At 47.9% G+C, this 71,104-nt stretch overlaps 3 protein-coding genes and 1 long non-coding RNA gene across 5 annotated transcripts; 2 read left to right on the plus strand and 2 right to left on the minus strand.

Annotated features, from left to right (window-relative positions):
• The first annotated feature begins 28,308 nt into the window (after positions 1-28,308).
• LOC103643370 (uncharacterized) lies at positions 28,309-30,378 on the plus strand. Of its 2 annotated transcripts, none has more exons than XR_002266397.2 (3): positions 28,309-28,954; positions 29,640-29,702; positions 29,784-30,378. It is a non-coding gene; the product is annotated as an uncharacterized lncRNA (long non-coding RNA). The 2 variants fall into 2 exon arrangements; XR_002266398.2 differs by having other exon boundaries at positions 28,313-29,702; positions 29,784-29,869; positions 30,017-30,378.
• A 2,216-nt stretch (positions 30,379-32,594) lies between these two features.
• On the minus strand, positions 32,595-34,724 carry LOC100281112 (uncharacterized). Its single transcript, NM_001154031.2, has one exon. The coding sequence runs from the start codon at positions 34,362-34,364 to the stop codon at positions 32,769-32,771; it is 1,596 nt and encodes a 531-aa protein (NP_001147503.2). The 5' UTR covers positions 34,365-34,724; the 3' UTR covers positions 32,595-32,768.
• A 950-nt stretch (positions 34,725-35,674) lies between these two features.
• Positions 35,675-38,382, minus strand: LOC100192620 (putative cytochrome P450 superfamily protein). Its single transcript, NM_001137835.1, has 2 exons — positions 38,240-38,382; positions 35,675-37,628 (listed from the first exon to the last, which is right to left on the minus strand). The coding sequence occupies exon 2, from the start codon at positions 37,621-37,623 to the stop codon at positions 36,265-36,267; it is 1,359 nt and encodes a 452-aa protein (NP_001131307.1). The 5' UTR covers positions 37,624-37,628; positions 38,240-38,382; the 3' UTR covers positions 35,675-36,264.
• A 15,655-nt stretch (positions 38,383-54,037) lies between these two features.
• On the plus strand, positions 54,038-57,290 carry LOC541885 (NOD26-like membrane intrinsic protein 3). The gene is made up of 4 exons (NM_001111551.1): positions 54,038-54,398; positions 55,996-56,421; positions 56,540-56,601; positions 56,731-57,290. The coding sequence occupies exons 1-4, from the start codon at positions 54,174-54,176 to the stop codon at positions 56,924-56,926; spliced, it is 909 nt and encodes a 302-aa protein (NP_001105021.1). The 5' UTR covers positions 54,038-54,173; the 3' UTR covers positions 56,927-57,290.
• Positions 57,291-71,104: the final 13,814 nt, after the last annotated feature.

Consider the following 71,104-nt stretch of genomic DNA (forward strand, 5'->3'; position numbering starts at 1 on the left):
GTCCATCAGGTCATCAAGGCCAATTCTCAGGACATCATCATACACCTACAATATTTTTAGAAGCTATTGCTTCTCATAATCTATGGATTTGACATGTTTTTTTTTGGTTTACCTGTATCTCTTAATGACATCAACGTTCTTCAGAGATCTCCACTATTTGCAAAGCTATCCAACGGTGAAGCTCCAAAAGTTAGCTACAATATAAATGGTCTCATCTTTGTTGCTTGTTTTCTCAGTTGAGGCACCTATCCTGCTATTTCTGTTGCTCAATGACAAGCAAGATTTGTTTAGTTTCAATATATTTATTGCTCTATGACAGTCAAGTTGTGTTGATCTATATAGTTACTCATTTTGTTGCTCTATGCTGTGTAGTTCCAGCAGTAAATATATTTCTGTGTTCACCTATCCTGCTATTTCTGTAAACCGATGCACTGAGACAAGACAACTGATTAAAAATACTGAAAAAAGGGTACCAATGAAACACAATTCCATTCCAGTTCTGACCATTCATTCAGGCACGAGTTTAAGTGAATCACAAGTGGCACCTGGTAGTAGTCTGAATCTGAACTAATTAGGGGCAGATGCTACCCAAAACAGCAGCAGAGCCAATGAAGTCAATCAGAGGCAATGAAGACAGCTTCAGCTCCTTGTGACGTCAAAGGTGCAGGAGCCAGAACAGCATATATTGCCCACACTAGATTTTCGGACCAAACAACACATGGGGCAAAAAATACAATTTTATTTATGACAACCAAAACAGCAACATAACCTTGTTGCAGTCATCAACTCAAATGCAAGATTCATCACAGTTTATTATCACAACCATGATGTAAATGAAAAAAAAGACTGAACTCTAAATCTTGCGACGAGCTACGATCTCGACCTGCAGGCTTATGAAGTACTCCTTCTGTAACTCCGTCATGGAGCTAATATCCATGTTCATAATTTTTTGTTCTTCTACAATTGTCTTCAAGAATGTATTGGCAGCCTCATTGTCAAGCCTCTCGTTCTCTATTGCAATCCGTTGTTTCTTGAACTCGAGTCTCTCTTTGTCCAGAGCATAAGCATTCGCATACCTCTCCTCTCTCTTGACAAGTTGACATCCTTCTGTTTATCAGCCTCTAACTTCTTTGTCCAAAGGTTGTTTTTTGTTTCTTGTTGCTTGTTCTTATAGCTGCTAATATCTGTAACTTATCATTCCATTTCGGTTGGTTTCTCAGCAAGAGCCAGCAATGTCTGTATTGAAATGACTTGTGGGGGTATTGAGACTTGAAAAGAATCTCCGCCTGCTCCAGCTAAAAGTAATGGAAACATGTGTCTGAGTAAGAAGTATACATGTCAAAAAATTAAGTATTTTTATGTATTACCTTGTCATGAATTGTCATCCCACTTTGGTTTCTTTGATCAACACTATTTACGCACCCACGAAACCTGCTCACAACTTCCTAGATACCGCTCCAACGATGCAACAATGAACCCTTGGAAAATTACCTATATTCTTATCATAGTAGGTATGAACTGTTGTCCATTTAAATGATTTTTACTTTATTTAAAAAAAAGATTATGGCCAGCCAGGCTGGGCCGCTACAAGGCCCAAAAGGCCGAGCAGCCCAACCCAGCCGGCTGGAAGAAAGGCTGGCCGAGCAGCCCTTTCAGGAGCACGTTTCCTAGGGCACGGTAATGCCATGCCGTGAGAGCAAGAGAGGAGGTAGGGAAAAGGAAGTTGGCTTTCCTGGCGACGGCGCCCTGCAGCCTGGTCTTTCGGCTGCGCTGCAGCCTGGTCTTTCGGCGCTCGCGAATTCCTGGCCGTCAGCTGCGCAACCTCCTCTAGTTCGGCTCCATAACTATGGAGATTTGCTCCCTGCTCAGCAACTCGCCTAAAATCGCTAGCTCTCTGTTCCTATTCCTCCTCTCGGTTCCAGTCACGGTTTGGATCGATTCCTTCGATTCTTGGTGTTCTGGTGTTAATCCTGCTGTTGAAAGAAGGTGGAGGTGGCCCTGCTTGTGCGCAGCGCGGTTCTCCTGCGCTCCGTTGTCTCACCAGTGCACCTGTGTGGTGCTCTGTCTGTTCTGATTATTGTCCACCGTGGCCTGGTGCCTGGGCTCCCTGCTGCGCGGTGTTCGTCTTCTCGGGCTGGTGCCGTGGACGTCTCCCTCGGCTCCGGCAGCGGCTCTAGTATCTCCGTCAACCTCCCGCCGTGCAGGCCCGGACGTGGGCGGCGGAATTGGTTTTCTGGGACAGAACCTTGTGTTCGCTGAGCTGGTCTTCCCACGTAGACAATCTACGTGCTGTGAGTTATTCGTTGCCTCACTTTATTTACTGTTTAATTTTGTGCAATCTGCTAGCATCAAATACTTGGGTGTGATTGCACTGTTGTGGGCGGATTTATGTGCTCGATGATGATAGCGGTGTAGTGAGACAGCGTGACAGTCTGGGTTTTAGTGTATTATCATTTTCAGCATTGATATTATTTGTGCCTAATTAAATCTCTCTTTGTTGAGGTTGTTTACCTGTGTTAAATTCTGTTAATTTATTTAATACACAGCTCCTTGCTATCAGTATTTATATTTGATTATTAGGCTTATTACATCTGATATAAAACCCTTATTTGGTAAGATAGGACTGTCACGTTAGTCGAGGATCTCTGATCACCTTTTAGCGTTGGAGGGTTGTTTATTACAGCAACCCGCTACTTTGAGAGCAATATTTTAAGATAAACGATCATGTTTATTTATTTAATCTGCCTTCTTCATGTGCAAGCCATGTTTAATTATAAAATGGACCTGAGAAGCTATTTTACATGTTTACATGTTCTAGAATTGCTACTGTTCATTGCTGCAATAATTACATATGGCATTTATCTGAGTTATATGCTTGTTTTATTCGGAATTAGAATATTTAATCTATTTAAATATGTAGAAAGCATGTCACTTATTTCTCTAAGCTTACAACAATCCAGAAAACCAATTCGTATTATGGCCTCCAGTTCTGATGTCATTAAGCCTGAAGCGTTCGACGGCGCTAGCTTTAAGAGCTGGCAGATTAAGACTCGCATGTGGCTCACTAACCTAAAATTATTTTGGGTAGTGACGTCGGTTGTTCCCTAGGCTGCATCAGATGATTCTGATGATGCAGCGAAGGTCGCCGCACTAGCGGAGAAGGCCAAGTGGGACGAAGCCAATGAGGCATGCTTGTCTCGTCTGCTGAACGTCTTGTCGAACCGCTTATTTGACGTGTACTCTGGTTTTACCTCCGCTAAGGGTCTATGGACTGAACTTGAGAACGAGTTCTCTGAAGTTGACAATGGCAATGAGTCATTCACAACAGAAAACTACCTCAACTATAAAATGGTTGAGGGAAGGTCTGTTATGGAGCAGCTACAGGAGATTCAACTCCTTGTTAGGGACTTGGTCCAATATGGCTGCGTCCTACCAGACAGTTTTAAGGTGAATGCAATACTGGCAAAGCTCCCGCCTTCTTGGCGAGACTTTGTGACTTCACGCCGCCACATGAAGAAGCAAATGACTCTCACTGAGTTGTCAGCTGCGATAAATGTGGAAGAGCGTGCAAGGTCCAGTAACAAGCCATCCCAGCAACTCCAGGCTCACGTTGTTGAGAAGGGTGGAGATAGAAAATTCCAGAAGAAGAAGAAGAACTCCCCACAGAAGAATATGAACCAACCTAAGTCCAAAAAGATGAAGAAGAAAAAGGAGGACTTTATCTGCTACGTTTGTGGTCTCCGGGCATACAACTCGGAGATGCAAACTTAGGAAGGGAAAAGGTCCTCCACCTCAGCGCAAAGAAGGGAACGTGGTGGTTAACTCCACCCCAGGGTATGCACCTCAGGCCTTTATGGCAAGTCCATCAGATGACTGGTGGATGGATTCCGGTGCTACTGTTCATATTTGTGCTGATCGATCCATGTTCTCTTCATTCCAGGGATACAACAGCGCACCAGTCTTGATGGGAAATGGTGTTCCGGCAGCAGTTCGAGGTACTGGACAGGTCTACCTGAAGTTAACTTCAGGAAAGACGCTCGTTCTGAAGGACGTACTCTATGTGCCATCGATGAGCCAGAACCTCATATCAGTGTCGCTGCTATGTCGACAGGGTCTCAAATTAGTGTTTGAGTCTAATAAAGTGGTCCTGTCTAAGTTTGGTACTTTTGTTGGAAAGTCATATGAGTCAGGTGGTTTGTTCCGTCTTTTTGTTTTGAATAATCATTCTTCTTACCATGTTAATGTTGAAAGGGAAATGTGCCCTTGAGCCATTTCTAAGTATTTTGGTGATTGAGTGCAAACACAAGTGCTTAAATGTGAAAATATGCCCAAGGATGAACAAAGTGCAAATCACAAGTTAAGGTATATTTCTAAGCCTTAGTACATTGGTTTGTGTACTAATATTCTTGTCTAAGTGTTAGAAACAGGAAGAAGAAGAAAAGAAAGGAAGTGGAGAGTGACTGTGTAAAGCCAAAGGCTGCTTCGGGCTGGGGCACCGGACTGTCCGGTGTGCACCGGACAGTGTCCGGTGTGCCAGACCAGCGCAGCGCAAACCAGCCGCTCTCGGGTTTTTCTCCGGCGACTTCGGCTAAAATTCACCGGACTGTCCGGTGTGCACCGGACTGTCCGGTGAGCCAACGGTCGGCCGCGCGATCACCGCGCGACACGTGGCCGAGCCAACGGTCGAAAGGAAGCACCGGACTGTCCGGTGCGCCAGATCTGCAGTGGTCGGCAACGGTCGGCTGCGCCTGTTAAGGAAAGAAATCGGGCACCGGACAGTGTCCGGTGTGCACCGGACTGTCCGGTGCGCCCGACGACAGAAGGCAAGGATAGCCTTCCAGATGTGCTCTCAACGGCTCCTAGCTGCCTTGGGGCTATAAAAGGGACCCCTAGGCGCATGGAGGAGACAACCAAGCATTCCTTGAGCACTCTTGATCACTCACACATCAATCTTGCGCACTTGTTCGACATTCTAGTGATTTGAGCTCCGTTCTAGTGTGCTAGTCTCTTGAGCTCAAGTCTGGGTCTTGTGTGTGCGTATTCGCTGTGATCTTTGTGTCGTGTGTGAGTTGCTAATCCCTCCCTTGCTCTGTGATTCTCTGTGAACATCTTTTGTAAGGGCGAGAGGCTCCAAGTTGTGGAGATTCCTCGCAAACGGGATTGAGAAAAGAAAAGCAAGAACACCGTGGTATTCAAGTTGATCATTGGATCACTTGAGAGGAGTTGAGTGCAACTCTCGTCCGTTGGGACGCCACAACGTGGAGTAGGCAAGTTTTGTACTTGGCCGAACCACGGGATAACCACTGTGTCATCTCTGTGATTGGATTCTTGTGGTTATTGTGTTTTGACTCCTCTCTAGCCACTTGGCATAAACTGTGCTAACGCCTAATCAAGTTTTGTGGCTATAAGTTTAAGTTTTTACAGGATCACCTATTCACCCCCCCCTCTAGGTGCTCTCAATTGGTATCAGAGCCGTTCTCTTCAAGAAAGGGACTAACCGCCCGAAGAGATGGATCCTAAGGGGAAGGGAATTGTGATCAACGACAAGGAGAAGGAGTCCTTCGTCAACGAGCCAAGGGATGACAAGTCCAATGACTCGGGCTCGGGCCACAAGCGAAAAGATGGGAAGAAGAAGAAGACAAGACGCATCAAGGAGATCGTCTACTACGACAGCGATGAGTCCTCTTCTTCCCAAAAGGACGACGACCACGACAAACAAAAGACGGTTAACTCAAACTTTTCTTTTGATTATTCGCGCATTCCATATAGCTCAAATGCTCATTTGCTCCCCATTCCACTTGGCAAGCCTCCTCACTTTGATGGAGAGGACTACGGATTTTGGAGTCACAAAATGCGAACTCACCTATTTTCTCTCCATCCAAGCATTTGGGAGATTGTGGAAAATGGAATGAAATTTGATAGCTCGGATAGCCCTTCATTCATTAATGAGCAAATCCATAAGAATGCACAAGCTACCACTGTTCTTCTAGCTTCATTGTGCAGGGATGAATATAACAAAGTGAGCGGCTTGGATAACGCCAAGCAGATCTGGGACACCCTCAAGATCTCTCATGAAGGGAATGACGTTACCTTGCTCACCAAAACGGAGTTGGTGGAAGGCGAGCTTGGACGGTTCGCGATGATAAGGGGCGAGGAGCCAACTCAGACATACAACCGGCTCAAGACCCTTATCAACAAAATAAGGAGCTACGGAAGCACGCGATGGACGGACCACGACGTCGTCCGACTAATGCTCAGGTCCTTTACCGTTCTTGATCCTCATTTGGTGAATAATATTCGTGAGAATCCCAGGTACACCAAAATGTCGCCCGAAGAAGTCCTAGGAAAATTCGTCAGCGGGCGAATGATGATCAAGGAGGCAAGGTATGTGGACGACGCCTTGAATGGACCGATCAACGAGCCGCAACCTTTTGCTCTCAAAGCCACAAGGAACAAGGAGGCGCTACCCAGCAAGGTGGCGCAAATTGAGGCGGCCGGTCTTAATGATGAAGAAATGGCCCTCATTATCAAGAGATTCAAGACGGTGCTAAAGGGTCGCAATGGACAGCCGAGCAAGACTAAGACCAAGGGGAAGCGATCATGCTTCAAATGCGGTAAGCTTGGTCATTTTATTGCTAACTGTCCTGATAATGAAAGTGACCAGGAAAAGGGGAACAAAAGGGAGAAGAAGAAGCACTATAAAAAGGCCAAGGGCGAGGCGCATATAGGCAAGGAGTGGGATTCGGATTGCTCCTCCTCCGACTCCGACAATGAGGGACTCGCCGCCACCGCCTTCAACAAATCGGCCCTCTTCCCCAACGAGCGTCACACGTGTCTCATGGCTAAGGAGAAGAAAGTAAGTACTTGAAACTCTACTTATGCTTCTTCTAGTGGTGATGATTCTAGTGACGATGATGAAATAGACTATTCTAGTTTATTTAAAGGTCTAGATAGAATCACGATTGGCAAAATTAATGAATTAATTGATGCATTGAATGAGAAGGATAAACTCTTAGAGAAACAAGAGGATTTATTGTATGAAGAGCATGATAAATTTTTAGAAGCTCAAAAATCTCATGCTCTAGAAGTTAAAAGAAATGAAATGCTTACTTGTGAATTATCTTCATGCCATGAGACAATTTCAAAATTAAAGAGCATTAACGATGAGTTGAATGCTAAGATAGAAATAGCTAGTAAATCAACAACTTGTGTAGAAAATGTTGTTATTTGCAATAGATGTAAAGACTTTGATATTGATGCTTGTAGTGAACACATAGCTTCTATTGCAAAGTTAAATAATGAAGTGGCTAGTCTTAATGCCCAACTTAAGACTAGCAAAAGTGAATTTGATAAGTTAAAATTTGCAAGGGATGCTTACACAATAGGAAGACATCCCTCAATTAAGGATGGGCTTGGCTTCAAGAGGGAAGCCAAGAACTTAACAACCCATAAGACTCCCATCTCCACCAAGGAGAAAGGGAAGGCTCCTATGGCTAATAGTGTTAAGAAGAATCATGCTTTCATGTACTATGATAGGAGATATTCTAGAAATGCTTTTAGAGGTCATGATGTTTTTGATTCACATGCTTATGACTCTTATGCTATGACTGCTTCCAGTTCTCATGTTATGCATGGTAGAAATGGGCTTAGAAGAAATGTTGTTCATCAAATGCATAGGAGAAATGTTGTTAGGAAAGTAGTGAATGAACCTTCTACGATTTATTGTGCTTTGAATGCTTCCTTTGCAATTTGTAGAAAGGATAAGAAAATTGTTGCTAGGAAGCTAGGGGCAAAATGCAAGGGAGACAAAACTTGCATTTGGGTCCCTAAGGAAATTTGTACTAACCTTGTAGGACCCAACAAGAGTTGGGTACCTAAGTCCCAAGCCTAAATTTGCCTTGCAGGTTTATGCATCCGGGGGTTCAAGCTGGATTATCGACAGCGGATGCACAAACCATATGACGGGGGAGAAGAAGATGTTCACCTCCTACGTCAAAAATAAGGATTCCCAAGATTCAATTGTATTCGGTGATGGGAATCAAGGCAAGGTAAAAGGTTTAGGTAAAATTGCAATTTCTAATGAGCATTCTATCTCTAATGTATTTTTAGTAGAGAGTCTTGGATATAATTTGCTATCTGTTAGTCAATTATGTCATATGGGGTATAACTGTCTATTTACAAATGTAGATGTGTCTGTCTTTAGAAGAAGCGATGGTTCATTAGCTTTTAAGGGTGTATTAGACGGCAAACTTTATTTAGTTGATTTTGCAAAAGAAGAGGCCGGTCTAGATGCATGCTTAATAGCTAAGACTAGCATGGGCTGGCTGTGGCATCGCCGCTTAGCACATGTGGGGATGAAGAACCTTCACAAGCTTCTAAAGGGAGAACACGTGATAGGTTTGACTAACGTGCATTTCGAAAAAGATAGACCTTGTGTAGCTTGTCAAGCAGGTAAACAAGTGGGAGGAGCGCATCACGGCAAGAATGTGATGACCACTTCAAGACCCCTGGAGCTGCTGCATATGGACCTCTTCGGACCTGTCGCCTATCTAAGCATAGGAGGGAGTAAGTATGGTCTAGTTATTGTTGATGACTTTTCCCGCTTCACTTGGGTGTTCTTTTTGCAGGATAAGTCTGAAACCCAAGGGACCCTCAAGCGCTTCCTCAGGAGAGCTCAAAATGAGTTTGAGCTCAAAGTGAAGAAGATAAGGAGCGACAACGGATCCGAGTTCAAGAACCTTCAAGTGGAGGAGTTCCTTGAGGCCTTGTTCGTTTCTGTCGGATTGGTGGATCGGAACGATTCCTAACCGGATTGCTTCTCTAATTTATATAAACTTTGATTGAGTGGAACAATTCCGGGTGCAATCCGATACAAACGAACAAGGCCTGAAGAGGAAGGGATCAAGCACGAGTTCTCCGCTCCCTACACACCACAGCAAAATGGTGTGGTAGAGAGGAAGAACAGGACGCTCATCGATATGGCGAGGACGATGCTAGGAGAGTTCAAGACCCCCGAGCATTTTTGGTCGGAAGCCGTGAACACGGCTTGCCACGCCATCAACAGGGTCTACCTTCATCGCCTCCTCAAGAAGACGTCGTATGAGCTACTAACCGGTAACAAACCCAATGTATCGTACTTTCGTGTATTTGGGAGTAAATGCTACATTCTAGTGAAGAAGGGTAGAAAATCTAAGTTTGCTCCCAAAGCTGTAGAAGGGTTTTTATTAGGTTATGACTCAAATACAAAGGCGTATAGAGTCTTCAACAAATCATCGGGTTTGGTTGAAGTCTCTAGCGACGTTGTATTTGATGAGACTAATGGCTCTCCAAGAGAGCAAGTTGTTGATTGTGATGATGTAGATGTAGAAGATGTTCCGACGGCCGCTATACGCACCATGGCGATTGGAGAAGTGCGGCCACAGGAACGAGATGAACGAGATCAACCTTCTTCCTCAACTATGGTGCAACTCCCAACCGAAGATGACGAACAGGTACCTCAAGTGGAGGCGCTTGATCAAGGGGGTGCACAAGGTGATCAAGTGATGGAGGAAGAAGCGCTACCGGCACCTCCAACCCAAGTTCGAGCGATGATTCAAAGGAATCATCCCGTCGATCAAATTCTGGGTGACATTAGCAAGGGAGTAACTACTCGATCTCGACTAGTTAATTTTTGTGAGCATTACTCCTTTGTCTCTTCTATTGAGCCTTTCAGGGTAGAGGAGGCCTTGCTAGATCCGGATTGGGTTTTGGCCATGCAAGAGGAGCTCAACAACTTCAAGCGCAATGAAGTTTGGACGCTGGTGCCTCGTCCGAAGCAAAATGTTGTGGGAACCAAGTGGGTGTTCCGCAACAAACAGGACGAGCACGGGGTGGTGACGAGAAACAAGGCTCGACTTGTGGCAAAAGGTTATGCCCAAGTCGCAGGTTTGGATTTCGAGGAGACTTTTGCTCCTGTGGCTAGGCTAGAATCAATTCGTATCTTGCTAGCATATGCCGCTCACCATTCTTTCAGGTTGTACCAAATGGATGTGAAGAGCGCTTTCCTCAATGGGCCAATCAAGGAGGAGGTGTACGTAAAGCAACCCCCTGGCTTTGAGGATGAACGGTACCCCGACCATGTGTGTAAGCTCTCTAAGGCGCTCTATGGACTTAAGCAAGCCCCAAGAGCATGGTATGAATGCCTTAGAGATTTCTTAATTGTTAATGCTTTCAAGGTTGGGAAAGCCGATCCAGCTCTTTTTACAAAGACATGTGATGGTGATTTGTTTGTATGCCAAATTTATGTCGACGACATAATATTTGGTTCAACTAACCAAAAGTCTTGTGAAGAGTTTAGCAGGGTGATGACGCAGAAATTCGAGATGTCGATGATGGGCGAGTTGAACTACTTCCTTGGGTTCCAAGTAAAGCAACTCAAGGACGGCACCTTCATCTCCCAAACGAAGTACACGCAAGATCTACTAAAGCGGTTTGGGATGAAGGACGCCAAGCCCGCAAAGACGCCGATGGGAACCGACGGACACACAGACCTCAACAAAGGAGGTAAGTCCGTTGATCAAAAAGCATACCGGTCAATGATAGGTTCTTTGCTTTACTTATGTGCTAGTAGACCGGATATTATGCTTAGCGTATGCATGTGTGCTAGATTTCAATCCGATCCTAAGGAGTGTCACTTAGTGGCGGTGAAGCGAATTCTTAGATATTTGGTTGCTACGCCTTGCTTCGGGCTCTGGTATCCAAAGGGGTCTACTTTTGACTTGGTTGGATACTCAGACTCCGACTATGCTGGATGTAAGGTCGATAGGAAGAGCACATCGGGGACGTGCCAATTCTTAGGAAGGTCCCTGGTGTCATGGAACTCTAAGAAACAAACCTCCGTTGCCCTATCCACCGCTGAGGCCGAGTATGTTGCCGCAGGATAGTGTTGCGCGCAACTACTTTGGATGAGGCAAACCCTCAGGGACTTTGGCTACAATCTGAGCAAAGTCCCACTCCTATGTGATAATGAGAGTGCTATCCGCATGGCGGAAAATCCTGTTGAACACAGCCGCACAAAGCACATAGACATCCGGCATCACTTTTTGAGAGACCACCAGCAAAAGGGAGATATCGAAGTGTTTCATGTTAGCACCGAGAACCAGCTAGCCGATATCTTTACCAAGCCTCTAGATGAGAAGACCTTTTGCAGGTTGCGTAGTGAGCTAAATGTCTTAGATTCGCGGAACCTGGATTGAATAGTAGCATACATGTAGTTATGCTTTTGATCATGTTCTTTTTTGCATTTTGTTGCTTATTATGGTGCTCAAGTTGTACAAACACTCCCTGGACCTCACAAGTCCGTTGCAAAGTAATGCACATATTTAGGGGGAGATGTGTTACAACTTGACCCTTTGAGACTAACCATGTGCTTGAGTTTGATGTTTTAGTCTCGAAGGAGGATTGAAAGGGAAATGGTGGACTTGGACCATGAAAGACTTCCACTGCACTCCGATGAGAGGGTAACTAATTCCAAGTTCATCTCATGAAATCTTATTGCCATTTGCTCTTAATTGAAGACTTTGGTGAGGCAATGGGGTTAAAAGGCCAAGATTGATCCCGTTTTGGTGCTTGATGCCAAAGGGGGAGAAAATAAAGGCCAAAGCGATTAAATGGATCAGCTACCACTTGAGAGATTTTGAAAATAATAGAATAGAGTTTTTGTGTTGTTAAACTCTTTTATTGTCTCTCTTGTCAAAAATTGGCTTCTTGTGGGGAGAAGTATTGATTATGGGAAATAGGGGGAGTTTTTGAAATCTTTGATCAATCTCTTTTAGAATGACTCTCTTTATGCTTCAACATGTGTGTTTGACTTAGAGATAGAGATTTGAGTTTGATTTGCAAAAACAAACCAAGTGGTGGCAAAGGATGATCCATATATGCCAAAATTGAATCAAAATCAATTTAAGTTTTTATTTGAAGTGATTTTGCACTTGTTCTAGTTGCTTTATGTTGTGTTGGCATAAATCACCAAAAAGGGGGAGATTGAAAGGGAAATGTGCCCTTGAGCCATTTCTAAGTATTTTGGTGATTGAGTGCAAACACAAGTGCTTAAATGTGAAAATATGCCCAAGGATGAACAAAGTGCAAATCACAAGTTAAGGTATGTTTCTAAGCCTTAGTACATTGGTTTGTGTACTAATATTCTTGTCTAAGTGTTAGAAACAGGAAGAAGAAGAAAAGAAAGGAAGTGGAGAGTGACTGTGTAAAGCCAAAGGCTGCTTCGGGCTGGGGCACCGGACTGTCCGGTGTGCACCGGACAGTGTCCGGTGCGCCAGACCAGCGCAGCGCAAACCAGCCGCTCTCGGGTTTTTCTCCGGCGACTTCGGCTAAAATTCACCGGACTGTCCGGTGTGCACCGGACTGTCCGGTGAGCCAACGGTCGGCCGCGCGATCGCCGCGCGACACGTGGCCGAGCCAACGGTCGGAAGGAAGCACCGGACTGTCCGGTGTGCACCGGACTGTCCGGTGCGCCAGATCTGCAGTGGTCGGCAACGGTCGGCTGCGCCTGTTAAGGAAAGAAATCGGGCACCGGACAGTGTCCGGTGTGCACCGGACTGTCTGGTGCGCCCGACGACAGAAGGCAAGGATAGCCTTCCAGATGTGCTCTCAACGGCTCCTAGCTGCCTTGGGGCTATAAAAGGGACCCCTAGGCGCATGGAGGAGACAACCAAGCATTCCTTGAGCACTCTTGATCACTCACACATCAATCTTGCGCACTTGTTCGACATTCTAGTGATTTGAGCTCCGTTCTAGTGTGCTAGTCTCTTGAGCTCAAGTCTGGGTCTTGTGTGTGCGTATTCGCTGTGATCTTTGTGTCGTGTGTGAGTTGCTAATCCCTCCCTTGCTCTGTGATTCTCTGTGAACATCTTTTGTAAGGGCGAGAGGCTCCAAGTTGTGGAGATTCCTCGCAAACGGGATTGAGAAAAGAAAAGCAAGAACACCGTGGTATTCAAGTTGATCATTGGATCACTTGAGAGGAGTTGAGTGCAACTCTCGTCCGTTGGGACGCCACAACGTGGAGTAGGCAAGTTTTGTACTTGGCCGAACCACGGGATAACCACTGTGTCATCTCTGTGATTGGATTCTTGTGGTTATTGTGTTTTGACTCCTCTCTAGCCACTTGGCATAAACTGTGCTAACGCCTAATCAAGTTTTGTGGCTATAAGTTTAAGTTTTTACAGGATCACCTATTCACCCCCCCCCCTCTAGGTGCTCTCAAATGTGGTCTGTAATAACGATTCCATTAATAATATATGGCATTCCCGTTTGTGTCATGTGAATTTTGAGGCCATTAAGAGATTAAGTGACATGTCTTTAATTCCTGAATATAAACATGTTAAAGGTGTAAAATGTGGTATTTGTGTGCAAGCTAAGCAGCCTAGAAAACCGTTTCATACGGTTGAAGGCAGAAGTACCACTCCTTTAGAACTAATTCACTCAGATATCTGTGAGATGAATGGTATAATCACAAAAGGCGGTAAAAGATACTTTCTTACCTTGATAGATGATGCGACCAGGTTCTGTTATATTTACTTACTCAGAACTAAAGATGAGGCACTAGAACACTTTAAGATCTATAAGACTGAAGTTGAAAACCAGTTAGACAAGAAAATTAAAAGGCCCCGGTCTGATAGAGGAGGTGAATACCTTTCCAACCTTTTTGATGAGTACTGCAAAGAGTGTGGAATCATTCATGAAACCACTGCTCCATATTCACCTCAGTCAAATGGGGTAGCTGAAAGGAAGAACCGAACGGTGTGTGACTTAGCTAATGCTTTGTTGCAAAGTTCGGGGATGCCTGACATCTGGTGGGGCGAGGCAGTACTCACGGTGTGCTATGTCCTGAACAGGGTGCCGCCTCGCAACCGTGAGGCCACGCCCTATGAAGGATTTAAAGGAAGGAAGCCAGATCTTTCGCATCTTCGAACTTGGGGCTGCCTTGCAAAGGTGAATGTCTCGTTGCCGAAGAAGAGAAAGCTAGGCCCTAAGACCGTAGACTGTGTCTTCCTGGGTTATGCACATAACAGTGCAGCTTATAGATTTCTAGTGGTCCATTCCGAGTGTGAATCATCTAGGCCCCTTTGGTAATGTTTTGGTAATTAATGACAACTACTTGTGGACTAACGATTCTTGGAGAAATAAGAATGCAGAGTTGGACCACATAGAACTGAAATGTTGAAGAGTCATACGCATTGGTTGTGGATCAGATAAAGGCAAAGGTATAATATAGGTTTTACTTTTGCCGGTCTTGAGGAGTTTAGAGAAGATACCTGACCGGATTAGTAGGCTAGATAGCCGTACTATTAAGAGGGGTCAATGACTTAGATCTGTGTAAAACTTAGTGCCTCATAGAGCATCAAGTAGTTGCATTTGCATAAGGACTAACGGCGCTTCTCATTTCGTGAGTTAAAAGTTCATTCAAAAGCATGTTTGAGATTTGAGAAGTCTTGGTCGCGCGGACTGTCCGGCCTTTGGGGGCGGACCGTCCGCGATCCTCCAGAGGGTCCGAGGTTTGACCATTTGTGTTGACTCTGTGTTCTATTGCACTGCGGACCGTCCGGGCCTTAGGGCCGGACCGTCCGCAGTCCTGACCAGAGGAAGGTGGCTTCGGGTCAGTCCCTGAATTATAGGCGGACGGTCCGCCTGTGAGGCGCGGACGGTCCGCATGTGTCTAACTCGTTTTTGGACAGGGACTGTGTGTTTTTATTGATTTGTACTACGGACGGTCCGGGGGACCAGTCCGGACAGTACTGTCTCAGGTCGCGGACGGTCCGGGATTTATAGCCGGACGGTCCGCGTGTGTTAACTCCGTTTGATCCGAGGCTCGGGTGTTTGAAATTGCCAGGTCGCGGACGGTCCGGCCTTGATGGGCGGACTGTTCGGACCCACCTTTTGAGTCTGCTCTGACATGTTTCAACGGTCATTATAGCCGTTATGGTGTACGGCGGACCGTCCGGCCCTAGGGCGCGGACGGTCCGCGTGTGCGCAGAACTGCCCCCTTTTGCTCATAACGGTTGGTTTTAGATGGGGGACTATAAATAGAAGGGTAGCTCGTGTGTGAGACCTCTCTTGGCCATTCCTTGCACACATTAAGCTCATTTGTGATCCTCCAACTCACTCTCTCACACTCTTTGCTTGAGATTGCATTCTAGTGAGAGATTGAGGGTTCCTAGTGCATTTGCATCATTTGGTGATTCTTGAGGCACTAGGTGGTACACCGAGCAAGCGTCGTTGGCTTGTTACTCTTGGAGGTTGCCGCCTCCTAGACGGCTCGGGTGATTGTCTCCGTCGAGCTCTCCAAGAAGATTGTGGAGAAGCCGCGGTGTTGATTGTGAGGGGTTCGCGCCTACCTCGCCGGAGCGGCAAAGGTGACATTAGTGGAATCGAGGTATTGAGTGATTTCTTGTCCACTCGGCTCAAAGATCAAGTCGTGTCTTGATAGAGGAGCAAGTGAGAGCTTGAAGTCCACCTCAACGTGGATTAGGGGTGATCGGCAAATCACCGATACCACGGGATAAATTTCGGTGTCTATTCCTTCTAGCATTACTTATTGCCTTGCAATTGATTAGTGTTTTGCTTATTGTTCTTCAAGTATTCAATCTCTGTAGTTGTCTTTCATACATTGTTTACTTATTGACACTAGTAAATTTATTCCTCTTGTTGTATTGATTAAATTTACTTAGTATTGTTGTTTTTAGTCAAAACCGTCTATTCACCCCCCCTCTAGCCGGTGTCCTAGATCCTACAAGTGGTATCAGAGCCGAGGACTCCATTGTTTGTGGATCTAATCATCCCGGAGTGGGACAAAATGGCTAGTAACAACAATGTGCACATTGGGAAGCCACCGCACTTTGATGGAAACAATTATGATTATTGGAAAATAAGAATGTCAATGCATCTTAGAGCAATGGGTGGAAAAATTTGGCCAATTGTTAGAGATGGATTTGTTGTATTGAAGGAAGATGAACCATCCATTAGTGATAATGAGAATATCCTCACAAATGATCAAGCCATGAATGTCTTTTATGATGCTCTTGATATAAATGAGTTCAATCGTATCAAGAATCTCACAACCGCTCATGAGATTTGGGTAAAACTAATGGAAATTCATGAAGGAACTACAATTGTGAAGAGTGCCAAACTATATGTGTGCAAAGGGAAGTTTGAGCAATTTATTATGAAAGAAGATGAGAGTGTATCCGATATGTTCAATCGATTGAATGAGATTGTAAATGAACTCAAAGGACTTGGTTTTAATGTACCGGATGTGGATTTCACACACAAGTTCCTTAGATCACTTCCGGAGAAATATGAGACTATTGTGACAATGCTAGTAAGGAGTGATCTATCTACAACCTCTCCAACCGAAGTATTGGGAGAAATTCTCACTCAAGATATATTTAAGAAGTCACAAGCCGATGCTTTAAGTTTGGCAAAGAAGGTGAAAAATGAATCTATTGCTCTCAAAGCCAAGGCCTCAAAGGCAATTGAAAAGGAAGATAGCAATGATGAAGAAAATGAAAGTGAGAGTGATGGTGACATGGCTTTATTTGTAAGGAAATTCAATAAATTCATGAAGATGAAAAGAGGTCAACCTAGAAGAGGTCAAACATCTAGAAGAAATGCTTTCAATGATAGAAAATGTTTTGAGTGTGGGGAACCCGGTCACATTGCCATGAATTGTCCAAGCAAGAAGAAGAAGGGCAAAGATGAAAGTGACAAGAAGAAAAAGAAATACTATAACAAGAAGAAAGATGGCAAAGCCTACTTAGTTGAATGGGACTCGGATGATAGCTCGGATGATGATGATGATGACACCTCATCCAAGCTTAATGCCGGAATTGCCATCAAGGAAGCTCCCTCACTCTTCTCATCCCCCCATTGCCTCATGGCAAAGGGAGATGCTAAGGTAAAAATCATCACCGATTTAAATGATATAAATGATGATGATGATATCGATGATGTTGATGATGATGGCTATTCATATGATGATCTTGTTATAATGTTAGGTGAGGCCGATGACTACATGCACAAAGAAAAAGAAAAATTTAAGGCCTTGAAGGAATTGTATAAAAACCTCCAAGTGTCTTTTGAGGAGCTCAAGACCTCTCACAATGACCTCAAAGAAAATTGTGAGAAGCTTGCGGATGCTCAAAAATCATCTATTGTGCATGAAGTTGAGGTGGTCACTAAGGATGTTGGAGTCACTTGTGACTTACTTGATAGTCTTACAAGTGAACCACTACCTACTAACTCTATTTGTGATAAATGCAAAATTTCTCTCAATGATAATATTGCTCTTGATGAATCAAAAATTATTGTTGAGAATGAAGTGTTAGTGGATAGAATAAGTACTCTAACTCATGACCTAGAAAAGGCATATGGTGGTAAGAAGAATTTGGATTTCATATTGGGAAGTCAACGATGCTCTCTTAACCGTGAAGGTCTTGGATATGTTCCCAAGAAAGGAAAGAATGCTTTTGTAAAGCAAAAGACATTGTTTGTGAAAGAATGTGACAAAGTGTGTCACAAGTGTCACAAAAAGGGACATGTTAAGAAAAATTGTCCCAAGTTCAAACATGTATCCTCCACTTGTTTTGAGCATTGTTATGTTCTTTCTCATAATGCAAAAGGTGTTCATGCTAAATTTGTTGGTACTTCAATTGTTGGAAACAAAAAGAAAGCTATTTGGGTGCCAAAGACCTTGGTCACTAACATCCAAGGACCCAAGCAAGTTTGGGTACCTAAAAGAGATTGATTTCCTTTTGTAGGTAAACTACAAGGCGGGAGGGAATCATTGGGTGTTGGATAGTGAATGTACTCAACACATGACCGGGGATATGAAGATGTTTACCCAAATGAGTGAGGAAGATTGCTCAAATTATGATAGTATCACATTTGGAGATAATCGTAAAGGAAAGGTTAAAGGTTTGGGTAAAATTGCTATCTCAAATGATCATTCTATATCAAATGTGCTATTGGTTGAGTCTTTGAATTTTAATTTACTTTCCGTAGCTCAATTATGTGATTTAGGATTTTGTTGCAATTTCACAGTTGAAGATGTTATTATCTCTAGTGTTGATGGTAGCAATCTTAAATTTAAAGGTTTTAGACATGAAAATCTTTATCTTGTTGATTTCTCATCTAATGAGGCAAAGCTCACAACTTGCTTATTTTCAAAAGCTTCACTAGGTTGGTTATGGCATAGAAGACTTGGTCATGTTGGGATGAAGCAACTCAATCGGCTAACCAAGCATGACTTAGTTCGAGGATTAAAAGATGTGAAGTTTGAAAAGAACAAATTGTGTAGCTCTTGTCAAGCCGGTAAGCAAGTGGCAAACACTCATCCAAATAAAAGTCAAATGTCCACTCATCGACCTTTGGAATTACTTCACATGGATTTATTTGGGCCCACATCTTTTGTAAGTATTGGTGGTAATTCTTATTGTCTTGTGATTGTGGATGACTATTCAAGATTTACTTGGGTTTATTTTCTACGAGACAAATCCAATGTGTTTGAAACATTCAAGTCATTTGCTATATTGGCTCAAAATCAATTTGACTTTGACATCAAAAAGGTTAGAAGTGATAATGGGTCGGAATTCAAAAATGCAAGAATTGATCAATATTGTGATGACAAGGGTATCAAACATGAATTCTCTTCCAAATATACCCCGGAACAAAACGGTATTGTTGAAAGAAAGAATAGAACTCTTATTGATATGGCAAGGTCTATGTTAGCGGAATATAATATATCAGATTCTTATTGGGCCGAGGCAATAAATACCGCTTGTCATTCATCAAATAGACTATATTGTCACAAGCTCTTGAAGAAAACTCCATATGAATTGCTCATTGGTAGAAAGCCAAATATCTCATATTTTAGGGTATTCGGTTGCAAATGTTATATTTTGAGAAAGGGAAACCGGCTTTCTAAATTTGAGAAGAAATGTGATGAGGGTTTTCTTCTTGGATATTCATCAAATAGTAAGGCTTATAGAGTCTTCAACAAAACTCATGGTATTATTGAGGAAGCATATGATGTTGAATTCGATGAAACAAATGGGTCTCAAGATGAGAGTGATAATCTCGATGATGTTGGGGGAACTCAATTGATAAATACAATAAAAACAATGGCCATTGGTGAAATAAAACCAAAGGAAGATGATGATGAAGATAGTGTGGTTGTCATTCCTTCATCCTCAACTATAAATGAGGAAGATCACCAAAGCCAACAACTCGATGAAACCATGGATACTCATGATCAAGGTACTTCAAGACCTACGGTTCCTCCTAATGCTTCAACAAGCAACTATCAAACGGTATCAAGAATTCATCATTCCATTGTGAAGGATCACCCGGTTGATCAAATTGTGGGTGATATTAGTAAGGGTGTTCAAACTCGCTCTCGCATAGCTTCATTTTGTGAACATTTCTCTTTTGTATCTTGTATGGAACCTAACCGTGTAGATGAAGCTCTACTTGATGTTGATTGGGTGAATGCAATGCATGAAGAATTAAATAACTTCGCTCGAAATGAAGTTTGGGAGCTTGTTGAGAGACCAAAGAACCACAATGTTATTGGTACAAAATGGGTGTTTCGCAACAAGCACAATGAAGATGGTGTGGTAGTAAGAAACAAGGCAAGATTAGTTGCACAAGGATATACTCAAATTGAAGGATTGGATTTTGGGGAGACATTTGCTCCCGTAGCAAGATTAGAAGCAATCCGGATTCTACTTGCTTATGCTTGTGCACACAATATCAAGCTCTACCAAATGGATGTAAAGAGTGCCTTTCTAAATGGTAAGATTAGTGAACTAGTGTATGTTGAACAACCTCCCGGTTTTGAGGACCCCAAAAGACCTAACCATGTGTTCAAGCTTTCTAAAGCTCTCTATGGGCTTAAGCAAGCTCCACGCGCTTGGTATGAAAGGCTTAGGGATTTCTTGCTTTCCAAAGACTTCAAAATTGGGAAGGTTGACACTACTCTATTCACTAAAAGAATTGGCAAAGATTTATTTGTTTGTCAAATCTACGTTGATGATATTATTTTTGGATCTACTAATGAATTATTTTGTGAGGAGTTCGGAAAAATGATGTCAAAGGAATTTGAAATGTCTATGATAGGAGAATTGAGCTTCTTTCTTGGCCTTCAAATCAAACAATTGAAAGATGGAATTTTTATAAGTCAATCAAAATATTTGAAGGACATGCTCAAGAAGTTTGGTTTAGAAAATGCTAAGCCTATCAAGACTCCAATGGCAACAAATGGTCATCTAGACTTAGATGAAGGAGGTACTATAGTTGATCAAAAACTTTATCGTTCAATAATTGGTAGTTTGCTTTATATTACCGCATCTAGGCCCGATGTTATGTTTAGTGTATGCATGTGTGCTCGATTTCAAGCTTCTCCTAGAGAGATTCACTTGAAGGCCGCTAAAAGAATTCTAAGATATTTGAAGTATACTCCCAATATTGGTCTATGGTATCCCAAGGGTGCACAATTTGAATTAATTGGATATTCGGATTCGGACTATGCGGGGTGCAAAGTTGATAGAAAAAGCACCTCCGGTTGTTGTCAATTTCTTGATAGATCTCTTGTTTCATGGTCTTCTAAGAAACAAAATTCGGTTGCTCTATCTACCGCCGAGGCGGAATATATATCGGCCGGAAATTGTTGTGCTCAACTATTATGGATGAAACAAACCTTATTGGACTATGGAGTTATTTTCAAGAATGTGCCTCTCATGTGTGATAATGAGAGTGCGGTAAAATTGGCTACCAATCCGGTCCAACACTCAAGAACCAAGCATATTGATATACGGCATCACTTCTTAAGAGATCATGTTGGCAAGGGAGATATCTCTATTTATTCCATTGGCACCGATGATCAATTAGCAGACATTTTTACAAAACCTTTGGATGAAACAAGATTTTGTTCTCTAAGAAGTGAAATGAATGTGCTCGATATCTCAAATGTGGCTTAAAGTTGATCACACATGTGTCGTCTTGCATCTCGGGTCTAAGTATGCTCTTTATGCTATTTATTTGGTATTATTTATGCATTTTTTATTTCTAATTACTCTAGAAAGTTTAATTCCAAAATTTTGCATTACTCAATTACATCATATGTATATGCATGCATACCAACTCTTGGATTGGTCAAAATGTCCATATATGAGCACCAATTCGGATTCGGAATTCAAAATCAGAAAGTGGACAGAAATTGGAAAAATGAGTGTCAGGTCGCGGACCGTCCGCCCATGGACCGCGGACCGTCCGCAGCATCAGGAAATGGACAGTCCGATCAGCCTCGCAGACCGTCTGAGATCATCAGGGCTCGGACCGTCCGCCGCCCCAGCGCGGACCGTCCGCGACAGGGCAGAAAAAGAGGCAGTGCCCGCAGACTTGCCAGTTGTGCCCATTTGCTTGTTCTCTCTAGCTCTCTTCTCACCAAATACTCCCCTGTGTCGAGTGTGCGCGGACGGTGAAGTGAAGATTTGCGCGGACAGTCCGACAGCTTGTGGCAACATTCCATCAACATGTCTTCATCACGGTATCTTCAAATCTTGTGGATTTCATCAAATTTCTTCAACTTTGAGATTATTTGGGTTTCCTCTCTGATCTGAAATTGAGCAGTGGGTTTCAACATCTGATTGGTGGGATTGATATTTCTCTTCAATATGACTGCTATGCAAAATTTTGACCTTGTTTGGCTGGGTATTATCTGCAAAAATATCAAATTGAACACTTGTGGCGGCTAGGGTTCTTGGAGTCGCCCCTGGTCGGTCGCGGACCGTCCGCCTGGTGGACGCGGACCGTCCGGGCCTCTGGCGCGGACAGTCCGGCCCCCTAGCGCGGACCGTCCGGACCCTGGCAGAGCATTACCATTCCATTCCTTTGTATAAGTGGTGATTGGTCTCAATTATTTACCTATGGATGTCTGTCACCTTGTTGCAGTGGTTTTGGTGGTCTCCGCAAGAAACTTGCAGGTCGCTTTAAATCCAAGCGCCCTCGTGGCAATGATGATGACTATACACCGACCACTGATTCAGAGGCCCAATCCTCAGCTGGGGGCACTGAATCTATGGATGCTGAAGATTTTCTTCATGTTCATCCTGATTATCCCATTGATATCCAAGGATGGACTTATCCCAAGCGGAGATTTTCTATGGCTGAGTACTGCTCTAGACGGACTGTGAACCAGTATGCTCTGCCATCTGATACTAATATCCAGTTTTTCCACACTCAGCTGCGGTTTGATGTCTTTTGGGGCACCCTGGTGGATACCAATTTTCATAAGCATCAGGTGATTGATTGGTCCTTCTTGCTCAGTCAATCAGTCATGGAGGGTCTCATCCCCAAATTTGAAACATGTGGGTTATATCAGTTTATGGGGCAACGCACTGATTTCAATGAAATGGCAGTTAAGCAATTCCTGGCTACCTCTGAGATTGACATTGAAGCAGAATCTATCACCTGGATGACTGGCTTCAAGCGCTATTCTGCTTCCTTTGCTGACTTTGCCGCTGCAAACAGTCTGAACTATGGCACCATTTCTGCTGGGCTGGATCTTTATACTGAAGATAATTTTGAGGATTTTGTGCAGTTTTATGAGCCAGCCAGGCTCGGTATACCCAGAAGGTTTGGAGAGACAGCAGGACTCAGACATCATCCTGCTGTCATCAACAAGATTGCCAGAGTCACCATTCTTCCCAAGAGTGGTGATAAGAGTAAAATTCGAGATAAGTTCTGGAACATAATCCAGCACATCATGAATGGTGAAGTCATGAACATTGTTCTTTTCATGATGAGGCAGCTTAATGATTTAAAGATGGACAAGAATCAAAACTTGGCATATGCTCCCTACATTATGGCTCTCATCAAATCCAAGACAAGATTTGAGGGCCCATGTGAGATTGTTCACACTCCATTCAGGCCTTTTAAGAATGAGATAGGGTTTCTCACCAGGCCACTCACTCCATTCCTAGATGATGAGGAAGACCCTGGCTATGAGGGTGGAGCAGCTCCTAATGTTGAGGAACAGCAGATGCCTCCTCCTCCACCTCCTCCTCAGCCTCAGCACTATTGGGAGCCTGCTCCAGGATATTTTGATCCTTATTTTCACAATATGCAGCAAGGGCTGGAGACTCATATTGATACTCGCTTTGAGGGATTGATGTCACATGTGGATCACCGCCTCGATGACATGCAGTCTCGCTTTGACAGCAACTGGGATGCGCTCAACTCTGAATTTTCTGACTTTCGTGATCAAATTCACACTAATGTCACTGATCCCATCATGTCAAGGCTGAATAATATGCAACAAAGTTTTCAAGATAACATGGGTGCTCTCTCCAGTCAGTTTGATAATCTTTCTACAACTGACAACATGCATGATATAAGTCAGAGGCAGCAGCAGCTCCAGCAGGACTTTGGCCAGTTCTCCTCCCTGTTTGACACCTTCAGCACTCATTATTACAACATGCATCCTCCGCCGAGTGATCAGTGAGGCCTCTCCTTTGTGGCACTTGATGCCAAAGGGGGAGAGAAGTGATGAGAAGTTGTCAGGCGTCTCCTTCAGGGGGAGTTGGTGGTTCTATGTGGACATTAAGAACATTAAGACCATGCATATGCATTTTACTTTTTCATGCCGCTTTAGTTTATGTCTTATGCATTTGGAACTTGGTTTGATCTATTAACTCTATGTCGTATGTCTGTGGACTATTATCTGTAATATTCTGTGGGATGAACTATGTTTTAGTTCAAATTACTCTGTGTGTGGTTAATCGAGATGTGATTATAATTACTGCGCTCACTCTACGAATCATCTCTTGTATGCCTCGATAACCATGATTGTAGGAAAGTCTCCATCAAGCTCCAATATATTATGTGTGTTATATCTTCAACTTCAAATAATCCTGCACACACTTAGGGGGAGCCTTTCTTGCATACTGAGTTTTTATTGGGATTTATCTATCTTTTGGACAGAACTTCAAATCAAGATAAGTCCTATGAAACTCATCTCCAAAATCTATCTTATACCTTTGGTATGAGAGAGATTTGGAGAAACTAAACTTCTCTTTAATATACTATGTGGTGTTGTCATCAATTACCAAAAAGGGGGAGATTGTGAATCATCTAGGCCCCTTTGGTAATGTTTTGGTAATTAATGACAACTACTTGTGGACTAACGATTCTTGGAGAAATAAGAATGCAGAGTTGGACCACATAGAACTGAAATGTTGAAGAGTCATACGCATTGGTTGTGGATCAGATAAAGGCAAAGGTATAATATAGGTTTTACTTTTGCCGGTCTTGAGGAGTTTAGAGAAGATACCTGACCGGATTAGTAGGCTAGATAGCCGTACTATTAAGAGGGGTCAATGACTTAGATCTGTGTAAAACTTAGTGCCTCATAGAGCATCAAGTAGTTGCATTTGCATAAGGACTAACAGCGCTTCTCATTTCGTGAGTTAAAAGTTCATTCAAAAGCATGTTTGAGATTTGAGAAGTCTTGGTCGCGCGGACTGTCCGGCCTTTGGGGGCGGACCGTCCGCGATCCTCCAGAGGGTCCGAGGTTTGACCATTTGTGTTGACTCTGTGTTCTATTGCACTGCAGACCGTCCGGGCCTTAGGGCCGGACCGTCCGCAGTCCTGACCAGAGGAAGGTGGCTTCGGGTCAGTCCCTGAATTATAGGCGGACGGTCCGCCTGTGAGGCGCGGACGGTCCGCATGTGTCTAACTCGTTTTTGGACAGGGACTGTGTGTTTTTATTGATTTGTACTACGGACGGTCCGGGGGACCAGTCCGGACAGTACTATCTCAGGTCGCGGACGGTCCGGGATTTATAGCCGGACGGTCCGCGTGTGTTAACTCCGTTTGATCCGAGGCTCGGGTGTTTGAAATTGCCAGGTCGCGGACGGTCCGGCCTTGATGGGCGGACTGTCCGGACCCACCTTTTGAGTCTGCTCTGACATGTTTCAACGGTCATTATAGCCGTTATGGTGTACGGCGGACCGTCCGGCCCTAGGGCGCGGACGGTCCGCGTGTGCGCAGAACTGCCCCCTTTTGCTCATAACGGTTGGTTTTAGATGGGGGACTATAAATAGAAGGGTAGCTCGTGTGTGAGACCTCTCTTGGCCATTCCTTGCACACATTAAGCTCATTTGTGATCCTCCAACTCACTCTCTCACACTCTTTGCTTGAGATTGCATTCTAGTGAGAGATTGAGGGTTCCTAGTGCATTTGCATCATTTGGTGATTCTTGAGGCACTAGGTGGTACACCGAGCAAGCATCGTTGGCTTGTTACTCTTGGAGGTTGCCGCCTCCTAGACGGCTCGGGTGATTGTCTCCGTCGAGCTCTCCAAGAAGATTGTGGAGAAGCCGCGGTGTTGATTGTGAGGGGTTCGCGCCTACCTCGCCGGAGCGGCAAAGGTGACATTAGTGGAATCGAGGTATTGAGTGATTTCTTGTCCACTTGGCTCAAAGATCAAGTCGTGTCTTGATAGAGGAGCAAGTGAGAGCTTGAAGTCCACCTCAACGTGGATTAGGGGTGATCGGCAAATCACCGATACCACGGGATAAATTTCGGTGTCTATTCCTTCTAGCATTACTTATTGCCTTGCAATTGATTAGTGTTTTGCTTATTGTTCTTCAAGTATTCAATCTCCGTAGTTGTCTTTCATACATTGTTTACTTATTGACACTAGTAAATTTATTCCTCTTGTTGTATTGATTAAATTTACTTAGTATTGTTGTTTTTAGTCAAAACCGTCTATTCACCCCCCCTCTAGCCGGTGTCCTAGATCCTACACCGAGACAAGCGAAATCGCTGTAAATGTAATAATTGAGTCTCGGGATGTGACATTCTTTGAGAGCATCTTCCCTATGCGGGATAAGGAAGTAGTAGCCCCAGATGGTCCATCTCGGACATATTCTCTGCCCTCGAGTGTCCATGACCAGACTCTAGATTTGGAGTTAAGGAGGAGTAAGAGACAAAGGACTGAAAAGTCTCTGGGTGATGATTATATTATTTATCTAGTGGATGAATAACCACGCTCCCTCACAGAGGCATATACATCTCCGGATGCAGAGTATTGGAGGGAGGCTGTCCGTAGCGAGATGGATTCAATCATCTCGAACGGAACTTGGGAGATAACTGATCTCCCAGCTGGTTGCAAGCCTGTAGGCTGCAAATGGATCTTTAGGAGGAAGAGGAGACCCGATGGTACTATTGAAAAGTACAAGGCCTGTCTTGTGGCTAAGGGTTTTACTCAAAAGAAAGAGGAGGATTATTTTGATACTTATTCTCCGGTGGCTCGATTGCCCACAATCCGTGTGCTTTTAGCGCTGGCAGCTGCTTATAAACTTCTTGTTCATCAAATGGACGTAAAGACAGCATTCCTAAATGGAGAGCTGGAAGAGGAAATTTATATGCAGCAACCAGAAGGATTTGTGGTTAAAGGACAAGAGAGCAAAGTGTGTCGCTTGATTAAATCCTTATATGGTCTGAAGCAAGCTCCCAGACAATGGCATGAGAAGTTTAATAATACTCTGACCACTGCCGGGTTTTGTGTAAACGAAGCCGACAAGTGTGTGTATTATCGCTTCTCTGGGGGCAAATGTGTCATCATGTGTTTATACGTTGATGACATATTGATATTTGGGACCGATTTGGAGGCTATCATGGAGACAAAATTATTCCTCTCCAAGAACTTTGATATGAAGGACTTGGGTGAAGCTGATGTTATACTGAACATCAAGTTGATAAAGGGTGAGGATGGGATTACTTTGTCACAATCCCATTATGTAGAAAAGGTCCTGACTCGCTTTGGACATATGGACTGTAAACCAGTCACCACGCCCTATGATCCATCCTACACGCTCAGTAAATATGAAGGCAAGCCTGTGAACTAGCTACTATATTCGCAGATCATCAGATCTCTCATGTACCTGAGCAGTGCAACTAGACCAGATATCTCATATGCAGTATGCAGACTGGCTCGTTATTCGGCCAGTCCAGGAGATAGACACTGGGTAGCCTTGTACAGAGTGCTTCGGTATTTGAAGGGAGCGATGAATCTTGGTATTAAATATACCGGATTTCCGTCAGTACTTAAAGGATTCAGTGATGCAAACTGGATCTCTGACTCGGATCAAATGAAGTCTACAAGTGGCTATGTGTTCACTTTAGCTGGTGGGGCCGTGTCATGGAGATCGTCTAAACAATCAGTGTCGACACGTTCCACCAAGGAGGCTGAATTAGTTGCACTTGATTCAGCAGCATTGGAGGCTGAATGGTTGAGAGACCTATTGTCAGACCTTCCAATGCTAGCAAAGCCGATACCGGCTGTCCTAGTATACTGTGACAACACTTCTGTGTTGCTGAAAGTGAACAGTAGAAAGGACAACCAAAAATCCTCGAGGCATATCAGAAGACGACTTGATTCATGTCAGCATGCTAGAGAGACAGGTGTAATAACCGTAGATTACATCAAGTCTGAAAGGAACCTTGTTGATCCTTTCACCAAAGGGCTGGCTCAAAAGCCAATCCAAGCAGCGTGCATGGGAATGGGACTCGTACCCTGTTAGCGGTTTCAACTGCGGATAACTGTCCTGTGTGACCGGAGATCCCGAGATCCAGGCTCCAGGAAACGAAGCACTGTGAAACCAAGAACACAAAAGATAAAGAGTCTCATGAGCTGCTGTGCTCTGTCTGTATGGCAGGTTGAGCGATATGCTCTTAATGAAGTCAATGCTATAAGCAGGGAAATTGTCCTACAGAATTTCCTTAACGATTTCACCTATATGAGGTGACTGTGGGGTCGCAGTCCGAGAGAGAATGGGGTTTTCTCTCTAGTGAGCTCATGAATAGATATTAAAGGGCATGACCGTAACGCCCTGCCCCGTAAGAGAAGCAGATAATCTGCCTAGTACTATGTGCCTTTTGTGCGAAGATTCTCACACTAGGGTTTGTGGATCAAGGCGTAGTCCTCCGCTTACTCGTGCAGGGTTGGAGTACACTTGGATAGGCTTTGGTTCAAACCTAACAAGTACCTCTGCCGAAAAGTAGTATATAAACAGTATGAGAGCTCAATGACATTGATCAGAAAATAAGAGTGAAAATGGTGGGGATTGTTGTCCATTTAAATGATTTTCACTTTATTTAAAAAAAAAGATTATGGCCAGCCAGGCTGGGCCGCTACAAGGCCCAAAAGGCCGAGCAGCCCAACCCAGCCGGCTGGAAGAAAGGCTGGCCGAGCAGCCCTTTCAGGAGCACGTTTCCTAGGGCACGGTAATGCCATGCCGTGAGAGCAAGAGAGGAGGTAGGGAAAAGGAAGTTGGCTTTCCTGGCGGCGGCGCGCTGCAGCCTGGTCTTTCGGCCGTGCTGCAGCCTGGTCTTTCGGCGCTCGCGAATTCCTGGCCGTCAGCTGCGCAACCTCCTCTAGTTCGGCTCCATAACTATGGAGATTTGCTCCCTGCTCAGCAACTCGCCTAAAATCGCTAGCTCTCTGTTCCTATTCCTCCTCTCGGTTCCAGTCACGGTTTGGATCGATTCCTTCGATTCTTGGTGTTCTGGTGTTAATCCTGCTGGTGGAAGAAGGTGGAGGTGGCCCTGCTTGTGCGCAGCGCGGTTTTCCTGCGCTCCGTTGTCTCACCAGTGCACCTGTGTGGTGCTCTGTCTGTTCTGATTATTGTCCACCGTGGACTGGTGCCTGGGCTCCCTGTTGCGTGGTGTTCGTCTTCTCGGGCTGGTGTCGTGGACGTCTCCCTCGGCTCCGGCAGCGGCTCTAGTATCTCCGTCAACCTCCCGCCGTGCAGGCCCGGACGTGGGCGACGGAATTGGTTTTCTGGGACAGAACCTTGTGTTCGCTGAGCTGGTCTTCCCACGTAGACAATCTACGTGTTGTGAGTTATTCGTTGTCTTACTTTATTTACTGTTTAATTTTGTGCAATCTGCTAGTATCAAATACTTGGGTGTGATTGCACTGTTGTGGGCGGATTTATGTGTTCGATGATGATAGCGGTGTAGTGAGACAGCGTGACAGTCTGGGTTTTAGTGTATTATCATTTTCAGCATTGATATTATTTGTGCCTAATTAAATCTCTCTTTGTTGAGGCTGTTTACCTGTGTTAAATTCTGTTAATTTATTTAATACACAGCTCCTTACTATCAGTATTTATATTTGATTATTAGGCTTATTATATCTGATATAAAACCCTTATTTGGTAAGATAGGACTGTCACGTTAGTCGAGGATCTCTGATCACCTTTTAGCGTTGGAGGGCTGTTTATTACAGCAACCCGCTACTTTGAGAGCAATATTTTAAGATAAACGATCATGTTTATTTATTTAATCTGCCTTCTTCATGTGCAAGCCATGTTTAATTATAAAATGGACCTGAGAAGCTATTTTACATGTTTACATGTTCTAGAATTGCTACTGTTCATTGCTGCAATAATTACATATGGCATTTATCTGAGTTATATGCTTGTTTTATTCGGAATTAGAATATTTAATCTATTTAAATATGTAGAAAGCATGTCACTTATTTCTCTAAGCTTACAACATGAACTCTTTGCCAAAATGTAGCCTTAGTTTGATTCGTCCCTTTTGTTGGATCCATACTGACATTCAACCGTGCTCCAATGAGAAGTATGTCTTCGTCATCATTGAAGTTTTTTTTTCCTTTTTGCTTCTGGTTTTGCTTTGATGTTTGACTGCTAATCTTTATAGGTGGTGGCTGCTGCCACTCATATTGTGTATTGCAAGCGTCTGTGAAACTCTCGTCATATAAGGCTTGTTCCAGCAGACCGGTGAAAGTACAACCATCCCCTTCCTTCCATTGCTTCTAATGGTTGCTTCTGCATATGCATACAAAAAAATGCACACGTATTGGTATAAAGATTGCATCCATCAAATGAAAAATAAAACATAGCTTCAATTCATCAGTTCTACATACCCTGCAGTTCTCCCTACCCCGACAAAAACTACTCAATCATAGTAAATCGATGTATCTATGGGACCAATCTGGTGGAACGGCTGAATAATAAGAATCACAACCATGTTCTGTGGAGGATTCCTTACATCGATTTATCACATGAGGTCCTGACGCACCTGGTCACCCTGGCGGCGCGTCGGCAAGAACACTGGTCTTGACGCACGGAAGAGAAGGCCTGGTCTCCCTAACGGCGCGTGCGTCCCGGCTGCACGAACTGCTATATTTAGAAGTCTATTTAGAGAGCTTTTGAAGAAACGACTTTTTATTTAACTATTGGAGTTGCGCCCTATGGGACTAGATTGCATCAAGAAGATTCTGCAGCTTCAAGAATTGGAAGAAAATCCATGCATATATACCTAGAGATGGTCAAACGGGTCGCCCGGCCCGGCCCGGGCACAGTGAAGCCCGCACCGTGTCCGGCCCGTTTTGGGTCCAGCCCGTCAGACACGGTTAGAAAACCGGGCCAGGCCGTCTAAGCACGCGGGCTCAATTTCCTGTTCGAGCCCGGTCCGCAGCGGGCCTAAACGGGCCAGGTAGCACGAAAAAAGCGGACTGAAAAGCAAGCTAAGCGGGCCAGTAAACACGTTTTAGTGTAAAAAAAGCGAGTTTAACGGGCTTAGAGGTAAACAGACGGTGTCGGGCTAGCCCACTGTGCCTAGTTTCCTGTCCGAGCCTGACTCGCTTATTCGTGTCGGACCGGCTCGAGCCTACATAGAACCGGGTCGTGTCGGGCTCGGACCGGACCTAAACAGCGGGCTTTATGCCGGGCTCACGGGCCTCGTGCTTATTGGTCATCTATATATATACCACTTCAATCCATGCATATTTTTTCACTTAAACTCAAAGAGTAAACTTTGGAGTATCCTTTTAGGATCGACGAAATAAATGATATTTTTCTATTTTTGCCGCATGTTCTCCTTTGAATCAAACTTTTCCTTTTTGCCATAATATGTCGTTCCTATTATTAACAGTTATATGGCTCTAATCCTAGAGAGAAAAATAAATAGAAAATCATTTTACACAAAACTACTGCAGAACACACGAATTAAGAGGATACATGGGCGAGTACCTCAACTTTCTTATCCTAGCTCCGGTGATATGCGGATGAACCATACTCCGTATTTTTTTCATCGGTGCTCTACGTTACATTACATACATATATGGTGTTCCTATTATTATCAATTATATGGTTCTAATCCTAGATAAAAAAATATAAAAAAACAAGTTTATTCTAAACCAGTGCAAAACACGTGGATTACGGAGATAAATGTCACATCTCAACTTATTCAAGCTCCGGAGATATTCAGATGAACAAATACTTCCTATTCTTTTCTTCGCTTGGTGCTCTACGTTGCACATGGTTCTGAGCCCAGGCCCCCTACATCTAAGGAGCCCGGCAATATAAGAATCAAAGCAACCGTTGTTTATATTAACTGTATTCTCGAATATTTGTTATCCACTAGTTTATTTTAAAATTAAAACAAGATAAATAAAAAAAACAGGAGTATTTTGCAAGTGAAGGTGGGTACTGTGATGTTAAGCCGGTTTACTGCTACAGGAGCTAGAACAAGGACTATGAGAAGCATGGTTAACCAAACTGGATCCTTAGCTAAAATCGGTCGGGACTGATATCCGATTAATCGTGATAAATAGATAGAAACCGGTAGAAACCGTTTGAATTCAAAATCGATCCAGTTTTGAATTCAAACGGCTCGAAACTGATATCGGTCACCAATTTGACAAACTGTCGGCCGTACGTGAGAAACTGAACCTCGTGTTTTTGGCAAAAAAAAAGCATATTTAGGTCACAAAATTTAAACAAAAAATGGCCTAAATGTTAGCACAAGTCCAATAAAAACATTGTTCAAAATGCATTGCATGATACAGTTTCATGGTTCAAATATATTATATATCACAGTTTTATAGTTCATAAATATCATCGAAGATACAATACACCATCCGGTGAAGACCATTCCCACGGGTGTGCATTCCACTGGTTTTGTGTTGTATTACACTCCTCTGATAAGAGTAACATAATACCTTGCTCATGCATCTATTACGCATTGTACTTCGCCCAAGTCTATCTAGTCCACATATAAGTGTACTACACGAGTCCATCAACATTTGGTAGTACTCAGGCTCCTCCCATTGATACACCCAGCTCATTGATTGTCGAATCACTTCAGCGACCGAATAATTCACATATAGAAGAAGGGATAAAGATAACCATGATGCTACCAAAAATTAGAACATTCCTAGCTACCAATAATATGATTTATCAGTACAAGTATTGTTAACCGATATTGCAAGTATCATTAGTAATTTGAAAAGATTTCTAGTAAAAAGGGGTAAAATCTTTCATACTCTACCTTCTACCTAGCCGCCAACTAATCGGTCCTACACATCGATTTATCAACTTTAGGGAGCAATTAATCAGCAATCCTAACCTATATATCAGTTTTTCTCTTTTTTTCGAAGTCTTCATAATTTTAAGTTTGAAATCCGTTGTGTATTTTGAAATTTGGTTTCAGTAGCAAGTCTTCAAATAATCCATAGTACAAAAATTGACATTAAAAGTTTTCAAATTACCGGCCGACGCCAATTACCGGTTAGCCGAATTTATCAAGCGGTTTGGTGACCCTTGATGAGAGAAGAGCCAAGAGCCAGAAGGATGTTTTTTTGGCCTTCTACAGACGCGGTGATGGGCCATTAATCGGCATTCATACACAAGTTGTTCTGCGCACCAGCTGCGCGCGGAGCGGTTTCTTCATGACGGTGGTGAACTCGCGCGTCTCAGACAAATCCACCTCGTCGCCGGGCACCTCTTTCCATTCGAATTCCCTGACCAAGTTGGCGACGAAGTACTCCAAGTGAAGCATGGCGATGCCGAGCCCGGCGCAAATCCGCCGCCCGGCGCCGAAGGGCATCATCTTGATCTCTCTGCTGCCAGTCACGTCGACGCCCTCACCGTCGCCGCCTGACAGGAACCGCTCCGGCACGAACTCCATGGGCCTGTCCCACTCCCGCTCGTCCCAGCCCATCTCCGCCACCGTGAAGTTCACCGTCGCGCCCTTGGGGATCAGGTACCCGCCCACCTCCGTATCCTCCGCCGCCTTGTGCGACAGCACGAAATGCGCAGGGGGGTGCCGGCGCAGTCCCTCGAGCACGACGGCCTTGAGGTACGGCATCCTGTGCGTGTCCTCCTCGCCGACCTCCGGTTGGTCGTCGCTGCACGTTGCCCTGATCTCGCTGTAGAGCTTCTCCTGCGCGTCCGGGTTCTTCACCAGCTCGGCCATGATCCACTGCAGCGCGGTGGACGTCGTGTCGGTGCCTGCGGTGAGGAATTCGGAGCAGAGGTTGGACACCTCGTCGTCAGTGAGCGCGCGGTCCCCCTCCTCGGGAAGCCTGATGTCGAGCAGCGTGTCCACGTACGAGTGCTCGAACGTCGTCGTCTCCTCTCCTGGCGCCACCGCGGCCGCGGCACCGCCTTGGTTCTTGACCCGCTGCTTGAGCACTCGGCGCGCATGGATCAATGGCACGAAGAGCTCCTTCTGCCGCTGTCGAGCGGTAAGCCCCTCCTGGAGGCGGCCGCGCAAGAGGATCCTAGCCAGTGCCGGCCAGAACGCGAGCAGGCTCGTGTTCTTGGCCACGAACATGAGCCAGCCGTACTGCGCGGACGCGATGGCGCGCACCGCGGGCTCGTCCAGCCGCTCGCCGAAGCACATGAGCACGAGGAGGCAGAACATGGCGTACCGGAACGCCTCCATCGCGGGGGGCGGCGCCTGGGCCCTCGCCTGCGCCTCCTCGGCCTCCCGCCCGAGCTTCTCAGCGAGCACGCGGCGCACCCACGCGCGCGCCGGCGCGAACAGCTTCACCCGCGACGGGTGCAGCGTCTCGGAGACGAGGTTGCGGCGCAGGAGGCGCCACACGGGCCCGTAGCTGGACCGCGAGATGGTGTTGCCGCTCTCCCCCAGGAGCGCGCGCGTGACCGCGGGGCGGTCGGCGAGCGCGGCCCCGCTCTCGACCAGGGCCGCGTGCGCGACGCGGCGGTCAGCGATGAAGACCGACAGGCTCGGCCCTGCCCGCAGGGACACGACGGGGCCGTAACGCGCGACGAGGCGCCGGAGCAGCGCCTCCACGTCGGACGAGTAGCGCCTCAGCAACAGCAGGTTGCCGAGGAACGGCAGACCCGGTGGGCCCGGCGGGAGCCGGGCGCCGTTCTTGCCCTTGCGGGGCCCGTGCCGCTTCCCGAGCAGGATGGCGGCGAGAGGCAGGAGGAGGAGGGCGGCGAGGAGTAGGAGTTGCGTAGCAGCCATGGCCAAATCTTCTTGCTCTGCTTTGCCTCGTCGTCGTCGGTCACCTGTGGTCTATACCGAGCTGGAGAGCAAGGAAACCTCACTCTCTCTCAGTACCTATCGACGTCATGGCTGATGGAAATAGATTCTTTTGGCATCTTTTTCTTGAACGGGTAGAGGAGATGACACCGGCATGATTGAAATCTGCGCCAAAACAAGATAGCGTTGTTTACTTAATGCATGGCGTGAACAATGAGCCCATTTCAAAAAAGAAAAAACAAGCAGTCCAATGCATAGAACACGGATCAGATATTCAGATCGTCGTGTGACCACCGGAGAATATTTTGGGTGGAGATGAAAGGGATCTTTGACAGAGCGGAGATATCTAAACTTTCATCAGGCAAGTGGTATAGAGCATGGTAATCAGATTTCGCAGCAACCACGAGTACAACTGTACTCTCACTGTACAAGGGTCTACTAGAGGCAGTTCGATTCCTGCAAAAATCGTATGCATTCCTCCTTGTTGCAAACAGCGGCTACAATGAAAAAGAAAGATAGCGATGATCACTCCGTCGATACTTCAGATTCAGATTAAAAGTAGCGTACTGAAAACGATTGTCCTATCACATTATTTTTTCCCCAGCCAATAGCAGTCTTTGAAGACTAATCCAGGGCTACTAAAAAATTATGGAGTTGTCTTCACGTGGACGTCACTAGCGATTGTGGAAGACTTTAGGCTCCATGTCTGAAACTCTGAATGCAGATTTGCAAGAACGGAACGAAACTATCCAGGTCCTGGAATAAGATTTCCAAGACCACTGGAACAAGAATTCCTAGACCATAGGAACAAACCCAACACATCATTTCGGTGGAACTAAAGCGGTAAGATGATCTACAAGTACAAAGCAAACTGGGCAATATCAATGCAGGTATCTATAAGGCGGGGGAGCCCGGGATGAACATTTTGCTTGCGCTTTAAACTCAAACAGACCCGTACGAGTCATGAGTATGAGCATACAACAAACAGTTAATTGTACTCAGGCCATTGTACATTGCACCAACCAACCAGTTACCAGTTCCAAAAAAAAATGCAAAAATATCAACCATCTAATACCCAAGCCCACAACACACTAATGGTTTGGTACAATATCAAAGAGGAAGAGCATGAGCGAGAGAAACTGGGCGGTCAAACTCCTCCCACAGAACAAAACCAGTACATCATATTCGTGGACATAGGAGTAAAAACAAGACGGCAACATCATGTACAAGTACAAAGAAAGTTGTACATACCAGTTTAAGTTATCCAACAGAGAGACAAGGACCAACATTTTGCTGTCTGCAACTCATTTTCATCTCCATTACCAGCACACACGAGCATACATACAGTTACTCTACTCTAGAGTCTAGAGGTTATACATTCCACCGACACCAACTCGCGAACATTCCAGTCCCTACTCACAAAAAGGGTATGTAGTTCCTACTTATACCAACAGCACTCTAGGTCGAACTTATGATGCCAACATGATGTACAAATACATTGAAATTTGTACATTACCAGTTTAGGTTATCCAACAGACAAACAGGGATCAACATTTGCAACTCATTTTCACCTCCGTTACCAGGACACATGAGCATACATACAGTTGCTCAACTCTAGATGGTGTACATTCCACCCGACACCAACTTAACAGCACTATTTACTCAACAGAACACTAGTTCATACTTAACCAAAAAGGGAAGCTATATAAGCGTTTGCACAGCACAGCTAGAGGCACATATCATGCACAATGCTTCTGAGATCTGGCCCCGGCTTAGTGTTGGTGGAGCTGAGCAGGGGCCAGAAGTCAGAAGCACCACACATCACGATGGGCCGCTGAGCTGTCTATACACGCATTACATGGCACAAACATGAGATGGCATATTAAGACCTGACCTCTGCAGCAACCTTGCCGCCGTTTGAAAACCTGAGATTACAAAGTAGTGCATCACGCCCTGTAAGCACAATATGGAAGAAGTTATCCACCCGCTTCGACAGCGAGTCCAACCCCAACTGGAGCCTTTCAGCGCTTTTCGACATCTGGGAGATGCAGTTCAGCAGTTCCTCTCTCCTTTCCAAGCAACTGATATCAGTGACAACACCAGTGTCCTGCTTTGTGTTATCATCTTGGTGTCCTCTGTCAATTATTTTCTCAGGCGCCATCACTTCCCTTGTATGGCCAATGGTCTCGGTATCCTCCTTGATATCAGCTGTACCAATTCCTCCTTCTGTAGTAATACTTTGCAGCATGATCACTTCATGCTGACAGCTACTATCATCAGCCAACTTGAGATTATCCACATGGCCTCTTCCCTGGGCTGTAGTATCTGTCAGGACCACTTCCTTTGAACGGCTAAATGAATGAGCCAGGCTGGCATTCTCCTCTTCAAGCTGAGCAGTGCAAGTCAATGTATGCAGCTGTCTAGCACATACATCAACATCCTCCAGCTCTTTTAACGCTGCAACACTACCTCTGGACAGTTGCCTGCTAAGTTCACCGCTTATGGCCTTCTGAAGATCAATGAAGGCCGTAGACCAACCAAATTTCTCAGGGACATCAAAGTCAACCAGTGGCTTGAAGGTACCCGACAGTACAGCTACAAGTACACTGCAGATTAAGACGGTAACAGCCTCGATTCCATACAATGCTCGCATGAGCACTTTCCCTTTAGCAGAATGCCTAACCTTCATCAGGCAAAGGTTTCCAGAAAGCTCCTGTAGCGCTGCCAAGCAACTATCAAGCCTCGGAGACCTTTCACTTGCTCGCTCTATCCATTCCTTAAGCGACACCTCAGCTCTCCTGATCTGCTCCTGGGATGGCATGTCGCTCCCAGAGTCCAACACATTCAGGAGATATCGCACAAGCAGCTGCCCTTGATCCAACCGAGAGAGCTCCGAGCTCAGGGCAATGCAGATGTCCAGCAGCTTCACACTGCTGTTCAGGTAAATGTCCACCCACTTCTCATCCCAGTCTGATAAGGGCAACTCAAGCTCAGTAATCAGGGTGGCTATATTGGTGTGCAGCTCTGATAAGCACTCCACTGCGAGCTTCATCCATGATAGTGTGAACACCTCTGAGGTGGCCTCTGGCTTGACCTTCCTCAAGCTCGAGGCCAGGCCATCCTCATACGAAGTGAGCAGCTCAGTGAGCTTCGGTGACAGGCGGGCTCCTCTTGGGAGAATCATCCTGAAGGGATTCCCCATGGGAAAGAAGGACCTGTGACCGTCATGCGGACGACTCATCTCCTCTGCAATCAAAGCAAGGCCTCAGAATAGGAATTCACTGTCACAAGCACAACCAGATACATGGAAATCCTTATACTAGGAAATAACGTGAGTGTTATTTGGTATTGACAATAGACACTACACGTGATGGTAATAGGCTAATAGCACTCCGCAGAAAGCACACTGCCCACGCTTCCTATCTTTTCGGGAAGAATATTTCTCGATTCAATTCAGCGACAAGGCTTCACCCAAAAGCTACAACCCCAGAGTCATGCTCCCAGCGCACTGGACCGCACTACATCATCAAGCGCGGTACTCCTGGAAGTTGGTTACTACAGTGTTCCTGACGCACCGCGTCCGCGCTCATACCCTAAACGCACTAGACTAGCAAAAATTGGGGAATATCAGAAACGCCGCCTACAGCACATGACGATAGACACCATCAGAACCGCAGACTCCATAGGCGCAGAAATCGAACAAACTAGAAGCTACTGCGAACATACTGCCCACAGGCCACAGATTTCCCCCAAGGCCTCGACTTGACACCAGAAAATTGGTGAAAATCGACCCCAAGATCCCAGCAATCATCGGATCAAGAGTTAAATCGACAGCATGAGCGAAGGGATCACCATACCTCGATTCGGGGACGCGCGCGGACTCGAGTCGAGGTTGATGAAGAGGGGATTTGCGTGGCTGTGTGCGCTTGAAGGCTGAAGCCTTCTCCTTTCGGTGAGGGTGCGAGGGTGGATGGGGAAAGAAGAGGAAAAGCTATTAATGTGAACGGTGGAAAGTTCGAGACGGCTGTTGGGAGGAGATATTGAATTATTGATGGGGTTGGGTTGGGTTGGGTTGGGTTGGGCTTGGGCCCCGGTGGTACCGTGGTAGCAATCCGTTGGCCTTCGATTTATTCGCCGCGGGGCCACTGCTCAGTGCCCACTAGGATCGCCTTCTCGAAAACAAAACCAAAAAAAAACGAAGTTGGGCGGCGGCTGCCGGCTGGCCCTGGCCGGCTAGTTACCGTTTGGTCGGCGGTTGAGCGCGCTGCGGCGAGCAAGACATCTGGGTGACGTGTCCCCGCTTAATTTTTAATTTAAGGAGAGACCGGCATGTGTGTAGCTTAAAATTTAAGCCATTTTGTTTTCTTACTTACAACGAATGATTTAGTTCGATGGTTATTGACGTAGGACATATTCTGTTCTGCCCGAGTGGTATTGGATAGGTTCATGACACGATTTTCAACCTTCAATAACCATCAAATCAGTTGAGTCTCACTTTATCGGCGTTGATCTGGTCATGAATCACTAGGATTTGTTTCGCTCGGCGGTCTCTCTACGGTGGAGTGGACTGTCAGCGGCCTAGTGTCGAACGGTCCGCAACAAGACATCTCCAGACAACAAGGTGAAAAAGGCTATATTACTGGCTAGTCCTAGGGCAGAAAGTAAAGGAACAGAAGATATATTGATTGTTGATACTAAATTCATTAGATTAAGTACTAATAATGCTTGCATAAGTTGTAGGGAAACTACCCAAGATAGCCAAAAAGATTTGGAGTTTGGCTCAAAAGAGCCCAACTTACACTGATCTAGGTTGCACCGGACCGATTCAGTGGTGCATCGATCTAGGTCCGTGTGATCCAGTCATACTGCTCGATTTCAGGAATTTTAGTTATAAAATTCACCGGACCGATCCGGTGTGTATCAGCTGTGATAAGTTGTGATAAAGGACCGTTTGGGTTTGGTCCGTTGGGCACCCGAGTACCTCAGTCCCACTTTCTGGCGTTGGGTCGCTGGTTACGTTTGGATTCGGCTGAAGTTTTCCTTTTCACTAGTTGGGCTTGGGCCACGCCAAATCCTTTTCCAGACGACGGTGGTGGAGATGGTTTTTACGCCGAGCAGGCCTGTCCATCACCAGATAGGTAGCCTGGCCCGTGGAAAAAAAAACCCTAGCCACCGGTGAAGCCCCACCGTATAGAAATCAGATCTGGCACCGCATGTCGGTAGTACGTACGGCGTTATACGACGACGCATTTGTTTGGTTCGATGGTGAGATGGTCCATCACTATTATATATCTTCAGACCTTTCTCAAAGAAAAAGGAAATCTGGTCTCATGCGTTGGTTGCCAGGTGTACAACAAGTATTTCACAGTCAGCCTATATCCCCCCTGCTTCTGCTTGTGGCTGGCGTGGCCTCTGAACTTGATACAGCTTGACCACCACAACGCACACTCCACAAGGCCACTGTGTGCCCACCGTCCGGCCGCAAGGATCACCACAAGGAAGAAGAGAACAGTGTCCGACGACTAGCGCCCGGCCCGCACGGCACTCGCTGGCTTTCAAATCTGCATCATTCCCCGTTGGCCCCGTTCGATCGCCGACCGGTAACAATCTCGTGGGCGGCTCGCATCAAATCACCACCGCCTGACCGGCGATCGCGAATCCGAGCGAGTGATCGAAGATCCACGATCACGGTAGACCCGGGCTAATTTACGCTCCAGCTCCCCGTCCGGCACGGGCACGCGGCTAGACTCTACCCGCCGTCACGTCGCCCGGCCGGCGGGCCGCGGGCGCCGCGCGTGCGTACAAACACGGCAGACTGCTATGCGACAAATGACCCTGACGCTTGCCGCCTTGCCTACTAGCTAGCTAGGCGAGGGGCAGGTCCCCCGTCGTTTCATGACCGCGCGCATCTCGCCCTGTTCGATCACGCCAGCCGGCGGACTACGGCGCTTGTAAGCGGCGGCGATCTGATCATCGTCGATCTTACTCTTACCCGCGCCGAGCTAGGCTTCCACGCTGAAGTTTACGCACAGTCGATGGTGTGCGCGGCAAAGCGATAAAATGGTCATCAACTTCACCACGCCCTGGCAATATGGCATACATAGAAGGCTACTGTATTCGTCGACGGCAATGGCACGCTCCAATGGCAAAATGGCGTAGAACTGTACAAGGCTGTGCTGCCGCGCGTGCGTCAACTTCTTCATCACCCTGGCGCTGGTAGTGCACAGCAGCAGTCTTGTCGCTGGAGCCGTGCAGTACTCTCCTCGGTCCACTGTCTCCCACTACCACCGCCCCCGGCGATGATATCCGCCGGCCCCATGCCAAGGAGAGCGAAAAGCCCCGGCGACCAATCGCGAGCGGAAAGGAAATCCAGAGGCCAGCGTCGCTCCGAAGAAGTCCAAAGTCCAAACCCGGGGACGGCCGCTTTGCGCTGTCGCGTACTCGTGCTTCGTTTCGGTGTCCCAGTTGCGACAGTGCACATGTCCAGCCGAGCAAGCTAAGACTGCTCTATGCTGCTCGATCGGCTGGACGATGATCCATCATCCATGCCTCTTTACACCTCTTTCGATCGACTCCTCATGGCCCACGACGGCACGCACGGGAACAGCTAGCTGGTACCTTACTATTTCAGGCTCCAAGAAATGCCGCCGCCGCCGTGCGTGCGTCTGCGTCTCTCGCTCCAGGTCCAGGGCTTGTCCGCGCACACTGCACACTGCACCTCTCTCCCGACTAGCCTAGGCTGTCCCACAACAGGCGGTGCGGTGCGGTGCGGTGCGCCGTGTGCTGTCCTGATCAATGAATCTTCTCGTCAGCAAACCCAAAGGCGTCCGAATGAGTGGATCGATGTGGTGGTCATGTGGATCAGAACGACTTCTCACCAATGCAACCCTTTCTGCCTAAGGTCTTGTTCGTTTCTGTCGGATTGCACCCGAAATCGTTCCAGCTAATCAAAGTTTATATAAATTAGAGAAGCAATCCGATCATGAATCGTTCCGACCCACCAATTCGACACAAACGAACAAGGCCTAACCTGGTTACAAATTAGCACCTAATCGCAACATAAGTGTCTTAAAAACCAAGCAATTAAGTCGTTGCAGCACCGATCCATCACTGACAGCGATGGCCATTCGAGCTCTGCACCACATTCCATGCGCTTCACGGTGGCGGCCGCCCCCCCCTGGTGGCACTGGCGCGCCAGGAGTACAACAACATCTCTCTCATGCCCTGTCCCTGGCCGCTGCGACGAGCAAGCATCTAGCCCCTACCCCTGCCCCTGCCCCTGCCCAGGCCCCGGCGCCCACGACGAGAGCACAAATTCTCACGTCCTTTTCGCTTTTGTCTTCCCCGGCCACGGGCATCATTGTCATTGGCCAGCGGAAGAAGAATTAATGCCGACGAAGATTGCCGCCCGGACGCTATGGCTGCTCCCCTTTGTTATCGGCGACGTTCGGGTGGCTGGCATCGGCCCGCCATTTCGCCGTCGCCGGCACGCTCTCGCTTTTCGTCAGCCGGCCTGCTAGATCCGTCGCCATCGCCCATCGGACACACGACGAGTGGCAATGAAGGGCAAAGCAAACTCAGCTCTTTTCATAATGGCCTCGGTTCTTATTGACCTGGTACGTACGTAGGTGCTAGCTGTGTTAGTGCAACGAAGAACCGACCGCAACACATGTCAAGGATTGTCCGTCCTGATCTAATGCGGCCTCGTTGTGACTGAGAATGAGTGGAACCAGATATGTCTCGGTTGCGTGTTATATAGGCACCCAAACAGTTTCCGGTGTGGCTCATACATCAACCAAGAATTACAACAGGTAAACACGAGAAAAACCCAAACTACCTTAGGAAACAACGACCTGCTACCTATCGTCTCTTAACTTCAGCCATTATGGTCGCCTAACTAGATTAGGGTCGATGGAATAAGTCCTTTGTGGCCTCTTGTGGAAAACTACAGCCAGCATCTTAGTAATTGCTGCAGTCTTTGTGTTGAGTATAATAGAGTATAACATCTCTTTAGAGGACATTATCTCAGTTTGGTCTCTATATGACATCATCTTTGTGGACTTTGTAGAACAACATATTTGTATGTCAGGGCAGTATAGCATTTATGAGACAACATCTCTAGGAGCATCTTAGCATATGATCGGCGGGCCCTTAGGCTATAAATATATAACTCCAATCCTTAGATGGGTATGTCATTGTCTGTTGTGTGAGAAATAAACCAACTCATAGTGTCACTCTCTCGATGAGAGTAAGAGTCCCGCTATTTACAACTGGTATCGGAGCCAAGTTATCCAGTAGCCTAAACATCTCTTGCGCATCTCTTTTACGCGCCTCTCTTTGTACTCAGTCGGCAGCAAGAGCACTGACTCTTCCTACTCATATCTCCTCTCCTATTCAGACGAGCATCCTTTCATCTAAGACAACCTATCATTCTCATCATCGAAAGATGACGATTCAATCAAATCATTTATTACATACTGGATGAATTCGTCATCTAACTCCAGACCGTAGAGGCGGAACCGTACATCAATATCGAAACTCGACAGCACCGTCCACCGAATGTTTACCACCGTAGTGCGGCAATCTTTAGGTTGCAGGCGTCACCCTGCCAATATGATCGTTCTGACATGCAAAAAAAACTAAGTACGTTTAATTTACCGAGTCTGTAGGTACCCAAGCCTTCTTGGAAGCTATCTATTTTAAAGATTCCTTTCTAAACTCTAGCTAGTATTTATATATAAGCTGTTGGAGTTGTTCAAAGGGTTTTTTTAAGCGGTATTTTTTAGAGTTTTTTTCATGAAAAGTTGTTATTGAACCTTGTTGTCCTAAAAAGTTAATGATAGTTTTTTTTATAATGCTATTAGCTTTCTAAAATCATGAAACTGTAGAAAACCTATAAAACCCGGTATTTGTAATTTCCCATGTAAAACCAATTTTTATGAGTTTTTCGAAAGCTAAACCCTAAAACAGTTTGTTTTTTTTTTTTAACTGTGACTTTTCACGCTAAACTGCCGAAGCAGACAAGGTGGCGCGACAGATTGGACAACTAGGCCTTGGTTGATGGCCTGAAACTCTGAAAGCAAGATTTCACAGTGTCGCATCGCATCTCGCCATTATCGGTTCTGGGGTGGCCTCGTCCAGTCTATGATCGCCACGGCACAGAGAGGCTACGTCTACGTGTAGGTATCCGTGTCCGTTTCCAAGGCCTCCCGCCCACCTATCCCCTCGCGCTGACAACGGGGGGAAAAGGCCGCGCCTTTTCGCTGCTCAAAACACAGCGCCAGCCAGCGCGGGGTGGGGGCAACGCCAACGCTTTCCGTGCTCGATCGCTCTCGCTTGGCATCTGGAGTGCTGATCGCTGGCGCATCATTTCACTCATTCCCCTCGCCAAGCCACACACTCGGCGTCGGAGAGGCCTGGGGCTGGGGCTTGGCCGCCTGGGGGGAGTCGTCATGCATGAGTGATGGAGTGGCCAGTGGCTACAGGAGGGCTGAACAGTGAAATGAAAACCTACCGTACCGACGAGGTAAAGCGCGGAGCCTGAGCCTCGAGGTCCTCCGCTCCTTTTCGGCGTGAGACACTGAGACTGGATGGATGGTCGAGAACAAAAGGCCTGCTGGGCAGCATCAGCATCAGCTGCTGCAGGAACAGATTGGATTGGACAGAGGATGAGTGGCGTCCACCCCATGCTACAGTGCTGCAGTACAGGACTGCAGGTGGCAAAAGCGGGAAAGCTGTCGTATTTAGTTGTAGACGAACGCACGTAAGGTACGATACGTGGTAGAGTAGTAGCTGAGCTTTTGCTCACCGTCACGGCGAACACCGAACACATCCGTCGTCAGACTCAGAGCTCGCATGAGGCAAGAATCTGTCCACCCGTCCTCTTCAGCAACCAGTGGCACCTGAGCGTGCGTCAGTCACCAGGGTCAGTCACTTGCAACGTGGGCGACCCTGTTGCTGCCTACCGTCTCAGAGCAAAGCGGCAGAGCGGGGGCCGTAGCTACTGACTCGAGGCTGCTCAAGGAAAGGAAAGGCATCACCGACCCAAAGCGCCACCATTGGTTCACGCTAGCAGCAGGTGTGCAGGCCTGTGCACCCTCTTATTGGCCTCGCTCGCCGCTGTGAAACGCCGACCAGGAGGAAGAAGAAGAAGAGCGGCGGATTTAGTGGCACGGCCATCATGGATGCCTCTGCATCTCTGATTAGACGGAACCAAATCATACTACCTAGTATCGCGCGCATTCCATGCACGGTCTCTCAGCTCGGGTGGCATAGGATGCGGCAGTTTAGTGGCGTTTAAGGGGGGCGCCGCGGAAAGCACTTCTTTTTATTTCTGATCAGATGCCTAGGCTCGGTTCGCTGAACTACCCGGCGGTGTCCGGTTCCTCGGCACGGACGCATCAGTGGGGCAAACTGTTGCGCCACGCTGTGCGCACGATCTCTTTACTAATTTTAATCGCGGCGTTAGCAGCTAACCTAGGTTTGTGTCAGTTGTGGCGAATCAGGTCGGCCGCCGCTTTACAAATCACGACGCGTCCAGCGACCTTTCTCTGGCAGGCCGGGGTTTGGACCGGGCGAATGATTGGTGCTGGCACGGAGGCACCGGGTCAGAACTCAGAAGTGGCGTTTGGTTTCGGACCCAGACAGATGGGCGCATAGCCACTGATCGAACTCGACGAACTGCTCCCTGCGCGGCTTTGCCAAAGCCAGAAGAAGCATGCGCCTCCCGTTGCCAGCACCGGCGCTCGTCAGCCATGAATGCAGGTTTCCATCGGCGCGGCGGGGCCTGATCCAATTCACAGCGTTGTCAGTGGAGGACACAGAGCCCTGACTTCACAGGCATCAGAGCATGAGCAGCAAGCTCAGAGAGTCGGAGAGGTCAGAGCGTAGCATCTGTAGCAACAACGAAGCTCCAGCTCCTCCGAACATCTCGCGAACAACCGGTCGCCGACGACACGCGGGCCCTAACGATGCCCTGAGGGTCTTCTACACGCTGCTCTGGTTTTGTGTACTCTGGTCAGGTGTATGCTATTGCTGATTGATCGACAGCCTGACACACTAATTTTTTTCCCCCAGTGGTAAGTACTTTGTTATATAGAACGCACCCCGATGTTCAGAATCTTCGGATCGGCTTGTTTCCCAGTTCCTACCTTCCATGCCACGAGATGAGATCATCGACTACTATTTCCCTCCCTGCAGAAAAAAAAATATATATATCACATGCATCTTCTTCCATTATTGCACATGACATGAGCCCGGTATATATATGCGCTAACGAAACGGCTTCTTCGGAAATTTTTCACCATCAGGATCGCAATGAGTGAGCCCGCAAGGTGAGGAATGGAGCTCCCGACCGTGCGGCTTCCCCCCTGTGAGTTGGTTCTGAGCTTGGTGCACCCTGCGCCGCTCCTTCCCTCCCTTCTTCGTCTTCTTCGCCCCCGCTGTCCTCGCTTCTCTCCCTCCCCCCCTTCACGCTTGGTCTTTTTCGTGCTGGGGGATGGATTTGTCTCGTTTGGACTTCCGGCCGGGGGTGCTTTTTGAAACGGATGTTAGGCGTCGGTTTTCCTATCCTGTTTGCCCCGGAAGCCCGCGCTCCCCATCGGCATTCTGGCTTGTTGTCTCGTTTGGAAGATGCATCTTCAGGCTTGATCCTGTCTCGGTTGGTCATATCCTTCAAGCTGCTTTTGGTGGTTCTGCCAGGGGATTCATGGTCCTCCCGCTTGCCGATCGGGTTTTCCGCTTCACGGTTTCCTCCAGGGATGTTGGGTTCCACATCTACAATTCCAGATGCATTGTTCGTTCTGAATTCAAAGCTTTCTTCAACTTGTGGAACTCGGGTGGACCAAACTGGAACTATGAACTCAAATTATTCCTTCAGGAGGAGAATGCCAACTGGTGGTTTGTCTCGGGCAGGAAAAAAATCTCATTCGCTGATGTGGTTAGGCGCCCGCCATTGACTGGTGCGAATGCGGTCCCAGTTCGTCGACATCTTCGTTCTTCCTGTTCAGCTGGAAAATTGATTGCTCCGAGGACTTCTGTTTTCAATAGATTGGGTTTCCTTTTTGGAGCTCGGGGTCCGAGGTTTCCTGCCACCTCTTTGACCTCGGGGGCCTCGTCGCGTGATCTTCATCGTGGGATTGCTCCTCCGGCGGGTTTTCCCAGGCTTAACGGGTGCAGGACTGGACGCGGATGTCGGGGCTGTGATGATTGCTCCTTTTCAAATTCAAAGTCAATTTCAAATTCAACTGTTGGGCGGCCTTGGTCTCGTAGGTTGCAGTGGCGGACTATTCTGCGTAATGGGCCCCTCAGGCCTGGGCTTGGTCTTGGAAGGCTGGATTTGTCGGGCTCAGTTTCCTCAGCCTTTCTCTGCCTTTTTTGTAAAGCCAGGGGACATTTGGAATTGTTCTGCAAACGTAAAAAATCAGAATTTGGTTTCCCTCTCTCCTCGCTCCCTTCCTTCGAAAATAACTGCCCTTTGGAAGGGTCACCCCGTCTCTTGGACTTCGGGTCCTAGTTCCGCTCTTCCTCCCAGTCTCTGACGGGTGGGACTCCCCCTTCATTTGCCTTATTCGGTGAGTTCGCCGAGGCGGTTTTATTAAAAAATCCGAACAGGCGCCAGAAACGTCCTTGGAGCTCGCGTTGGGTGTCACTTCAACAAAACCCCAACCCGCTTCTTCGCCCTTGGCTCTCCGGCGATCGTCTGAGAATCTGTCAATGGCGTACCGGCGCGTGGACCCGGGGCCGTTCCTCCCTCCAGGGTTCAGCGCCGCGGTGGTCCAGCATCGTGGGATTATGGTCAGGTCAGTTTCGCAGCGTTTGCCGCCATTTCACGAGGACTGGGCGATTATAAATATTCATCCTTTACCGGAGCACGAGGTCTTGTTCCCTGCGGTTAGGGATGTGGTCAGGGAGTACCTTGTTGAGCATCATAGGGTTGGTGTCCGTGCCATTCAGTGCTCGCATTTGGGACAAGTGTTGGTGCAATTCCGTAGTGTGTTGGAGCGGGATAACTTGGTTCTGCTTGGTCCCCAGCAGTATTTGGACGCTACTTTCTCTGTGGTCCGTCACAATGATGCCTGGAACCACCGTGCCCTTCTCTTCAACCATGAATGTTGGCTTATGCTGCTGGGGTTTCCCTTGGATTATCGTTCTTTAGAGTATCTGCAGGCCGCCATTGGGTCGTTTGGGAGGTTGATTCTGTGGGAGGAGGATCGAAGTAATATCTCTAGAACCCTGCTCCGTGTTCGAGTCACTTCGCTGGAGGAGGTCCCCCAATTTATTGTTTTTTCGGAGGCCGAGGGCTTTGCTGGGGACTCCTGGACGGTGCAATGTGAAATTATCCAGCAGCTCATGCTTGGCGGTCAGGCTCAGGATGAGGACCCCATCCCTCCGGCCCCCGAGGATGGACATCAGCTCCCCTTGGCCTTCTTCGGGTTGGGTCAACCTTTGCCTCCGGCAGGGCTTGACTTAAACTTTCCTCCGGAGCCTGAGGGTGGAGTGTTGTCGGCTCAGCAGGATGACTTGGGCCATGGAGAGTGGGACCAGTGGATTGTGAATGAGCAGCCCATTCAGCAAGACCAACAACCCCCTTTGCCAGAGGAGCAACACATTCAGCAGGAAGAACTGCAACTCAGCAATCAGCACTCTGGCTTGTCATCTGATAGCTCCATTGGTGCTGGTCAGCTTGCACCCCCCACGAATGGTCATTTTGCGGTGAATGGTCATGCTCTGATTGGGAATGGAATGGACATCAATGCTGCCCCTTTCAATGGGCCTCAGGAGGTTGATGGACCGGCGCCTCAAGTGGATCAGGCCTAGGATTTGGAGGTTGTGCCCCCTCAGGCCCATGTTGATTTGCCTAACAATAATCACCATCAGAATTTGGAGATGAATTTCATGCTTCATCAGGATTGGCAGCCTGACCCCGTCTTTCAGATGATTGAGGAGAGAAATAGAGCTGTCCAGTTCTCTAGACTCTGGGCAAAATACTTTGCTCTGGCTGGATTGACTGATCACTCGGTGGACGTCCCTGAGAAGTGGGCACCCTTTTTTCTTTCGAATCTTCTTCAGCCGGAGTCTTTCAACTGGTCCAAGACTTTTCTTCTGTCAGATATCCCTTCAAAGTTGCAGGAGCAAGGAATGAATTCCATCCCTTTTGTGGTTCCTAAGGATTGTCCAGTTGTCCCCTCCCTGGAGGATGTCACCTCTGGGGTCTCCAAGGATTCTGTTGGTTATGGTGGGCCGACTCCAATCATTGTGGAGTCAGGACTCAGAAGAAGCAAACGATTGAAGGAATCACGTGCTGGGTTCAGGCATGGGGCATGTCCAAAAAGGAACTGCCTCATGTGCCAACATAACTTCGATGGCCCACCCTCGCTATCCTCCAAGGTACTGCGGAATCTGGGCACCAGGCTTTGTAACCTGTCTGAGGATGACCTGTCTGAGCAGAGGCTGAAGCAAAAAAAATCGTCTGTGGGACCTGTTGGGCCGCGGAGGGTTGACAGGAAGGACCTGGCAGATGAGAAAACTGATGATTCATCTGATGAGGATCAACAAGACAACCATTAGGCGGATGGTGGGGGATCTGGGCTTGTGTGTGGGCCCCATTAACTTTTGGATGTACTCGGTTTTACTTTTGGTTCTTGCAGGTCTTTTGGACTCTAGGCTGGCACCTGGGCGTGCCTGTTTTAATATTCTGTTAATTTGTGGGTTGTGGACTGACTTGGACTTTATCCACTGGTGTGGGTATGTCCCAAAAACTTCTGGTGTTCTCAATGAGTAATCCCAATTCTGTTAACTTCATGGAGTGGTCTGTGCTGAGCCACAATGTTAGAGGAATTAACTCTACCGCCAAGTGGAATGCGATTCGTTGTTCTATTCGAGATGCGGGTTGTGAGGTTGTTTGTTTGCAGGAAACAAAGAAGGAGTTCCTTGATTTGGCCTACCTTAAAAACTTTTGCCCTGCTCCTTTCGATTCTTTTGCTTTTGTTCCCTCGATGGGGAACTCGGGCGGATCTGTTATCATTTGGAAGAGCTCTAGGCTTACCGGAAATGTTATCTTTCAAAATAATTATGCCCAATCGATGGAATTCACTTCAAACTTGTCGGCTTGCTCCTGGATCATTACCAATGTTTATGCTCCTTGTACCCATCATGGGAAAATTGATTTCCTCAACTGGCTGCATAATATTTCTATGCCTCCTGACAAACTTTGGCTCCTCGTTGGTGATTTCAATTTAATCCGTCGGCCGGAGAACAGAAATAGAATTGGGGGGGATATTAACCTTATGCTGAAGTTCAATGAAGCGATAAGCAATTTAGACTTGATTGAAATCCCTCTTCACGGACTCACGTACACTTGGTCGAACAGACAGCAGGAACCACTGCTTCAGAGGCTTGATTGGTTTTTCATCTCGCAAGAATGGTCGACCGTCTTCCAGGACTCCTATGCTAAGACAATGCCGAGGGACATCTCCGATCATGTTCCTTGCTTGGTTTCCTTTAAGTCCAAAATTCCTAAACCTACGATTTTTCGGTTTGAGAATTTCTGGCTTGAATTGGATGGTTTCATGAACCTTTTTCAAACTACTTGGAATGGGATCCCTAGCATTCTCGACAAGGCCAAGAATCTGACTGCCAAGTTCAAATATGTTAGGAAGGTTCTGAAAGAATGGCAGAGATCGCTGCCAAAAATTGATATAACGGTGAAGAACATTAAGTTGCTTATTGAGCTTATTGACAACATGGAAGAGCACCGGGATCTTTCTGTAGAGGAATGGAATTTCAGGGAAATTCTGCAACAAAAGGTGGCTGATTTGCTCAATATTCAAAAAATTTATTGTAAGCAGCGTGCGGCTATTCGGTGGGTTACTGATGGAGACATCTGCTCTCGCTTCTTTCACGCCCATGCCACCATTAAGCACAGGAAAAATTCAATCCCTACTTTGACTGATGACAATGGGACCATGTTCTTTGAGCATGAGCATAAGTCTGATCTTCTCTGGGAGGCTTTCAAGTGCAGACTGGGGTCGTCCGACTTTTCAGATATCGGGTTTGACCTTTCAGAACTTTTAACTACCAATGAGCAATTACAGGGGTTAGATTATCCGTTTTCTAAGCTGGAAATTGATAGCATCATAAAACTCTTACCTTCAGATAAATCCCCGGGGCCAGATGGTTTTAATTCAAATTTCATCAAGAAGTGCTGGCATGTCATTGCCCCCGATTTCTATGATCTGTGTGATAAATTCTTCCATGAGCAGGTTTGCCTCAGAAGTATTAACGGATCATTCATTGTTTTGATTCCAAAGATAGAGAGTCCTATGAAGGTGGGGGATTATAGGCCAATTTCTCTTCTAAACAATAGTATGAAAATCTTAACGAAACTGTTGGCAAACCGTCTGCAACCGTTCATGCCCCGGTTAATTCACAAGAATCAGTATGGTTTCATCAAGGGGAGGTCCATTCAAGACTGCTTGGCCTGGGCCTTGGAATATATTCACCTTTGTCACTCCTCAAAAAAAGAGATCATTGTGCTCAAGCTAGATTTCGAGAAAGCCTTTGACATGGTTGAGCATGAGTTGATTATCCAGGTTCTGATCCACAAAGGTTTCAGCCCTAAGTGGATCAACTGGATTCGGAGCATCCTTCACTCTGGCACTTCCTCGGTGTTACTTAATGGAGTTCCTGGTAAGCCATTCCATTGCAGGAGAGGGGTTAGGCAGGGCGACCCTCTTTCACCCCTACTGTTTGTCCTGGCAGCCGACCTTCTTCAGAGCATCATCAATAAAGCTAGGATGCGGAATCTTCTCAAGCTACCTTTGCCGGATATTGGTGAACAGGATTCCCCGATTATTCAATATGCAGACGACACTCTTCTGATTTTGGAAGCATGCCCTAAGCAACTTTTTTTCCTCAAGGCAATCCTCAACTCTTTTGCCTCTTCTACTGGCCTGAAGGTTAACTACAACAAATCAAATATGTTCCCTATTAACGTGTCTCCGGATAAAATGGTGATCCTGTCCCGTACCTTCAATTGTCAGATTGGCGAGATGCCATTCACCTATCTTGGCTTGCCTTTGGGCCTAGTGAGACCTAGAAAGGAACACTATTTACCTCTTATTCAAAGGATTCAAAGGAGGCTGTCTTGCTCCTCAAACTTTTTGTCTCAGGCTGGGCGCTTGGAATTGGTAAATTCAGTCTTCTCAGCTCTACCAATGTTCTTCATGTGCACGCTCAAGATTCCTAAAACCATCATTAAGGAAATTGATATTTTCAGAAAGCACTGTCTGTGGAGAGGAAATGACATTAACTCCAAGAAGCCACCTTTGATTGCTTGGAATTCGGTCACTCAGAGGAAAGTGAATGGTGGGCTGGGAGTTCTTCGCTTGGAATCTCAGAACGAGGCTCTTCTAATTAAATTCTTGCATAATTTTTTCAACCATAGCGACTTACCTTGGGTGCATCTGATCTGGAACAATTACTATCTAACTCGAGGTCTCCCTGGCAATAGAAGTGTTGGTTCTTTTTGGTGGAAGAGCATTGTAAAGCTTCTGCCAAACTTCAAAGGACTGGCTATCCCCGTTATTGGCAATGGCAGATCAATTTTGTTCTGGGATGATCAGTGGAGTCAGGGCATCCCGAGGCATATTTTCCCAGAGCTTTTTTCCTTTGCCAAAAACTCAAAAATGACTATCAAAGAGGCCAAGGATCAAGAGCAGTTTCATGGTCTTTTTCATTTACCTATCTCTGATCAAGCGTTTGATCAATTTCTGGTGCTCAAGGGGTCCTGGGAGCAAATCGTTCTTAATGATGCTCACGACCGATGGAAGTACATTTGGGGGTCGGACAAATTCTCGTCCCATAAAGCTTATAGATCTTCCATGGGCCAGATGCAGACTCATCCTATCTACAGACTAGTTTGGAAAAGTAAATGTCAGCCTAAGCATAGAGTCTTCTACTAGCTGTGGCTCAAAAACAGGCTAAACACCAGAAATATGTTGAGAAGGAGAAACATGGAGCTGGATTCCTATTCTTGCGAAAACTGCCTTTGGCAAAGAGAGGAAACCCTTTACCATCTCTTCCTCAGATGCAACTTCGCGAAAGCCTGCTGGAACTCAATTGGCATTACCCCGCCCAGAATTTCCAATCCTGAAGAGGCATCAGTGAACCTCAAGCACCAGCTCAACGTTCCCTTCTCTATGGAGATCATTATTCTTATGACTTGGAGCATCTGGAAAAGCCGAAACGAGTGGCTGTTTTCAAACAAAGATCCCTCGGTGCTCCGCTGTACTCAGGAATTTAGTAGAGAATTACGACTGATCATTCATAGAGCGTGGGGGGAATTTGACACCTCAATCCCGAATTGGCTAAGTTTGTGGCAAACATAGGAATAGTTCTTTCTCTTTCTTTTTCTCTTCTTTTTATTGATTGTAAAAGTACCAGGTTCTAACCTTTTCTTTTCGCTTTCTAATATAATGCGCAGTAGTGGTTTCCCCCTCCTGATCCTTAAAAAAAACGGCTTCTTCGGTATAGAATAGTGAAATTAGCGATGAGCGTGTAGCGATTAGGCCCTGGACTGATATAGAATAGTGAGATTAGCGATGAGCCCATGCGGTCAAGAAAATAAGGCGTCAGCGAATTCAAACCTCCCCGGAATCTCTGTTCAAATTTTGATCTCCTGGCTCCTGCCACCTGCTTTCCAAAAAGAAAAAAATCTGATCCGAAATAGAGCGGGCTACAATACTCCGGGTAGCTGGCTTCTCCGTTGTTTATAGTGTATTATTGTTTTGTGATGAGCTTTGCTTAAACAAGCTACTTGGAAGCAGTCCTATAAGCTGAGACAATGTTCTTCCATTTCCGCGGCTATATCTTTTAGCTCGCATTATTCGAGAGCAGTTGGGGAGATGTGGCCTCAAGTGGCGGGATGCCATTGACCTCGATCCATCCCCCTCAACATGTGCGTCCGCAGCCTAGCTATATACACCATCTCGCCCTCCAGGCCCATCATCACCCCCAGCACCCACCCCACCTGCCCACTTCGTCTTCCTCCTCTCTGTCACCTCGCCACCCTTCTTCTTGCGTTCTCCATCGCATTGCATCTGTAGCACGCAGTTCTCCCTGGTCTTCTTCCGCACGCGTCTCTCCCCGTTCTGCCAGTCCTAGTTGAACCAGAGAGGCTGTTCTTGTGCGTGTGAGAGAGAGAGCTGGACACCGTCGCCCCACCCATTACGCCGTAGCCAAACCTGGAGAAAAACCTGTGAAGCATGTAACTCCAGTCCCTGTCCAAAATCCAAACCCAAGCCCCCCAAAAAAAATCACAAAAAAAAAAACACCTTCAAGATCGTTCTCCAAAAGCTAGCACCGGTAATCAGCGGCGAGGCGTAAGTCGGTAGGCTGGATACGCCCCCACTAATTCCTTAGCACAAAATCAACAAAAGCCTCCGGATCATGTAAGTTTCGCCACCATCATCTTTGCTCGCCGCCCAGCTAAAAAAACAAAAAAAAAATAAGAAACCCAGCAGCATGCATCGTCATTAGTAGCCATCAGTCGTAGCCTATCGATCGTCCTGGGAGCCATCCCAGCATTATCGTAGCATTACCTCAGCAAAAACCATCAAATCATGTAATTAGTGTGCTCCCGCGTCCTATTTCTGCTGCACTGCCGGCAGTCGAAAAAAAAACCAAAAAAAAAAGATTGTCCTTGAGAGTGAGTGAGAGAGCAAGCAGGTTGCTAGCTGCTGGTAGAGAGAGCTAGCAGTTACAGCCGACCAGGTAGCTAGATAGCTAGCCATGGAGCCGGGGTCGACGCCCCCGAACGGGTCGGCGCCGGCGACGCCCGGCACGCCGGCGCCGCTGTTCTCCAGCGGCGGGCCCCGGGTGGACTCGCTGTCGTACGAGCGCAAGTCGATGCCGCGGTGCAAGTGCCTGCCGCTGCCGGCGGTGGAGGGGTGGGGCGTGGCGACGCACACCTGCGTCGTCGAGATCCCCGCGCCGGACGTCTCGCTCACCCGCAAGGTACGCCACCGCCACCGTCCCGTCCACATGCGCGTGCACATGCACGCTCGCATTTCTTTCTGCTCCTTCTTCCTTCCTTCCTGAGTTCCGTGGGTTTTTTTTTCTTCTGAGTGCGCGGTTTATTTTTCATATTTCCACACGTCTGATGATCTTTTAGCATTGTTTTTTTTTTTGTGTTTGTGTTTGTGTATTGTGCTATTAATTGTTACTTGAGGGTACAGACATGCATCCTCGCGAATTTTATACCGTGTAGGTCAAAGGCTCAAAACTAACGTTACAACAGTCTTGTGTCTGAAAGCCTGTAGCGACACAGCCCTGACAGCACTAGTACTTTAAGAAATAATAAAAAAAATGTAGGCGTGATCGATGTCATAAGTTGTTGACTGTTGATAATTGATCCCTTACAGTAGATGATCTCATGATCACTTGATCATTTCTGTGATCTTATATATACTGCTCAGTTTGGCTCTTTGCATCGTTCTTGAAATCTCTCGATGTTGCATGCTGACGAGAGACATTTGGAGCTTGAAGCAGCAAATACAACTAGTGGGCAGGCTTGCTAGCATCGCTGGGTGTGATGGGCTGATGGATCTCCACTCCACGCCGCCTGAAACCTGCCTGCTTCACACGCGGCGCTGCTGTGACCTGTGAGCCTGCAAAAGTACACCCAGGTGGCTGCAACTTTTGGCTTGGCTAAGCGGCGCCCCACCCCTGCCACCACACGACAGTACGACACACGTATGAAACCGGGCCGGGGAGGCGTGTGCGACGCCACGCCATCGTGTCCCCCCTAACCAACCTTCATTCGGCTTGTTTCCTGTGTGTTGTTCTCCAGGTCCAGGGTAACCGCTCCCGGGAAATAAACGACACGCTTGTTTGAATTTTGCATTGGGTTGACGAATTTCGAATTGCTGGATTTGGGTTCGCGCGCTGATCCCGGGGGAAAAAGGTCCAAAACAACGTAAGAACACATCAATTATATTGATCCGTAGTAGAGAGCTGATGTCTGCTTGTTCCCAAGAACATTTATTTTAACAATGGGAATGGTTTTGGCCTACAATTAAAGTAGACTTTCGAATATTGTTTTTATTAGTAGGCAATGAAAAGCTAGAGTGCACTGTCAAAAAAAGTGACGTTCTGATCGAAACGTGACAATAAACTGCGTCTACTCCATGTACTTAGCTTGTAAAAGCTCATGCATGGGGAAGAATCGTGCACGTGAACCAGATCGGGTAGCCTGTCACGTTCCCCAGCCTTGAATCGAAACTACACCGGGTCTAGTTAATTATATTGTCGATAAGAGACAACGTACAGCGTTTTTGGAACAAAGAAAAATGGTACCCCCAGCTCCAATTATTTCATGATGAAGTACGGCTCTTGGACGTGACACGGCAAAAGGGGGCGACAGTACGTCCCAAACTCGAGTTTGATCGAGGCGTCCGTGACTGGAGTGGTTGCATACTTGCATGCGTTGTTTTGTCTCTCTCTCTGTGTCGCTGAAATATTGGTCACGTCCATTCCAATCTCATCTCAAATCTGTCCATGGGCTGACAAGACCGCGCGCTGAAAACATTTGCGTGGTGGCTGCTGCACGCAGCTGGGCGCGGAGTTCGTGGGCACGTTCATCCTCATCTTCTTCGCGACGGCGGCGCCGATCGTGAACCAGAAGTACGGCGGCGCGATCAGCCCGTTCGGGAACGCGGCGTGCGCGGGGCTGGCGGTGGCGACCGTGATCCTGTCGACGGGGCACATCTCCGGGGCGCACCTGAACCCGTCGCTCACCATCGCCTTCGCGGCGCTGCGCCACTTCCCCTGGCTGCAGGTGCCCGCGTACGTGGCCGTCCAGGCGCTGGCATCCGTCTGCGCCGCCTTCGCGCTCAAGGGCGTCTTCCACCCGTTCCTCTCCGGCGGCGTCACCGTGCCCGACGCCACCGTCTCCACCGCCCAGGCGTTCTTCACCGAGTTCATCATCTCCTTCAACCTCCTCTTCGTCGTCACCGCCGTCGCCACCGACACCCGCGCAGTACGCGTTCTCTCTCTCTCTCTCTCTCTCTTTCAGTGCATTGACAGCATGCATGTTGCCATCGATTCATATCTGAATTTCTGCTGCTCCTGCCCTGCCCTGCCCTTCGTTCTTGCAGGTGGGTGAACTCGCCGGGATCGCGGTGGGAGCGGCCGTAACGCTGAACATCCTCGTCGCCGGGTAAGTCTCCTTGCTAGCTTATATGTGTTGTAGTTGTAGTAGCACGTGATAAGGTGATCATCTTCATACGTGCACGCATGTGGTTGGTTGAGCTGACCTGATGTGAGCGCGTGTCTCCGGGCCGGGCAGGCCGACGACGGGCGGGTCCATGAACCCGGTGAGGACGCTGGGGCCGGCCGTGGCGGCGGGGAACTACCGGCAGCTCTGGATCTACCTGCTGGCCCCGACGCTGGGCGCGTTGGCGGGGGCCAGCGTGTACAAGGCGGTGAAGCTCAGGGACGAGAACGGTGAGACGCCGCGCACGCAGCGCAGCTTCCGCCGCTGACGACGCACACTGGCCACGGGCGCGAGACATTGTCCGGCCGTGTCACGCACGCCCGCGTCCTCCTCCGCCGCCGCGTAACGCACGGCCACGACGTGTCCGCGGTCGTACGTGCTGTGTCTGTGTGTACCAATAAATAAGCCCCGTTTTGCTTCGTCCAGAACGGTCCAGTGCTATGTGTACGTGGTCTGTGTTGTGATTTGCGAATTGGATTATTGTGGGTCGTCTCGTCGAGGTCTCTCGGGTGTCGGGTGGGTCTGATGCGATCCATCAGCGTCGTGTCCGAATAAAAGCCACGCCGATGCGCCGGCTGACGGGCATCTGGATGTGTGATTTCTGAACAAGATTTGCTTAATTTCACTTGCTTAATTTCCGCTGCGTCACTCCTTGAGTCCTTGGAGCCGGCCTCTCGTCTCTCGGCCAGTTTTTCCTTCCATCAGACCAAGTTTGATTCATATCACACCATGACCATGCATGCGTATGCGTATTCAGTAGAAAATTAATATACCCAGACATATACACATCAGAGTTATTAAAACCTGATGCCTTTTGAGCGCTTCTCCGTGACTCCGCGTTCGGCGCAGGTTCCGCCCACGGTGTGCCAACGCGTGGCAGGTGTGTCGGACACGGTTTTCTTTCTTCAATTCAACAGAAGAGCGTCGCGTCCGTGAGGCTGCCGCAGTCCCGCAACAGTTTGGAAACCAGACCTCCCAGCCACGCCACCCGTGACGCCACTACCGGCTCCGAGCGCCGCAGATCCGGTTCATGGGAGAGGATTTCCCCTGCTCTTCCTGCCCGATCTCGATTCCCGTGCACGCGGTGGCCTCCCACATCACTCGCGACGCTACACGCCACGCCCACTCATCGCCGCCATCAAAGCCTCAACGAACCGGACCGTCGGATCGGAGCGGGGGTGCGAGGTAGCTTCCGACGGTCGGCCTATGCGCTGCCCTGCCCTCGAGGGCTCGACGCTGGTGGACAAGTCATCTCTGCGCTGGGGTTCGATGGAGCGCGGCTGTCGGGGCGGACGTTCCTACGCTCCGCAGATCCGGTGCGCTAGGGTTCCATGAGACCGAGCGCCGCAGATCCGGTTCCTGCGCTGGGGTTCGATGGAGCGCAGCTGTCGGGGCGGACGTTCCTCCGCAGATCCGTCGTCGACTCCGAGGGACGCGGCCGCCGTCCGTTGCGCTCGCGCGTACCTAGACAGGCCGCGGGGGTCCGTTCCGCAGATGCGATCACCTCCGGGTGCCGGGCGGGCCCCGCATCGGCCACATCCACGGTGTGCGCCAGCTTGCCTTCGGTTGATTGACGCGGGCAATGGCCTAGCTCCCATGCGCGGTCGTCATCGCCTCGACGTCGGATACGATGCTTATGTGGTCCGTGACGCCGTGCGGGTCCACGTGCAGCCTGTAAGGGAAGAGCGGGTGGCCGCGTAGCCGTCGTCGCCATACCAATAGTCATCTCTCTCGCTCCCATGCCTCACCAGTGACAGGCATGGCTGAAACAACACCACGCTCTATGCTGCACGACGGTGAGTACTTTCCTCCCTTTTTAATATTTTATTCCCTCTCTCCTCAATTCATGTTCGCCTTATTAGGTCCTGGAACCGATAGCTTCTCTAACCCGTCTTTGTCGTTGTTCGCCACTTTGGTTTGGGCACCCACCGTCGTCATGGGAGCGTGTGGTCTGCTCCTGCTGCCCGCCGCCCCGTAGACATTGTCTGTGACTCCGTAAGTCCATGTTTGCTCTACTAGACCCCCTCATGTCGTCTGCATCTGCATTAGGGTCGGCTCCATTGGTGCTTGCTGCATTAGGGTGTTTGCTCTTTGCAAGAACTGTGTTACCGTCGGTCATCCGGTGCACAATCCGTGTGTGGTTGGTGGATTCTTACTCTTTGGTGCGTGTGTTTGTGTTGGGATGGGTTCCAGATAACTGGATTTGTGAGGGACGGGATATGCATACTGCATCTTTGGTTCACATAGTTTGTTACTTTGTTTCGATACTTGGGTGCCACGTGCATATAGAGCAGTTAAGGTGGGTTTGCATCCTGAAAGTCGCCTAGAGGGGGGTGAATAGGGCGAATCTGAAATTTATAAACTTAAGCACAACTACAAGCTGGGTTAGCGTTAGAAATATGAACGAGTCCGAGAGAGAGGGTGAAAAACAAATCGCGGGCAAATAAAGAGTGAGACACGATGATTTGTTTTACCGAGGTTCGGTTCTTGCAAACCTATTCCCAGTTGAGGTGGTCACAAAGACCGGGTCTCTTTCAACCCTTTCCCTCTCTCAAACGGTCACTTAGACCGAGTGAGCTTCTCTTCTCAATCAAACGGAACACAAAGTTCCCGCAAGGACCACCACACAATTGTTGTCTCTTGCCTTGGTTACAATTGAGTTTGATCACAAGAAAGAATGAGAAAGAAAAGAAGCAATCCAAGCGCAAGAGCTCAAATGAACACAAATGTCACTCTCTCTAGTCACTATTTGATTTGGAGTGATTCCGGACTTGGGAGAGGATTTGATCTCTTTGGTTGTGTCTAGAATTGAATGCTATAGCTCTTGTAATGTGTTGAAGGTGGAAAACTTGGATGCTATTGAATGTGGTGTGGTTGGGGTATTTATAGCCCCAACCACCAAACTAGCCGTTTGGTGGAGGCTGCTGTCGCATGGCGCACCGGACAGTCCGGTGCGCCACCGGACACTGTCCGGTGCGCCAGCCACGTCAGCAGGTCGTTAGGGTTCGACCGTTGGAGCTCTGACTGGTGGGGCCGCTGGGCTGTCCGGTGGTGCACCGGACAGGTCCTGTAGACTGTCCGGTGCGCCAACTGCGCGTGCTCTGACTCTGGTGCGTACTGTAGCGCATTGAATGCGGTTGCAGTCGACCGTTGGCGCGAAGTAGTCGTTGCTCCGCTGGCACACCGGACAGTCCGGTGTGACACCGGACAGTCCCGTAAATTATAGCGGAGCGGCCTCCCATTTTCCCGAAGGTGGCAAGTTCAGCTTCGAGTTCCCTGGTGCACCGGACACTGTCCGGTGGCACACCGGACAGTCCGGTGCGCCAGACCAGGGTGCCTTTGGGATGTCTTCAGCTCTCTTTATTTGAACCCATCTTTGGTCTTTTTATTGGTTTGTTGTGAACCTTTGGCACCTGTAGAACTCATGATCTAGAGCAAACTAGTTAGTCCAATTATTTGTTTTGGGCAATTCAACCACCAAAATCTATTTGGGAAAAGGTGTAAGCCCATTTCCCTTTCAATCTCCCCCTTTTTGGTGATTGATGCCAACACAAACCAAAGAAAATATAAAAGTGCATAATTGAACTAGTTTGCATCATGTAAGTGCAAAAGGTAACTTAGAATTGAACCAATAAATTCTCATAAGATATGCATGGATTGTTTCTTTATATTTTTAACATTTTGGACCACGCTTGCACCACATGTTTTGTTTTTGCAAATTATTTTGTAAATTCTTTTCAAAGTCCTTTTACAAATAGTCAAAGGTAAATGAATAAGATTTTGCGAAGCATTTTCAAGATTTTGAAATTTTCTCCCCCTGTTTCAAATGCTTTTCCTTTGACTAAAACAAAACTCCCCCTCAATAAAATCCTCCTCTTAGTGTTCAAGATGGTTTTAGATATTAGTTTTTGAAGAGGGTGAACCAATTTGAAATTCTATCAAAAAATAAGATACCAATTGAAAATCAACATTTTGACACTAATTTTTGAAATTGGTGGGTGGTGCGGTCCTTTTGCTTTGGGCTAATATTTTCTCCCCCTTTGGCATGAATCGCCAAAAACAGATACTTGAGTGAAATATAAGCCCTTTTTGTAACTACTTTCTCCCCCTTTGGCAAACAAAATATGAGTGAAGATTTTACCAAAGTTGGAGAGTGGCTCGGAGAGACGACGAAGCATGAATAATTTCGATAGAGTGGAGTGGAAGCCTTTGTCTTCGCCGAAGACTCCGTTTCCCTTTCAATCTATGACTTGGTTTGAAATAGACTTGAAAACACATTAGTCATAGCATATAAAAGAGATATGATCAAAGGTATATTAATGAGCTATGTGTGCAAAACATCAAGAGAAATTCTGAGAATCAAGCATATTTAGCTCATGCCTAAGTTTGTTAAAAGTTTGTTCATCTAGTGGCTTGGTAAAGATATCGGCTAATTGTTCCTTGGTGTTAATATATGCAATCTCGATATCTCCCTTTAGTTGGTGATCCCTTAGAAAATGATACCGAATGGCTATGTGTTTAGTGCGGCTATGCTAAACGGGATTATCCGTCATGCGGATTGCACTCTCATTATCACATAGAAGAGGAACTTTAGTTAATTTGTAACCATAGTCCCTAAGGGTTTGCCTCATCCAAAGCAATTGCGCGCAACAATGGCCTGCGGCAATATACTCGGCTTCAGCGGTAGAAAGAGCTTTATCATCAACATAATATCATCAACATAAATTTGGCATACAAACAAATCATTGTCAAGAGTTTTAGTAAATAAAGTAGGATCGACCTTTCCGACTTTGAAGCCATTAGTGATAAGAAAATCTCTTAGGCATTCATACCATGCTCTTGGGGCTTGCTTGAGCCCATAAAGCGCCTTAGAGAGTTTATACACATGGTTAGGATACTCACTATCTTCGAAGCCGGGAGGCTGCTCAACATAGACCTCTTCCTTGATTGGTCCGTTGAGGAAGGCACTTTTCACGTCCATTTGGTAAAGCTTGAATCCATGGTAAGTAGCATAGGCAAGTAAAATGCGAATTGATTCTAGCCTAGCTATGGGTGCATAGGTTTCACCGAAATCCAAACCTTTGACTTGTGAATATCCCTTGGCCACAAGTCGGCCTTTGTTCCTTGTCACCACACCATGCTCATCTTGTTTGTTGCGGAAAACCCACTTGGTTCCTACAACATTTTGGTTAGGACGTGGAACTAAATGCCATACCTCATTCCTAGTGAAGTTGTTGAGCTCCTCTTGCATCGCCATCACCCAATCCGAATCTTGTAGTGCTTCCTCTACCCTGTGTGGCTCAATAGAGGAAACAAAAGAGTAATGTTCACAAAAATGAGCAACACGAGATCGAGTAGTTACCCCCTTTTGAATATCGCCGAGGATGGTGTTCACGGGGTGATCTCGTTGGATTGCTTGATGGACTCTTGGGTGTGGCGTTCTTGGAACTTGTTCATCTTCCTCATCTTGATCATGGGCATCTCCCCCTTGATCATTGCTCTCCTCTTGAGGTGGCTCAACTTCTTGATCTTCTCCTTCATCATTTTGAGCCTCATCCTCATCTTGAGTTGGTGGGGATGCTTGCGTGGAGGAAGATGATTGATCTTGTGCTTGTGGAGGCTCTTCGGATTCCTTAGGACACACATCCCTAATGGACATGTTCCTTAGCGCGACACACAGAGCCTCTTCATCATCTAGTTCATCAAGATCAACTTGCTCTACTTGAGAGTCGTTAGTCTCATCAAACACAATGTCACAAGAAACTTCAACTAGTCCAGAGGACTTGTTAAAGACTCTATATGCCCTTGTGTTTGAATCATATCCTAGTAAAAAGCCTTCTACAGCCTTAGGAGAAAATTTAGATTTTCTACCTCTTTTAACAAGAATAAAGCATTTGCTACCAAAGACTCTAAAATATGAAACATTGGGCTTTTTACTGGTTAGGAGTTCGTATGATGTCTTCTTGAGGATTCGGTGTAGATATAGCCGGTTGATGGCGTAGCAAGCGGTGTTGACCGCTTCCGCCCAAAACCGATCCGAAGTCTTGTACTCATCAAGCATGGTCCTTGCCATGTCCAATAGAGTTCGATTCTTCCTCTCCACTACACCATTTTGTTGTGGCGTGTAGGGAGAAGAGAACTCAAGCTTGATGCCCTCCTCCTCAAGGAAGCCTTCGATTTGAGAGTTCTTGAACTTGGTCCCATTATCGCTTCTTATTTTCTTGATCCTTAAGCCGAACTCGTTTTGAGCCAGTCTCAAGAATCCCTTTAAGGTCTCTTGGGTATGAGATTTTTCCTGCAAAAAGAACACCCAAGTGAAGCGAGAATCGTCATCCACAATAACTAGACAGTACTTACTCCCGCCGATGCTTATGTAAGCAATCGGGCCGAATAGGTCCATGTGTAGGAGCTCGAGTGGCCTGTCAGTCATCATAATGTTCTTGTGTGGATGATGAACACCAACTTGCTTCCCTGCCTGACATGCACTACAAATCCTGTCTTTCTCAAAATGAACATTTGTTAGTCCTAAAATGTGTTCTCCCTTTAGAAGCTTGTGAAGATTCTTCATTCCAACATGTGCTAGTCGGCGATGTCAGAGCCAGCCCATGTTAGTCTTAGCAATTAAGCAGGTGTCGAGTTCAGCTCTATCAAAATCTACTAAGTATAGCTGACCCTCTAACACTCCCTTAAATGCTATTGAATCATCACTTCTTCTAAAGACAGTAACACCTGAATCTGTAAAAAGATAGTTGTAGCAACTGAAAGCAAGTTATAATCTAAAGAATCTACAAGAAAAACATTGGAAATGGAGTGGTCAGGAGATATAGCAATTTTACCCAATCCTTTGACCAAACCTTGATTTCCATCCCCGAATGTGATAGCTCGTTGGGGATCTTGGCTTTTCTCGTAGGAGGAGAACATCTTCTTCTTCTCCCCTGTCATATGGTTTGTGCACCCGCTGTCGATGATCCAACTAGAGCCCCCGGATGCATAAACCTACAAAACAAATTTAGTTCTTGATTTTAGGTACCCAAACAGTTTTGGGTCCTTTGACATTAGATACAAGAACTTTGGGTACCCAAACACAAGTCTTGGTGCCCTTGTGTTTGTCCCCAACATACTTGGCAACTACCTTGCCTGATTTGTTGGTTAGCACATAAGATGCATCAAAAGTTTTAAATGAAATGTTATGATCATTTGATGCAGTTGGAGTTTTCTTCTTAGGCAATTTTGCACGGGTTGATTGCCTAGAGCTAGATGTCTCACCCTTATACATAAAAGCATGATTAGGGCCAGAGTGAGACTTACTAGAATGAATTCTCCTAATTTTGCTCTCGGGATAACCGACAGGGTACAAAATGTAACCCTCGTTATCCTGAGGCATGGGAGCCTTGCCCTTTACAAAGTTAGATAATCTCTTAGGAGGGGCATTAAGTTTGACATTGTCCCCCTTTTGGAAGCCAATGCCATCCTTGATGCCAGGGCGTCTCCCACTATAGAGCATGCTTCTAGCAAATTTAGATTTTTCATTTTCTAAGTCATGCTCATTAATTTTAGCATTAAGTTGAGCTATGTGATCATTTTGTTTATTAATTAAAGCTAGGTGATCATGTGTTGGGGCGAAGGCAAAGGCGCCACCCTTCGCTCGAAGTCTTCGCTGCAGCAGCTGAGCTAACGGAGACAAAACAGGCAGGGACACCCTTCGCATGTACCGCACCAGACGAAGACTGGCGACGAAGGGCGATCCCACAGTGCAGCCCCATCCAGCTCAGAGGCCCACGTGTGATCCGGCCCATCGTTACAGGCCCCGCGTGGCCGCCGTGCTATACGGGCCTAATTTGTAAAGACATCCCTGTAATTACGGTCTGTAACCCCGCTTTATGGGAATATTCTGGGGATAATCTAGGTAGCTGAGGGCACATGCGTCCTTAGCTCAAGGCGCTGCGCGCTCAGGTACCTATAAATACCCCTGCACAGTGCCCGTGAGAGGCCAGATTAACAGAGCTTTTGCCATCTAGCGCGTATGCCCTGTTGACACCACTGTTCACCCTTGTTGGATCCCCTTGCAGCCGAGAGCAAGTTCCAACATTTGGCGCCCACCGTTCGTGCTACGAGAAAACCACCCGCGATGGCACCCAAGAGAGCTAACCCGAAGGCTGACGAGGCTGCGAAGGCAGCACTGCTCGCCGCAAGAAAGGGCAAGGCCCTCGCCCTCACCCACTCCACCCACCAAGAGGCCACTGAAGACAATGTTCCTCGCGCCTGCGAAGACGACACCCTCCGCACCTGCGGCCCTGAAGGACAACCGCAGCTGCCCTCAGGCTTCGCACCACCGGAGGGCGCAGACCTCACCGAGGACGGTGAAGTCCTCGGCGTCTCAGCAGAAGAACAGCTACAGCTGCGCGCCCTGCGCCTCAAGAACCGCAATCTCCAGAGGCAGAAGGAGATACTGGAGGCCAAGCGCCAGCGTGTGTCCGCACTAGCCAAAGTGCGGCAAATGATACGCGACGAAGAGCAGAAGGCCCAAGAGCTCGAGCGGGAGATTGCGCTGATGCAGCGCGAAGGCCATCCCGGCCTGCAGCACGAGGCACCCCCCCAGCAGCGCGCACAACTCGAAGACACGCGCGAAGGCCACTTCGGCCTGCAGCATGGCCCCCCCTGCAACACCGCGCGCAACCGGAGAACCCGCGTTTCCCCCAGCGCGACTTCACCTTCCCGCACGCCGCGCCGTTCCAGGGGGTCAACTATCTCGATGAGCGAAGTCCCCTGGCGCCACACCTGCAAGTGACGCCTTGGCCAGCTAACTTCCGGGCAGGGACCTATCCCAAGTACAACGGCAGCACCGACCCGGCTCAATACATAATGAGTTATCAGGTCGCCGTTGCATCTTCCAGAGGGGAGACGCCACAATGGCGAAGTCTTTCATCATCGCCCTCGAGGGCCCGACACTCACCTGGTTCACCAGGTTGCCTCCGCTGTCCATTGATTCCTGGAGAAGTCTCCGGGACAAGTTCCTGCTCAACTTCCAAGGGTACCGCCCAGACACCGACGCCCTGGCCGAACTCTCGCTATGCAAGCAGCTGGAAAAGGAGACTCTGAGGGAGTATTACCGCAAATTTTTAACACTCAAATCACAGCTGCCCTCAGTCGATGACCAGATTGCCATCCACTATGCTATCAGTGGCCTTCGCGCCGGCGTCCTTTACAGCCACTGCATCAGAGATCCGCCAAAGAGCCTCCAGGAGTTATATCAGTTGTTTGAAAAGTACGCCAGATCCGAAGAACTCCACCAGCGCAAGATTGAGTCCCAAAGGAAGCCAAAAGATGCCCCACAGTCCAGCCGCACGTGGACAAGGACTCCGCAGCCAGACTCCGGTCGAGACGGCCGCAGCCAGCAGCAAGTGCACAACATCGCCAACCAGCATCCCACTGCTGACCCCCCTCGCCGCTAGGAATATCCCCCCCAGGGCCGCGGAAACGGCACTCGTGGTAGGGGCCGAGGGCGTGCGCAACCGCCGCGCCGATTCTACTGCCTCTTCCATGGCGAAGACTGCGCCCACCAAACCAAAGACTGCCCCGAAACGAAGGCTACCAGAGAGAGAATGGCACGGGCGCAGCCAGCCGACAACCCCAGAATTGTCGCGCACAATTACCAGCAACCTCCTCCACCATATATCCACACTCCCTCCCCGCATCCACCGCACCACGCTTACCAACACCATCAGGAAGTACAAATCGTACCTCCTCCACCCCCACCACCACACCACCAACATCAAAACATCCCCCATGCCCCAAAGCAGGAAGACTTCGCCGATCAACCATATCGCGGAGTCATCCACATGATGACTGGGGGGTCCAGCACTGACTTCGACACCAAGCGGCAGAAGCGGGACCATTACCGCAGCATCAACCATGTCGCCGTCACGGGTCCAGTCGTGCAGACAAAGTGGTCCCACATACCGTTAACCTTCGACGCACGGGACGTCGACCTGCGTAGTGCCCCCCACTGCGACGCAATGGTCATCAATTGCAGCGTGGCAGGCTGGGACCTGCACAAAGTCCTAGTTGACAACGGCAGTCAGGCGGACATCATCTTCCTCCACGCCTTCGATCGCATGGGCATAAGCCACAGCCTGCTTAAGCCTTCGGACAACCCGTTGTATGGCTTCGGTGGCAAGGGCACCTTCCCCGTCGGCAAAATAGAGCTGCCTCTCTCCTTCGGTGTAGCACCCAATGCCCGAAGCGAGCAAATAACCTTCGACATCGTGGACATGGTATATCCTTACAATGCCATCATGGGCCGGGGCTCCATTAATAAGTTCGAAGCAGCCATTCACGGACTGTACCTATGCATGAAGATACCAGGTCCGTTAGGCGTCATCACAGTCTTCGGCAATCAACAGACTGCGCGCAACATAGAGCGGGACTTCGTGCCCGGTCAAAGAAACGTGCACTGCCTCACGGCCCAACGCGAGGTCCCCGCGCCTGCCAGCCCAACCAATAAGCAGCACGACAAGGCCCAGCTGCAGAGCAACGACGGGACCAAGATTGTCCCCCTCGACCAGGCCACGCCCAGGCAGACAGTCATTATCAGCGAAGACCTTACTTCGCATGAAGAAGAGAAGCTCCTCTGCTGCCTGGCCAAGAACAAAGATGTCTTCGCCTGGTCGGCCCTCGATCTGGTCGGGGTTAGTCGTTCAATAATTGAGCACAGTTTGGGAATCGACCCTTCGGTACGGCCGAAAAAAGCAGCGGCTTCGCAAGATGTCCGACGAGAAGACGGAGGCCGCCAAGGCAGAAGTGCACCGCCTCCTGGAAGCCAAATTCATCGAGCCGGTGGCTTACCCCACATGGCTCTCCAATGTCGTGATGGTGCAGAAAAAGAGCGGGAAGTGGCGAATGTGCATCGACTTCACTAGTCTCAATAAAGCCTGCCCAAAGGACAATTTCCCGTTGCGGCGGATCGACAAAATAGTCGATAGCGCGGCCGGATGCGAGGTCATGTCCCTCCTCGATTGCTTCTCCGGTTACCACCAGATATACATGAAGGAAGAAGACAAGGCTAGCACCAGCTTTATAACACCCTTCAGCACATATTGCTTCATCCGAATGCCAGAGGGACTCAAGAACGCCGGGTCCACCTTCTCCCGGCTCACCAAAACTGTGCTCAAGGGGCAAGTCGGCAGAAACATATTCACATATGTGGACGACATCGTCGTCGCCAGCAAGAGCAAGGAGGACCACTTCGCCGACCTCGCCGAAACATTCGCGAACATGCGAGACGCACAACTCCGCCTAAACCCGGAAAAGTGCGTCTTTGGCGTTCGCCAAGGCAAAATATTGGGCTACCTGGTATCACACCGCGGCATAGAGGCCAACCCAACCAAGATTCAGGCCATCTTAGACATGACGCCTCCGCAGTCCGTCAGGGACGTCCAGCGCCTGACAGGCAGATTGGCCGCTCTCAACAGATTCATCTCCAGGTCCGCCGAGCGAAGTCTCCCCTTCCTCAAGACACTCTGTGGTGCAAAGGACTTCGCCTGGGGACCAGAGCAGGCGGCGGCCTTCGCCTCATTGAAACAGTACCTGACAGAGTTGGCCGTCCTTACCAGCCCCGACCCCTCGCTCCCCCTGCTGCTCTACGTCGTGGCTTCGCCACATGCGGTCAGCGCAGCACTGGTGCAGGAGCAGACTGTCGAGGGCGTGGTCCGGCAGTGCCCCGTATACTATGTCTCCGAAGTGCTGACACCGTCCAATTGCAACATGACAGAGCTGGAGAAGATTGCCTACGCAGTCGTCATGTCGTCGCGCAAACTGCGCCATTACTTCGAAGCATTCAAGGTCCGAGTCACCTCAAACAGGGGACTCGGCGAATTATTCAGAAACCCGGAGGCGTCGGTGAGGATTGCCAAGTGGGCGGCCGAACTCTCCGGCTACCACATCTGCTTCGAGCCTAGGACAGCTATCAAGTCTCATGTCCTGGCAGACTTCGTCGTCGACTGGACTGGGCCAACAACACAGCCAGACCCATCCGCAGAGAAGGTTTGGACGATCCATTGCGACGGCGCATGGTGCCATGCGGGGGCAGGCGTCGCTGCAGTCATCACCTCACCAGTCGGGGTCAAGCACAAATATGCAGCACGACTCAGCTTCAATCTGGAATCCGACAGATGCACAAACAATATAGCAGAATACGAAGCAGTCATCCTCGGCCTCCGCAAGCTGAGGGCCCTCGGAGTCACCACCTGCATCATCAAAACAGACTCCAAGGTAGTTGCCGGCCAAGTCGAGAAAGACTATGCGGCAAAGGACCCCGCGCTCATGCAGTACCTCGCGGCCATCCGAAGTCTCGAGAGGCAATTCAAGGGGTTCACCTTGCAGCATGTGGATCGGGCCAAGAATGAAGAGGCCGACGCATTGGCCAAGGCTGCCGCCAGGGGCGAAACTCTGCCCTCCGACGTGTTCTTTCATGTCATCGGCACGCCAGCCGTCCGGAGCCCCGAAGGGCTCCAAATAACCAACGACAGCGAGGGCCACCGCATAGTCAACCTTATCATGACCGAGGACTGGCGGGCACCAATAACCCTGTTCCTACAGGGGTATTATCATCTAGCCGACATCAGTGAGGCCAAGCGCCTCAAACATCGAAGCCGAGACTTCGCACTGATTGAAGGCCAACTCTACAAAAAAGGGGTCAGTCAGCCAATGCTTAAGTGCGTCACCGAAGCCGAAGGCATGCAGATCCTACGCGAAGTCCACAGTGGCACGTGCGGCTCACACGCAGGGCCAAGGGCCCTAGCTGCTAAGGTGATCCGCCAGGGTTTTTACTGGCCCGCAATGATCTGCGCCGCAAATCGGGTCACACGGTCCTGTGAAGCCTGCCAGAAGTTTTCTCCTCGGTCAGGCAGTCCCTCGCAGTATACAAAGCTGATCGCCCATACATGGCCTCTCCAGCGCTGGGGCCTGGACATCGTCGGGCCCCTGCCCACCGCTCAGGGGAACCTTAAGTTCGCCTTCGTCGCTGTCGAGTACTTCACCAAATGGATCGAGGCGCGGGCTGTCTCTACAATAACATCAAAGACTGCCCAAAAATTCTTCTGGCAGAACATTGTTTGCCGCTTTGGAGTACCGTCCGAACTAACAGTTGACAACGGCAAGCAGTTTGACAACCAAGACTTCAAAGATTTTTGCTTCTCCATTGGCACCAAGCTTGCCTTCGCTTCAGTCTATCATCCGCAGTCCAACGGGGTCGTGGAACGCGCCAACGGGAAAATCTTCACAGCTGTCAAGAAAATGCTCCTTGATGAAAAGAAGGGCAGATGGACCAATTTGCTACCTGAGGCAGTCTGGGCACTAAACACGACTGAGTGCAGGGCGACCGGGTTCACTCCCTTCCGCCTTCTATACGGATCGGAGGCCATGACCCCGCAAGAAATAAAGCATGGGTCCCCGCGAACAGTTCTGTCAGCCGTCCCCGACGTGGACGAGCCAACTTCAAAGGATCTCATTGACGGAGACCGAGTCTTCGCCCTACAGGCCCTAAACAAGTACCAAGCCCAGACCAAAGCATGGCGCGACCACTCAGTCATCCCGAGGGAGTTCAGCGAGGGGGACCTCGTACTCGTCCGGACAGCTCGGACGGAGTCCAAGGGCAAGCTGGAGCCCAGGTGGGAGGGCCCCTTTATAGTCAAGACAAAAGCTTCCCCCAGTGCTTACAGGCTCACAACGCCAAGCGGCGAGGACCTGGAGCACTCCTGGAACATCGACAACCTCCGTAAATTTTTTGTTTGACTTCTCAGGGCTGATTTCGCCCTTGTAATTCGCAAAAACAATCTTGTATCGGCCCGCACTCTTTTCCTCCCGGGGGGTGAGGTTTTTAACGAGGCGGAGCCATGTAATATATGTGTGAAAAATCTCCAGCAAAAACATGCGTCGAAAAAAGACCGCGACGACGGTCTTCGACATTCGACCACCACGAGGTCACCGCGAGGCTAGGCGCTAGCAACCCTCGTGTGCGACAAATCCGCGCAGAAGTCGCCTAAGGGTGCAGCCGGACTAGCACAACAAGTGCGAAAAAACCAAAGTCTATCGCGAAGACTATCCGCGCAGAAGTCGCCTAAGGGTGCAGCCGGACTAGCACAACAAGTGCGAAAAAACCAAAGTCTATCGCGAAGACTATCCGCGCAGAAGTCGCCTAAGGGTGCAGCCGGACTAGCACAACAAGTGCGAAAAAACCAAAGTCTATCGCGAAGACTATCCGCGCAGAAGTCGCCTAAGGGTGCAGCCGGACTAGCACAACAAGTGCGAAAAAACCAAAGTCTATCGCAAAGACTATCCGCGCAGAAGTCGCCTAAGGGTGCAGCCGGACTAGCACAACAAATGCGCAAAGTCTGCCGCGAAGACCATCCGCTCAGAAGTCGCCTAAAGGTGCAACCGGACTAGCATA

Source organism: Zea mays, chromosome 1 (assembly GCF_902167145.1).
Source record: "Zea mays cultivar B73 chromosome 1, Zm-B73-REFERENCE-NAM-5.0, whole genome shotgun sequence".
NCBI classification, from domain to species: Eukaryota; Viridiplantae; Streptophyta; class Magnoliopsida; order Poales; family Poaceae; genus Zea; species Zea mays.

Bases quoted from the DNA above. Each gene is read 5' to 3' on its own strand.
- LOC100192620 (NM_001137835.1), bottom strand. From the start codon at position 37,623: ATGAGTCGTCCGCATGACGGTCACAGGTCCTTCTTTCCCATGGGGAAT.
- LOC541885 (NM_001111551.1), top strand. From the start codon at position 54,174: ATGGAGCCGGGGTCGACGCCCCCGAACGGGTCGGCGCCGGCGACGCCC. The intron at 54,399-55,995 runs GTACGCCACCGC...TGCTGCACGCAG, and splicing joins ACGTCTCGCTCACCCGCAAG to CTGGGCGCGGAGTTCGTGGG. The intron at 56,602-56,730 runs GTAAGTCTCCTT...CGGGCCGGGCAG, and splicing joins CTGAACATCCTCGTCGCCGG to GCCGACGACGGGCGGGTCCA.
- LOC100281112 (NM_001154031.2), bottom strand. From the start codon at position 34,364: ATGGCTGCTACGCAACTCCTACTCCTCGCCGCCCTCCTCCTCCTGCCT.